Source organism: Lotus japonicus, chromosome 3 (genome assembly GCF_012489685.1).
Source record: "Lotus japonicus ecotype B-129 chromosome 3, LjGifu_v1.2".
Lineage (NCBI taxonomy): Eukaryota > Viridiplantae > Streptophyta > Magnoliopsida > Fabales > Fabaceae > Lotus > Lotus japonicus.
Genome location: NC_080043.1, coordinates 24,186,657 through 24,247,604, shown reverse-complemented (window position 1 = coordinate 24,247,604; position 60,948 = coordinate 24,186,657). Strand labels below are relative to the sequence as shown.

General features: G+C 39.4%; 3 protein-coding genes across 3 annotated transcripts; 2 read left to right on the top strand and 1 right to left on the bottom strand.

Moving 5' to 3' along the window:
* Positions 1 to 4,983: 4,983 nt before the first annotated feature.
* On the top strand, positions 4,984 to 6,305 carry LOC130743804 (NAC domain-containing protein 83-like). The gene is made up of 3 exons (XM_057596030.1): positions 4,984 to 5,230; positions 5,544 to 5,803; positions 6,102 to 6,305. The coding sequence occupies exons 1-3, from the start codon at positions 4,984 to 4,986 to the stop codon at positions 6,303 to 6,305; spliced, it is 711 nt and encodes a 236-aa protein (XP_057452013.1).
* Positions 6,306 to 29,045: 22,740 nt separating this feature from the next.
* LOC130743803 (uncharacterized) lies at positions 29,046 to 29,498 on the top strand. The gene has a single exon (XM_057596029.1). The coding sequence runs from the start codon at positions 29,046 to 29,048 to the stop codon at positions 29,496 to 29,498; it is 453 nt and encodes a 150-aa protein (XP_057452012.1).
* Positions 29,499 to 41,829: 12,331 nt separating this feature from the next.
* LOC130748196 (serine/threonine-protein kinase D6PKL1) lies at positions 41,830 to 46,860 on the bottom strand. Its single transcript, XM_057601364.1, has 2 exons — positions 46,018 to 46,860; positions 41,830 to 42,781 (listed from the first exon to the last, which is right to left on the bottom strand). Exons 1-2 carry the CDS (start codon positions 46,602 to 46,604, stop codon positions 41,986 to 41,988), a joined length of 1,383 nt encoding a protein of 460 aa, XP_057457347.1. The 5' UTR covers positions 46,605 to 46,860; the 3' UTR covers positions 41,830 to 41,985.
* Between the last annotated feature and the right edge of the window lie 14,088 nt (positions 46,861 to 60,948).

Sequence of the window (60,948 nt, the reverse complement as noted above, 5' to 3'; positions counted from 1 at the left end):
CGTTGAGGAATTCCACCATGTTTCCATCAGCTTTTTAAAATCTGCATCCATCATCCAACTGTTGTAAAATCGAAATGGTTTAGGCCCGAAATCCACATCCCCCATTGATAGCAGTACAGCTCGATGATCTGACAGATTCCAATTGGCATTGGATTGATTTACTCCTTCAATGACTTGTAGCAAATCTTCGCTTAAGAGCCAACGATCTAATCTACTCCAAACTCCCCCATTGCGCGCACTGAACCAAGTGAAATCTCCATTGTCCAACAGAAGGTCAATTAAATTCAGTCCTTCAACAAAGCTGCAGAGATGTCTATCAATTTCATCTATCCCCCCTCTTCTTTCCCCTTGGTTCAAAGTACCGTTTAGATCACCTCCCACGCACACAGCAAGACCCAAATTGATCAACATCTCAGATAAGTTTTCCAATACAGTTCTCCTCTCGTTCTCTTTAGATTGATGAACTTTTATAAGTAACTTTTTATAATAATTTTTTTTTAAACATTTTCAAGATTTTTTAATCCAATTTTTGCATTTTATTTATTAATTTCATCCAACTCGCGAGCCAGCCCGTCAACCCGCGGGTTCATATCGAGTCGGGTTGGGTCCATAATTTTCTGGCTCATTTAAATCCGGGTTGATATAACCCAACCCGTGGCCAACCCAACCCGTTACGGGTCAGCCCATATGGGCCGGACTGGCCTGTTTTGACAGCTCTGCTTACTAGGCTCGTGGGCAGCTAAGCTTCCCTTCCTTATCTTTCATTGGCGTTGGCGAGATCGCTAAGGCTACGGTTGCCTACCGGCCTCAGCGCTTTTTTTGCTTCATGCTAGTGTTATGGGTTATTCTTGAAGTATGCTAGGTCTGGAGGTGGTCGAAAGGCAGTGCCTGCTGAAGATGGTGTATGTGTTTTGCTCATTTGGTTCCGTTTTTTTTTTGCTTTACTTAGGCGAATTCAGAAACCATAGAAATGGAAAAACTGTTCCCTTGATTCACCATAAAAATAACAAAGTGTGTTTGTGTGAGAGCGATTTATATAAACAATGGTTGCCTCTCCTCCAAGATGAAAACACCTATTTCATTGAATGCAGAAGGCCAAAACTTAACGCACAATCAAACAACATGAAACTCCAAACAATGAACACTTAAGCGTCGCATAAGAATATAAAAGGCCAAGATCGAAAGCATCCAACAACCAAGATTTTGATCCTGATTAATTATATTAAATTTACTTAATTACCCATGCTTAAATTAGCACTTATGTGTAATGAATTACTAAATTGCCATTAAGGCTACCAAAACTTTTTCTTTATTATATATATAAAATAGAATAGATATAGATAGATATAGATATAGATATAGATATAGATATAGATAGATAGATATAATTAGATATGTATAGATATAGATATAGATAGATATCGATATAGATAAATAGATAGATATAGATGCGAGACCCATTAAATATTTATAAACAGAAATTAATGGTGGAAATAGACTAGGATAGGCTGAGTTTTTCTTAAATAGGCTTTACTTACATAGAAAATTCAAGGTTTGAGTATGACTTGTTACTTGTCTTTGGCTTTCATTTAGGCTTGAGCCTGATCTATTTTGAAGTCTGACTTGATAACCTATTTAAATGCCTATTTTACAATTAGACATTCGAGTAGAAAATTTATTTGTAAACATGTCATTAAACTTATAGGCAGACAAGCTAAAATGTATTAAGATCATTATATCATCTAAGTCAAAATAAATAGGCCATCAATCCATTTTTGAAAAGGTTTATATCGTTAAGTCATTACATGGTAACATGCTTAAGCATATAAATAAGTATAAAATTTTAAGATATTATAATAAAAATCTATTGTAAAGTAATAAATCAAAATTTATATTAATTAAATAGCAAGCATGTTAGACTTACAAGGCTTTCTGAATGGTCTAAGCCTGATATTTTTAATTAAATAGACTTTTAAAAAAGTTTGGCCTTGTGCATTTACTAATTTTGTCTGGCCTAGGCATGATGTAGACTAGGCCATATAGGCCCGTGTCGACAACCTTCCATCCCTAAGGGAGAAAATACAATGTTTTACTTGATAATATCATGTCATATGAGAGGATCAAATCCTCAAGCGAGTGAGTGAAACAAAATAAATAGGAAACTCTTTTAGGCGGGTTGTGTGGTGTCATTTGTCAAGTGTGTTTCGTTATGTTGCGTCCTTTGGCTAGAGTGCACACAATTCTCACGCTCTTACATGACACTTCGCACTAGTCTTGGCCCAATGCTTTTCATTTTGGAAAATGATTTATAGACATATGCATAGTACAAACATCCAATAGACACATGTAGTAAAAACCTATATAATTGAATAATTTTTTAATGTTGTAAATAGTGTTTTTTAAGCACGTAGATTAATTGGTACAAGATTATTCTAACTTAAGCAAATATCTTGGATTCGAGTTCCTGTCAATGCAACCAAGTTAAATACTTGGTAGTTGGTAGGGAGAACTTTGTTGCCCATAGTAGTCATACTTGGCTCGAAATTTGTGAAATAAATTAAATACACAAAAACTATTATATAGTTTTTGAAAAGTTTAAGGATTGTTTTAAATGATTTAAATATTAAATACATTTACTGATATTAATCTATTATCATACATGTAAAATAAAAAATTTAGTCTAAAATTTGGTGTGAAATATTTGAAATTACGTTCAAATACTTTTTATACCTACAAATATTTAAAAATTATCGATATTGTAATAACTCAATTTTACTAATTTAGTGTTGTTCCTTTTTCTTTGACATTGTAGTTTTGTTGTTCTTTTTTCTCAATCACAAATTTTTTTTAAACAACAAAAATCATATTATTGAATAGAAAAAGATTATGAGAACAACCTTCTCATAAATAAGTCAAACCATCAAAACCCCAAACATCCAACACAGCACACCCACCTTTAAAGAAAGTAAGAAATACACCTTGCGCTTATGCCTCGTTAAAACCTTCTACAGAAAAAATCATTGGAATAAAAATCTAGTAAAAGAAAAATAGTACACTAAATGCTAGAGAGCCTTTCAAACCCACCTCAAAAAACCAGAATGAATTCAAATAAAACAGCTTTAACAATGCAGCAACAACTCGACCCCGTATGACCAATCATACTACACCAAGAAATAATAGCCACCCCTATTTTCCTCCACAATGCATCAGCATTTGATCAACCAAATGAAGGTCACCATAATAAAATTTGAAAAAACCAACCATATGTCCAAAAAATGTCAATCCAACCAACATTACAAAGGAAAAAAAATGATATATGATTAATATATTTTCATTAATTAGTTATTCAAAAGATAATTAACATTTTAAATTTCTGACCAATTTTATAATTTTATATTATCATGTAAGATTTATGTATATAATACTTTAAAAAAATTATAGCGTCATTATAAATTTTTTTGATAAATCGGAAAGCTGGTATAATAAATAATTATGAGGACATAAAATATTAAAAATTTAATTAAATATATTTAAAAAATATTTCCTAAATTAATAACTAATAAATTGAATTAAATTTCCATTATATGTTTAAAATTTAATTTCAATAATCATAGTATTATTAATTTACTATCATATATAGAAATTATAAATTTAATAGTTAATCGTTTGACTATTTCCAAGTATTACTACAATTTTAAATAATTTTCTTAATTTAATTTTTTTTGAAATTAAGTTATTTTTATTCCTTTAATTATGCAATTTTATTATTTATAATTTCATTATATATAAGAAATTCGATATTTTATTTAAATAATTAAAAATATAAATAATATTAAATGCTTAATTCAGTTTAAGTAATTCATTTTAATTAAATAGGTAAAAATTGAAATAATTAAATACGTAATTAAAGCTCCCAAATTTTTTAATATTATCTAAAGAAGTTAAGGAATGATTTAAATATATAAAAAATTTATATTAAATAAATTTAGATTTATAAGACAACTATTTTATCTTTCCTCCGTAACAAAAAAACTAAGACAACTATTTTACATAGATAGATATTCCCCAAAAATACATGGATGATTATAAAAATTAAATATAGATTAAATATTTCATTGACTAATTGTTTCAAAACTATAATTATTATATTGATATTTTGAGTTATTTGTTACTTTATACTATTAGGTAATATTTTTGTAACTAATATTTTATTTAAAATATATTATAGCGTCATCATTTATTTGCAAGTTATAATAAATAATTAAGAGGATATAACATATTTAAAATATCATTAAATATATTTCCTCAATTGATAATTAAGAAATAGAATAAAAATTATAATTAAATATATTTAAATTTAATCTCAATGAAAATAATATTATTAATATATTATTATAGATAGAAGTTTTGTAATCAATAGTAAAAATTTTGACTATGTTTTCAAGTATTACTATTCATTATTATATATACTATCTTTTGACTATTTTCAGTTATTTTCCTAAAGTTATTTTTTATTTATGTTTTGTTATTGTTTGCCATATAGCACTCGTAATTTAGATCGTAAAATTTTAATGACATTAATTAGCATGATATCATGAATCGTCATAAACTATGACATTAATATTTTCGTAGGATCTTTTTCATGAATTATGTGTCGGTCGCAATGTTAAAAGTAATTGTTTGAATACTTTGGTCAAAATTTCAATCTTTGTGAGCTGCACTTTTAGAAAGATATTTGGTATTCTCCACACTTGGAAACAGAGTTGCAATAGAAAATTAGTAAAAAAAGAAAAAAAATTGATTTCCTACTCATATAAGAGTTATGATTATTCTTCCTTTTTTCCTCGCTTCATCCTTTCTCTCTCTACCTCATGTCCCTCACTCTCACTATCCCTCTCTCTCTCTGCATCTTAACACTCTCGCAAACCCACAAAGATGGATTACAATTCATGTCTTATAGCTATAAATTGATGTCATAACCACATGAATTTACAACAGTGGTCCACCCAAAGAGTTCAGACAAACCCTTTTGAGATGGAGGACCTGATCATGACTTATGAGGACAAGGACGGGAGTGTTAGGTTGCTACCTGGGTACAAGTTTGATCCTACGGATGAGGTTCTTGTGTATTTCTACTTGAAGAAGAAGGCCTTTGCTCAACCTCTTCCTTTTCAAATCATCCCAGTCTTTGATGTGTTTCAATGTGAGCCTTGGGGTCTTCCAGGAGGAGGTTTGGTGAAACATTTTTTTAGATAAAAAAAAAACTCTTTTTCATTGTTCCATGAGCCAATGCTTCTAGCAAAACTTACTTTAACACTAACTTTTTTTTGTTTAAAACATGTGTGCCTCACTAAATTTGAAGTATGATCCATATTTTTCACAGTAGTATGAGCCATTTAATCTTTTATGCCATTGTGCTAACCCAGAGAATGAGGTCCTCTAACAAAAAGATAAAAATTGTTCATGCCTCATGAACATTTATATGTTGTTTCCAAGTGAGAATTGAACCAAGACGATGTTTTGAATTCATTTTGCATTTGCAGATGGAAAGATTTTCAATGAGCGAAAGTGCTTCTTCTACAACACCATGGGTCGTGACCTTGAAAACTTGGACATTAGAGTTGCTGGAAGTGGCGAGTGGAGAGTTATAGAGAAAAGCAAAGATGTTCATATTCCTCGAAACAATAAGGTGATTGGGAAGAGGAACACCCTAAATTTTTGGGAAGTGCAGGGAGCATGTACAAGGAGGACCAAATGGGTGATGCACGAGTTCCGCCTTACATTAATAGCTAACCCATCTAAGGTAAATAATAGAATAGTGAATTACATATTGTTAGGTTCCACTTTAGTTATAGATACAATAAAATAAGTCCTTAGAAAAGGTAGAACAATCGTCACATCTAAATTATATTTTCGGGTGGAGTTAGGCCTTACCTAAATTTTGAGTAGGACCTTTTTTATTATCATCAAAATTGAGAGAGTAATTATTTTGAATTCTCACGAGAATGGTTAGTTCATAGTTAAGGTCATTATGAAATTTGTTTCATTTTGTCTTGTTCATCATTAGTATTTGATCACTAAATTTATAACTCAAAATGCAGATGGCAAATTGGGTTGTGTATCGCATCTTTCAGAATAAGAATGCAAAGAAGGTGAAGAATGCAAGATGGTCTGATGGGGAGAGCTCCAACAGTGGTAGAAATGCTAGGATTGCTACAACCATTGACTTCAATGTTGAGAGTGACAGTTCCTCAAGCTCACCCCTAATGGCTCATTCCTTAAGTGAGGGCAATGAATATCCTTAAACAAAAAAAATTTATATGTTCTCTTTATAATAAGTTTCAAAATTATCATTTCAGTCATTAACAAGAAAATGAAGCACAACCATCTAAATGACAAATGGTGTGAGAGAGCTATTATATAATCCTAATCAAAATACTTGGCTACAATGTTATTTCCAAACACTTTGAATCAAATATTGATTACAATACTATGAAATATATATTTAAAAGAGATTTTTAATCTTTGTAATAATACATATTGATACATTTAGTTTTAGTTAACCCAAAGTCCTCCTAAAAAAATTTCATCAAATATATAATTCTGTATTTAAGAGATATAATAATGAAATTAGACAATTTTTAGCTTAATAAGAGACTATTCTAAAAAACATGTTAAATTTTATGGATATTCGTCATTAGTAAGAATAAATTTTAACTAAATCTAGTTTTGAACATAGATATTGTTTTATCAAAAAAAGTTAAACATAACTTGATCCAAAATGTGATGTTCAAAGCACTTTGAGTAGTCTAATATTTTTTTTTGAGAACAAAGCTACTGTTATTAATAAATAAAATATAAGATCTTTGAGAACAACCCTCTCATAGTAGGTGAGCATGACTCAACTGAAGAGGGTCTAAGAATGTGACATTCAAAAAGACTCAAGGACAAGCCTCGTTAAAACCCATTGGGAAAAACCCAAGGAGAGGAAAAAGAGTACTTATCCAAAAGCCAAAACCCACAACTAATATGCAATACCTCTTCAAGATGCAGCACACTGCCATGTTTACAGAAACAAAGAACACAATATAATAGCGTTAGGATCCACTAGGAACAGACTCAAATTTCACAATGTCAATCTCGTGAGTCACCTGATGCTGCCTCCACCGTGCTTAAGCTTCTATGGAACTATTCCAATAAAACAGAGGTTTTGATTTAGTAGCCCCACGCTTTGCTAAAGCATCCGCCTCAGTGTTAGCTTCGCGAAAAATGTGTCGAACTTATAAGCAATTGACTTGCGGGATAAGAACATCAATCTGATTAAGTACACCAGAAAGTTTCCATGGTCTATTTCGTCTATTGTTCACCCATCCGACGGCTAAAGATGAATCGCATTCAACTATAATTTTCTGGATACCATATTGTTGACATAGAGATAAAGCCTCACAAATTGCCATTGTTTCAGCTAATATTAATTTGGTAATGAGTATTGCAACATACTTTACTAATTAAGTTTTCTTCTTATATATTCTTGAAGATGCATTATTATCTCAAAATTATACACACACGTGTATATATTCTTCTAGTTTGAGATATGAAAACTCTTTTTGTTTTATGATAATCTATGTACATGATTTGTTACTTTTATTGTCTAGTAATAATTATTTATGTTTTTTGTGTGTTTACCAAGGCGCTCACACAACCAATAACTGTGAAACTAACCGATCAACGAACTATATAATTTATATACTTAACACCATCATTAAATGGATCGTATATATTATTTTAGTAAAACTACCTTGAGAAAATATTGATGGTTTTATGCAAAGATAGTACTTATCGTAACAAAAATAATTACAGTAATTATATAGAATTAAATATTAAATAATAAAATTACATAATGAAAAACAAAATAACCTGAGTAAAATATGTTGATAATAGTAAAATCACAATATATAATATTGAATAGTAATACTTGAGAATAGTAAAAATATTAACCTTGGGCATTCTAGAGTTTTGTGTACTTTTTTTTTCTTCGCTAGGGTTTTTCCTAGTAAGGTTTTAATAAGGCACATCCTCTATGTTTTGGCCTTAAGGATGGTTTTGGAGTTGATTTTTTTCCCTAATTGAGGAGAGTGTCCCCATACTTTGTCTCCGATTAATTTTGTTTTCTGTTTTCAGAAAAAAAAAATATTAATTACAATATTTATACATATATAATAATAACAATAATATTACCTCCAAGAAAACTTAATAGCATTATCATTATTGAGATTATATTTTAAATATATTTAATTATACTTTTACTCTACATACTAATCATTAATAATTATGCTTTTGGTTGCTCTTTGCTTGTTTTTGCTATTTCTTTTGCGGCTTTGTATTGTTGAACTTTGTTTTACCCAGTTAGGAGGGTCTTGTTCCCAAGCCTTTATCTTTCTATGCTATTATATTTTGTTTTCAAAAAAATTGAGAAAAAGGTATTTATATATATATATATATATATTTGTTGACAATAAAAAGAGATTTATCTATAAAGATAAACTTGAGTACAAGCTCCTCAAGTAAAGGGAATAACATAAGACAAAACCCCAGCCATAAAGAAGAAAAACACGAAAACAAACCAACAAAATCCCATAAAACTACACCCAAAACACAAGGTTCAAAACTTTATAATAACTACCAAGAGATAAGAGAAAAAATATCCCAGACAAAAGAGCACCAAACGCCAACAGAAGATGAACAAAACATGTTCGCTAATTATTCATTGCAAAACGACGCTATAAAAATTATTTTGCAATGTTTTCAATGACTAAAATGTATGGACCATCAATAACAACACCTAAACTTTTTTACCTGTTAGCCATGATCTCCTTGCACGAGCACACAACGCAGGAGAAAAGACACCCACCAACATAGCGTCATAATATAAATATATTTAAGAGTTAAGTATTTCTAGATTCTTCACATATTGGTTAAATCCAAATAGGTCTCTAGATTTTTATGACTTTTGGTCATTGACAATATCTTTTTCATTTTAAATGAAAATAAATTATTTATGTGTTTATATTTCGGGTCCACGTGGACTTTATCACATTTGGTTACTCTAAAATTTCTTTAATCAGTTTTCATCATTGTAAATGTTAACATGCTTATATATTTTGTTGGTGAAAAAAGTGCTTATATACAATGGAATATTAAACAATAAAATTGCATAATTAAAACAATAACAATAACTTGAGAAAAGTACTTGAAAATAGGGAAAGCACAATATATGATATTGAATAGTAATACTTTGAAAATAGTTATATTATTAAATAGTATCTTAAATATTCAAGTTTAAGATAAATGCTTACGAAGAAATTCAGGATATGAGATCAATAATAAAAATGAATCAAAAATACATTCCAAGATTTCGTAGGAAATACAAATAAAGAACAATTTTTTAGAGGATATCCAAGCTCTTTTGAAGAAAGAATACACAACGCTTACTCATAGACATTTTTACAAGAAATTAAAAGTTGTCCTTGCATCATGCATGTATGATTTGTATATATGTATGTGTGTATTTGTTTTTTGAAAGAAAAACAATTTTTCAATGAAAAAGCGACAATAAGAACACCTCTCTGTATATAAGTTTCACATTTCAGTTATATATAAAAATTAATATATTTAATAATATAAACTAGCGTTATAATCAATAATAATTTTAAAGACATATTTACAAATATATACTTAGACATTATGCACGCGTAGCGCACGAGTTTATTTAATTTTTATTACTAAAAATTCATAATAGATAAATTGCTTTTTGAAGACAAAAATTATGAAGAAATTATTAATTTTTTAATATATAAATAATATTTTTAGAAATATAATTTACTAATTAGAAGTATAATGAAATCAAATGTAATCATATTGATATATTTTATCAAACAAGTTAAGGTTAACAATATTTTTAGTTTATTTTATGCATTTTGGTTATATTAAACATTAAGAATTATTGCTCGATTACAACGGGGTATGTGTTATATGTACGGGGAGGGATTTGGAATCCTCGGCTCATCTGTTTATGCATTGTATATCTTCTTGGAGTCTGTGGATGGCGATCATCAACAGAGAGGGTATAGCGTGGGTGATCCCAGCATCTGTGGAATCAGTGCTAATGGAATGGGATCAACTGGTAGTCCAAACATATAGTACCCTGTGGAAATTAATTCCATACTCACTTATCTGGTCCATTTGGTTGGCTCGCAACACTGTGGTGTTCAGGGCTCATAAAGTCTGGGATCTTCACATTCTCAGAATAATTTGGTGGGTGAAAGGAGTATGGAAAGGCTGCCCCTACAACATGGAACAATTCTCCAGAAATTTCTGCAGTATCAAAATTACAAGAGACAATCCGCGTATAAGAATATCTTCCTGGTTTCCTCCTTCAATAGGCGTCTTAAAATTCAATGTAGATGGAGCATCTCAAGGAAATCCAGGGCCAAGCGGAATTGGAGGTATTGTTCGTGACTCAAGGAATCATATTCTGGGGTTCTTTTCCATGAACATTGGTAATTGCTGGGCATTTAAGGCAGAAATTAAAGCCATCTTAAGGGCTTTGATTTTCTGCCAACATTTCTTGTTGAGAAACATTGTTTTGGAAAGTGATTCTGCTTTTTCAGTGGGGTGGATTAATTTATAGAGCAATCGGCCATGGAACCTGCTCAATGAATTGAATCACATAGATCAATTAATCCAGGAGGTTAATTGTATCAACGTGGCTCATATATTCAAGGAATCAAACACTGAAGCAGACACTTTGGCCAAAGCGGGTTGCAACAGAATTAACAACCTTTGGTGGTGCACTGAGAACCTGCCCCAGTAACTTTCTATGTTGGCATCGAGACTGAGAGATGAAGGGGCTTGTTGAATGATGCGTGTTGTGTTAGTTGCTGTTTACTTTCTGTTTTGAACTCATCTCTAGTTTCTTTATTTCGTTCCGTTGTTCCTTTTTCTGTTTTCTTTTAGTTGCTTCTCTTCCTTGTTTTTAGTTTCCCATCTTTTGTTTCTTGCTTGTATCAGCTTGGGCCAGGCCCATTATTAATATATCTTCTTTCATCTTTCAAATAAAAACATTAAGAATTATCAATTACTAGTGTGTTTTTTCCCGTGCAATGCACGGGGAATATGTCTATTGTATTTTATATATCAATTAATCATGAATGTGATTATGTGTGCTTGTTTAAATCTTAGATAATTAGGGTAAATATTTTAAAATTCGGTTTCAAGATCTGTTTTGGAATTAGGAAACACGTGTCAACAAAATATAAGTTATCTAATTCTTTTCTAATATATATTAATATATAGAGGGGGAGATGACTGATGTTGTATCTTAGACAATTAGGAAAAATCTTTTAAATTTTAATGGATTATAATCTCAGCATTACATATTTTTTTATATTGTAGATCATGAGAAAGAATAAAAGGAAAAATCACGGGATTCCTGTAAATATGCAGTAAATTAGGCTTGATCTTTTTCCTAATTTAAAGAGATAATAAAAACGATTTCAAGATTTGTTTTGGAAATAAATTTAGTTAGGAGTAATCTAGGTAAATCTTAGATAATTAGGGCAAATCTTTTAAAATTCGGTTTCAAAATAAAATAACACAACATAAGAGAATCTATCAAATGGAATGACACGTGAATTTTTTTTATGAGAATTAACCTGACAATGACACGTGGAATGTTTTTTAGAGTATTAATTAATTTCAGATAAAAATAAACAACCTAAATCCTAATTAATTTATACTCTAAAAATAACTTTAAAATAAAATAAAATATTTCCTGAAATTAAAATTAAATAAATAATAAGATAAAATCAAGAAATAAAAAATCTAAATCCTAATCAAATCTAAAATCTAAAAAGGTAATAAATAAAGATTTAGAGAAAAACTACAAAAATCTAGCAAATCACAATAAAAACTCATAAAATCGTGAATTAATTAAAAATCCGAAAATTAAATAAAAATACCATAAAAAGTAATTAATACTCTAAAAATAGATAATAAGATAAATTATGATAAAATCATGAAATAAACACATAAATCCTATTCAAATCTAAAATTTAAAAAGGTACAAAATAAATATAGATAAAAATTTCATGTATTAATTAAAAATCCAAAAATTTAATAAAAATACAATAAAAATTAATTAATACTCTAAAAATAAATAAAAAATAAATTAAGATAAAATCAAGAAATAAACAACCTAAATCCTTTTCAAATCTAAAATTTAAAAATGTATTTTTTATGAGAATTAACCTGAAAATGACACGTGGAATTTAAAAGGTATTTTTTTGGTCCCCTTAAACATAAGGGTCAATTTGGGGGATGAGTATACTATGAGAACTGAGGGCTAAATGCCGTTTAGTCACTCAGAGCCATGTTTAAGAAATGTAGTCATGACTCCTTCAAGGTTATATCAATGTTGTTTAAATAAATCATAGAAATTGCTGAGCCCTGTTTTTGAAATATTTTCAAAAACCATATAAAAATATAATGGAGGTAACTTTATCAATTGAAACTACACTTTACTATATGCAAAAAAATACTGAAATCTGAATCTATTAGAGACAATTGAAGGCATTATTACATCCAGAGAGGTTATAGATGTTTGCTCCCTATTGGAGTATGTTATCACCTCTATGCGACAGAAGGATGCAAAATCAACTAAGTAATTATAGAAGATATAATTTATGCTTACATACTTGTCCACCGCTGAATCAGGTCAAGCAATATAGAGAACAAAAGAATCGGAATCCTCAAAGGATCTGAACTCCCCACTGTTTCCTCACCTTGTTACCCTCATCACTCAACAATGTAAATGGAAGTCTGTACTTGTGTGCAAATGCTTGCATTCCATGCATTCAGAGTAAAATAACATGATCAAATGCAAATAATAATAACAAAAAATAACAGTGGAAACTGTAACTTTTGATTTTTACCTTGTGAGATGAAGAATCATCACCATCAACTTCAGCTCCTGCTTTCTTGAACTTCTCATATGAATCCATGAAAGCGCAAGCCTGTAGTAATAAATAAATTAAATTGGCAGTGAGACTACATGATGTAGCATGGTTTTAAATTGCAATTGCGGTTGCAGTAAATACGAACCCAAATCAAGAAGAGAAAGAGCGGTGGAAAGAGTAAAAACAGAACAAATAAAGAATGAAACTAAAAACCCTAATGCTATGATAACAGAACAATATGGAATCCTAAAGGTACTAAATAAATATAGATAAAAACTACCAAAATCTAGCAAATCACAATAAAAACTCATAAAATCCTGAATTAATTAAAAATCCAAAAATTCAATAAAAATACCATAAAAATTAATTAATACTCTAAAAATACCTGAGAATGACACGTGGATTTTTTTTTATTAGAATTAACGTGAGAATGACACGTCACTAAAAATTAATCTGGTGCTGACACGTCATGCTAGAAGTTGTTCTTTTCTAATATATATTGATATTGATATTGATTTGGTAAAGTTATTATAAAATTTTAGTAAAATAGATATAAATATGCTAAAAAATTAGATACTCTTAATGAAATACTATATTTTCATGATAACTTGTGATTTGAATATTCAAGATGGAAATATACAAACCGACATACAAGAACTTAAGAAAGTCAAGGGCAATGTGCATGCATACAAAAGATTGGAGGGTTTGGGTGCTCATCGTACTTATTAGTGAGAATCGATAATGTACGAGCGAGTGAGTGAGATGGATAGAGAAAAGAAATTGGTGGGTGTTCTATCCTAAGAACATAGATATGAGGTATAGTACCTAGAGTGAGAGGATTGCGATGTGAGAATCTTAGAGAGAAAGAATGTAACCGCTTAGAGAGAGAATATAACTGAATTTCAAGCTTGTTATTTCTCAAATGAGCTCAGCGTCCTTTACAATTGGTAACCGCCCCTATTTATAGGCTTGGGGTTGGGCCTAACGCCCCTAACCGCTCTTAGTGGGCCAGTTGGGCCTCTTAGGGGAGGCCCAAACTCCCTGGCTCACTCACTGCCCTTGGACAAGCGCCCCTGGGCGAGGGCTCCTTGGTCTCACCCAGTCCACAAGTCCACAAGACACCGAGCTCGAAGCATGAGGGCTAAGTGTCTTAATAATTGAGGCGTCCAATATGAGAAAAACTAACTAATGTCAAAGCTTAGTGATCAAGAATGATTGTCAACATAGCATAGTAAGTAAAGCTAAAGCTAATTTCTGATTCCCTTCACGAGCCCCTCCGAGTCCACAAGTACACAGGTAGGCTTGTGGCGACGGTGCTTGGTTCTCTCGCCCTATTCCAGTTGTGATCGCTGTGAATCATGGTTGCATGACGCGTGTAGGCCACTTGTAATGTACTGAAGAAGTGCAAAGGCCAGCGAATCTGCAGAATCCCAACCGTTGTCCTCGAAACGTCCCCTCGAACCGCAATAACGCATGCCAATTTGAATTTAATCCAATCAACCGTCATGATTTTTATTTAATGCGCCACTCCCGCTTCCCGAAATACGCGTCCTTTCCCCCAATAATCATTTCATCTTGTCATCATAGGTTACGACTCCTTACTTAACTGTGAATCATCTCCTTTCTTCTTTCTTTATTACCTCATCCCTTATTGTCAACTGCCCTCATACTCCTCCCGGCTCTCACACCGGTTTCTCTTGACAACCCCGCAAACTCCGACCTTTCCTGCTTCCTTCTTCACAACTTCTCTTTGGTTAGTATTCTCATCCCTGTTTTTACTCTTTCCTTTTGTTTTCGCGATGCCTCCAACATAAGCCCTTTCTTATGTAGAGGAAATCAAAGCCCACCGCTTGAAAACCTTCGCCACTCTCCCTTCCCCAATCCAGAACGCTCCTGACCAAGGGATCCTTGAGCAACCCTCGGAACTCGTCACTGGTGACTCTGTTTCTGACCTCGCCCGCAGAGTTGGGGGTTTTTGTAGCACCCCGTTGTTAGAAAACCTCCTTTGCACTACAGGTTGCCAGGGCCAAGATCTCCCGTGGCAGCACCGCGCACTTAAGAACCCCAAGTACTCCCATTTCTTTTTTATGTATGAATATATGTTCCTTGACCTTGGCATCAAACTCCCTTTCTCCCCATTCCTTAGACAAGTGCTAAGTGATGTCAACGTTTCCCCTTGCCAACTTCATCCCCGCGCCTGGACTTACTTGAGGTGTTTTGAAATTCTCTACAGCAATGTCGGCGTAGTTCCTTCAACTGCCCTCTTCTTCTTTTTCTTTGAAGTGGATTCCCGATCCCTGGGGTCCCCTGGCTGGGTCGAACTGGTGCCCTGGCCGGGAACGACTCAGCCCTTACCAGGGTGACCCTGAACCTCGTCTAGCTTGCCGGTACTTCCGGGTCATCGTTCATCCAGCCTACCCCTCGTCCTTTACGCAAAGAGACGGGAAAGCTCTCTTCCCGTTTTACTGGATCAAGTGCCCTAAACTCGTAGCCGATCCTTCTAAAGCACCCTTGTCCGCCAGAGAGAATTTCGCCCTCAGGGTCCTCACCCGACTTCCCCGCCTTAGTTGTGCTGAATTACTCGGCGCCCCCGCGGGCTTCAAGCTACTCCAGCGATTAGGTTTCTCTTTTAAATGCTCTTTCAGGTACTCTCTTGACCTTTCTACTGCTAACAACACCTTTTTGTTTTTGCCTTTCAAGGAATATGAAGTTCTCCACCGCTGAGCTCCTGAAGGCTTTCACCTCTGGGAATGCCAAGGTGTTCTCCTCAACCCAAGTCGGGGAAAAGAGAAAATGCTCGCCGGAGCACGCCGAATCATCCAAGAGAAGAGATTTGGGCGAGCCAAACCCTCAGACTATCCCTTCAACCAGCACAGATGGAGGACCAATCGCGTTTGAGCCTGCTGCCGTGGATCCCCCACTGGTGTCCACTCATCATGGTGAGACGGGCGCCTCTCTGCCTCCAAACACTCCTCCCACCGCGGCCCCATTGGAAGGCAAAAGTCACCTTCCTCCGTCCGCCCGCCGTCTCTCTCACCCGACCCGACTTCCTTTGACCCATCAACCCCACACCTTCCCGGGGCTGGTGGTGAAGGAGAAAATCCTCTTGCTGACCACCCGAAGGGTCCTTCTAGCGGCTCCTCCCAAGATCCCTTTGTCTTCCTCCTTTCTCACCCTTATCTTGAGAAACTGAGGGAGGCCTCCAGCCAGGACCGGCAGGATGTTGCGCAGGAAGCCGTGTCCAACCTCCTCCGTGCCGGGTGTTTGTTCGCCTAAGTGGCCCATCGAGCACGACCTCTTGCAGGAGTCGCCGAGCTCCGCCAGGAGGTGGAGAAGCTGCGTTCTGACAACTTTCAGGCGAACGATACTTGCTCTAAACTGTATAACCAATTAGCAGCAGAGGAGGGCAAGGTCAAAAAGATGCAGCAAAAGCTCAAGGAGGCGAGGCTGGCAGTGTTAACAGCGAACAAGAAAGGGGAAAAGCTTGAGACCCAGGTCGAGGAGCTCCAACGGGACCTTGACGCCAAAGAGGTCATTGCTGCTTCTCAGGTGGAAACCCTTGCCGCCAAAGATAAGGAGATCGCCACCTTGCGTGATGAACTGGCGGGCAAGGGTAAGGCCCTCGCCGAGGCTCAAGCGGATCTGGCGTCTAAGTGCCAGCTCGCGGCTGACAAGGACGCCCAAGCTAAAGCTCTAGAAGAGAAGATAAGAGGGGAAGCGGCCTAGGCGGCGGCCAAGGAGCGCGTTCGTGGCTTCCTCATTGCTAAGGACCAAGTCAAACACCTCCACCCGTACGTTAACCTCAGCTCCTTGGGAATCTTTAAAAAGGTCACCCCAATCGGGCTGGAGGGTCCAGAAGATCCGTCGGAAGTTGCCCATGTTGATCTCGGGGATGCTGTGGAACAAGAGAAGAAAACATAATGTTAACTATCCTTAATAATTGTAACATTAATACTCCTTTTTTGTAATAACGTATTTGTTTCAATTGCACGTTTAGATTTTAAGTTAATTAGTTCAACTTTTATTTCCTATGTCTGTTTAATTGCTTTTCCAAAATTTTCCCACGCTTCCCTCTCAGTCTCCTTGGGTCTGAATTACGTTTGACGACATTGATGGTGTGTCGGGTTTAACTAGGACTTTTGCTCAGTTTCGAACTGAGGCTTTGTTCACACGCTTTTCCCGTAAGATCAGGTGTGGCCCCGCCAGATTTACTTGGCGAGGACTTACAGTAGCTCGGGTCCCAATGGCCATGTGGGTTGCCCGAGACTTAGCCTAGTTAGGTTCGCTCGCCCAAATTTCGGGGAGGCTATTTGGGATAAGAAGCTTATATGCACACGTCGCCAACGGGTGATGGCGAGCAGCGTCGGCTTTTCCGGAGCAATCCCCAGACATCAAGGTCGTGTTGGGATTGCCACCTTCAGGGAATTTTTCCCACCTAGCACTTGCCGCAATTCAGTGTGATTGAAATCGCTTGATACAATTTTTGTATTTTCAATCACACGTTATAGTCAACAAACTCCCGAGATGGAGAACAAGAACGTGTCTTTTTTTTTACAATTTTTAGGCGTTTTAGCAAACAAACTCCCGAGATGGAGAACAAGAACATGTCTTTGTTTTTAATCCCGCGGTCTTCATGAGTCTTGTTTAGTCGATTGCCCCCGCCCCCAATCCGATCTCTTCCTCAATCTTCAGCTGTAGTAGTACCTCAGGCTTGATGCGTTCCAAGATCGCGGCACTCGCCTCCCATCCAAACTCTCGAGGTGGTAGGCCCCCTTCCCCAACGCTCTCAAGATTCTGTAAGGGCCTTCCCAGGCCAGACTCAACTTATTCCCTACATTCCCAGTTCGTTACTTAAGAACCAAATCTCTCTCCTGCATCGCCCTTGGGCGGACTTTTGAGTCATACCTCACTGCAGCTCGCTGTTTCATCACAGCCTCTCTGATACGAGCCTCATCCCGCGTTTCCGACAGCAAGTCCAGCTCCACAGCCATATTAGAAGAATTCTCGCCCTCCAACTATGGTGCTGTCCGCCAAGAGCTGTTGTCTTTTTCCACAGGCAGCATGGTGTTCGCCCCGTAGGTCATCCTGAAAGGAGTTTCCTTTCTGGTTGAGTGCGGCGTCGTGTTGTAGGACCAAATCACAACCGGGAGCTCATCTAGCCAGGCTCCCTTTGCCTCGGAGATTCGACGCTTTAATCCTCGCAAGATCACTTTATTTGCTGACTCTGCTTGGCCATTGGTCTGAGGGTGTTCCATCGAAGAAAATCTTCGTTGTATGCCCATTTCCTCACAGAACTCCCTTGATTGTTTGCTTGCAAACTGCGTCCCATTGTCCGAGACGATCGCCCTTGGGACCCCAAACCGGCACACGATCCTTTTCCAGTAGAAACTTACGATCTTTCCCACGGTGATGCTCGCAAGGGGTTCAGCTTCTACCCACTTTGTGAAGTAATCCACCGCTACAAGGATGAACTCCATCTGTGATCTGGCGGTCGGAAAGGGTCCCACCAGGTCAACTCCCCACATGGCGAAAGGCTATGGCGCGCTGATTGATGACCCGGGTTTATTTGATGTTTTTATGGTTTTTCCTTGTTGGTTTTGAGTCTTTTTCTTGTGTCTCATGTAGTGTTTCATGCATTCTCATGCATTTTTATTCTTTTCTTTAGTCTTTATTTTGTTTTGGTAATTTAGTAGTTTTATATGTAGTTTTCTTGCATTTTAAGTAAAGTTTAGGACTTGCATGGGTTGTGTTTTATGAAGGACCTCTTGTGCTAATGAGCTCTTGGAGCTTCTAGAATCTTCCTTGACTTGTTGGTTAGGTTTGGAGAGCAGAAACTGAAGGAGAAAGAAGGCCAAGAAGCATGGAATTGATGAAGAACTTAAAGAGGATTGAAAAGAGGAGTTTCAGGAGCCAAAAAGTCCTTTTCAGGCGAGCTTAAGCGCCTAGGCGCTGGGAATGGGCGCCTAGGCGCCAATTAGCTCCAGAAAGCATGTTTTGGGCATGCAATTGGCGCTCAGGCGCTCTGAATTGGCGCCTGAGCGCCCAGAACAGCCCAGACTCGGGAATTTTGCCTATAAATAGGATTTTAGTCATTTTCTTTTGTAATCTTTTCATACTTTGTAAAATTCAGAGGTAGAGAATCATCTAGGAGAGTGAGAGAAGGCTTCCAAGCTTGTGTTCAAGGTTCTTAGCCAAGCATGCTTGGCTAATCTCTCTTCTTTTACTTTGGATTTCTTGTAGGACTTTTCCTTTTAAGTTATAATCTTAAGTTCTTTCCCACATGTTCTTCTTCTTTCCTTGAATCCCATATCCATGCTTTATGTTTCAAGTTAGAACATGTGCTAGCTTTATGCTTTTCTATAATAGAACGGAAGTTTGTTATAGATTAGGGACTTGTTGTGGGATTACCCCTTCTTTGCTTGCTACTAGGAATAGAGGAAGGGTTGGGGTTTGTTGGCCTGAATTTACATGATCTAAAACCTCATATAAATGACTAAGTACACAAGGAATTGGGCTTAGCTTTTAGTATGAGAGAATTGCTTATGTGAGGAATCAATAAGTGAGTAACTAGGCTATATCATCAAGGAGAGATCCATGAGAACATGTGCTTAGAATGATGTACTTGAATTGACTAGTTGAACAAGAACCCAAAGCATGTTATTTTCTGAGTTTATGTTTATTTTCCCTTTTTACTACTTCGACGTTTCATCATTTCAATAATACAAACCTTCATACTCAAGGCTTAAGCTGAATTTAGTCACTCACAATCCCTGTGGTTCGATATTTAAAACCGGGTGGATTCCGTACACTTGCGGATTTACCAACAAGTTTTTGGCGCCGTTGCCGGGGATTGTTTGTGATTTTTGGTTTGAGTTACGAGTTTGAAGTTTAGTCTACCTAAGACTATAACTTAGGGCTGAATGGGAGACAACCCATGTTTTTTTTTTCTGTTTTGTTCCTATGTATCAATTTAACTGATTCGTTCTTGTTCTTAGTGCTTGTTGTGACTTGATCAATTATAACATGATTTGAAGTTTGGAATTCCATGAACCTGACCTAGAGTGAATCAACTAGTGAATTTAATTTTAATTAGATTCATTGGTCATGAGTTGATAAGTTGATACATAGGATCTTCTTTTTCTGTTTTACGTTTTATCTTTTGTTTAGTGTTTCAGGAAATAAAAAGGATACAAACTTGGAAGCACTCAACCACTTGGAAGGAGGTTCTTTTCTTACTCTGATTTTAGTCCATGCATTTTTAGCACATTTTTCCTTTATAGATTTTGTTTATCTTTTTTATCATGCATTTTTTTTATAGAGTCTTTCATACCTTGGTCTTTTTACCCTTTACTCAAATGACATGTTCCCAAGTCTTGCTCACCCACATGATGCTGGTTTTGAAAATGTTTTTAAGTGGATACTTTGTGCTTTCTTTTGGGGAGTGATTGTATGTTTGGGAAAGAGAGGGAGAGACTTCGGTCTTCTAAGTGTTGTCTTGAGGATAGAGTTGATGTGAGTCCACAAGGGTCCATCTTTGACCCTTCACTATATAATTTCCCTGGAGTATCCTGACTCACTTGCACTTCTTGGTTCTGTGTTTCATTTTATGCCTCCTTGAGTGTAGCTTTAGGAGACTTGCATTCTTGAGACTGGTAGGTTTTCTTGTACTTCAGAAATTGTTTTATAACATCTTTGTCCCTAGAGGATCCTTTTGAGCCTTATGGAGATTTCTTTGTTACCTTTGTTATGTGGGTTGGTTGTTTGGTTGGAAAAATGGGGAGTTGTGGTTCTTAACTCTCAATGGAGCTAGTTTATAGAAAATGCAATTGTCTCTTGCCCCAAAGAAAAAAATTCAAAAAATTCAAAAGATGAACTCCATGGTCGGATGGAGTTCCAAAAAAAATAGTCAAAAGAAAAAAATGAACTCCATGGAATGGGTGGAGTTCCAAAAAAAAAAGAAAAAATTCTGAAACAAAAGGGGGTTGAGAGACTTGTGTGCTAAGTATCAATTGCTTGAAAGCTCCGGAATTCCAAATTGGACCACACTCAAATTTTGTGCAGCCTTAGTCTTCCTTAGGGACCACCTACCTTGTGCTTTACCTAGCCAACATCATAACCCTTTTGAAGTCTCATTCAATAATGCATTGTCAACTTTAGTTGCTCTTGAGGAAATGATTCTCAGAACCTAAGAACTTGCTTGTGTGCTCAGTGCACTAAACAATTGTCTCATGCTAGGATGTTAGCTCTAAATGCTTCTCATAGTGGACTCTAATTCTTCTTTATCTAAGAGTAGCATGAAGTTGATTGTTGAATTTTTCTCTTGGAACTAACTACATTCACTTGATCCCCCGGTTTTCTAAAACAGTATCCCTCTTTTGGCATGTGTGTTGGGAGTAATTCTTTGTGCTTGAGGGCAAGCTAATCTTAGTGACGCTCGAGGGCGAGCCGTCGTTGAGTATAGTGGTGTGATGACCCAGGTTTATTTGATGTTTTTATGGTTTTTCCTTGTTGGTTTTGAGTCTTTTTCTTGTGTCTCATGTAGTGTTTCATGCATTCTCATGCATTTTTATTCTTTTCTTTAGTCTTTATTTTGTTTTGGTAATTTAGTAGTTTTATAGGTAGTTTTCTTGCATTTTAAGTAAAGTTTAGGACTTGCATGGTTTTGTTGTGTTTTATGAAGGACCTCTTGTGCTAATGAGCTCTTGGAGCTTCTAGAATCTTCCTTGACTTGTTGGTTAGGTTTGGAGAGCAGAAACTGAAGGAGAAAGAAGGCCAAGAAGCATGGAATTGATGAAGAACTTAAAGAGGATTGAAAAGAGGAGTTTCAGGAGCCAAAAAGTCCTTTTCAGGCGAGCTTAAGCGCCTAGGCGCTGGGAATGGGCGCCTAGGCGCCAATTAGCTCCAGAAAGCATGTTTTGGGCATGCAATTGGCGCTCAGGCGCTCTGAATTGGCGCCTGAGCGCCCAGAACATCCCAGACTCAGGAATTTTGCCTATAAATAGGATTTTAGTCATTTTCTTTTGTAATCTTTTCATACTTTGTAAAATTCAGAGGTAGAGAATCATCTAGGAGAGTGAGAGAAGGCTTCCAAGCTTGTGTTCAAGGTTCTTAGCCAAGCATGGCTCTTGCCATGCTTGGCTAATCTCTCTTCTTTTACTTTGGATTTCTTGTAGGACTTTTCCTTTTAAGTTATAATCTTAAGTTCTTTCCCACATGTTCTTCTTCTTTCCTTGAATCCCATATCCATGCTTTATGTTTCAAGTTAGAACATGTGCTAGCTTTATGCTTTTCTATAATAGAACGGAAGTTTGTTATAGATTAGGGACTTGTTGTGGGATTACCCCTTCTTTGCTTGCTACTAGGAATAGAGGAAGGGTTGGGGTTTGTTGGCCTGAATTTACATGATCTAAAACCTCATATAAATGACTAAGTACACAAGGAATTGGGCTTAGCTTTTAGTTTGGGAGAATTGCTTATGTGAGGAATCAATAAGTGAGTAACTAGGCTATAACATCAAGGAGAGATTCATGAGAACATGTGCTTAGAATGATGTGCTTGAATTGATTAGTTGAGCAAGAACCCAAAGTAAATCACTCTTTCTTCTCATTCTCTGTTTCATTTCTGAATTTGTATTTTCTTTTTCCTTATTACTACTTCGTCATATGTTTGCCTCAATAAAACAAACCTTCAAACTCAAAGCTTGAACCGAATCTATTCACTCACAATCCCTGTGGTTCGATATTTAAAACCGGGTGGATTCCGTACACTTGCGGATTTACCAACACTGATCGTAGCCAATTGCTCTGGCAGGGCCAGTAGAAACCTGTCCTGAGGACTTTGCACGCCAAGGACCTTCCCCGGATGTGGCTGGCGCAGACTCCCTCGTGAACCTCCACCATGACGACCTCGTACTTTCCGGGCGGCAGACACCTCAGGAGGGGCGAGCTAAATCCTCTTTGAAAAAGCGTGTCACCAATTAGTGTGTAGTGTCCCGCCTTTCGCCTTTGCTCCTTCGCGTACTTTATACCTCGCTCGGATTTCCCGCCAAGATGTCCACGGTGGGTGGACTGGGAGTGACCCCAAGGTCCCTCGCCCAGGGACGCCAGCTCAAGGCGACGAGCGGATCAAGGACTTGGGCCTCCTCCCAGAGGCCCAACCGGCCCATTAGGAAGGGCCAAAGGCGCCAGGCCCAACTCCACATCTATAAATAGGGAATGAATACCAATTGTAAAGGACTCTTAGCTCATTTGAGAAATAACAAGATCGAAATATAGTTACTTTCTCTCTCTAAAGCGGTTACGCTCTCATTCTCTTTAGGAATTTCACATCACGATCCTTACACTCTAGGTACTATACCTCATCTCTATGTTCTTGGATAGAACATTTGGCGCCGTCTGTGGGGATCGGTAGATTTCTGGAACAGGGCAATTGGCGCCTAGGCGCCAATGGAGCATGCCTAGGCGCTCAGACTCGCTGGAAAGTCCCTTGATCTTCATTTTAACTCCTCTTTATGCCTCTTTAAGCCTCCCTTCAATTCTCCAAACCTCTAGACACTCCATCTTCAGCTGTTACAACCTGAAAACTTGATGACAAAGCTAGGAAAATATCTAGAAATTCAGAGGTTAGTTTTGCACAAAGGCTCCAAAACAAGTGGAAATTGCCTATGACTATTAAACTCTAATCAAATGCAACTAAAGACCTTATAAAACTACAAAATTACTAAACTAATGCAAATGCACAAATAAAAGTAAAAATGCATGAGAATGCATGAAACACTACATGAGACACAAGAAAAAGACTCAAAACCTACAAGGAAAAACCATAAAAACATCATATAAACCCGGGTCATCACACCACTATACTCAACGACAGCTCGCCCTCGAGCGTCACTAAGATTAGCTTGCCCTCAAGCACAAAGAATTACTCCCAACACACATGCCAAAAGAGGGATACATTTTCAGAAAACCGGGGGATCAAGTAAATGTAGTTAGTTCCAAGATAAAGATTCAACAATCAACTTCATGCAACTCTTAGACAAAGAAGAATTAGAGTCCACTATGAGAAGCATTTAGAGCTAACATCCTAGCATGAGACAATTGTTTAGTGCACTGAGCACACAAGCAAGTTCGTAGGTTCTGAGAATCATTCCCTCAAGAGCAACTAAAGTTGACAATGCATTATTGAATGAGACTTCAAAAGGGTTATGATGTTGGCTAGGTAAAACACAAGGCAGGTGGTCCCTAAGGAAGACTAAGGCTGCACAAATTTTGAGTGTGGTCCAATTTGGAATTCCGGAGCTTTCAAGCTATTGATACTTAGCACTCAAGTCTCTTAACCCCTTTTTGTTTCAAATTTTTTCTTTTCTTTTTGGAACTCCACCACACCATGGAGTTCATTTTCTCTTTTGACTTTTTTCAATTTTTTTTCATTGGGGCAAGAGACAATTGCACTTTTTATAAACTAGCTCCATCAAGAGTTAAGAACCACAACTCCCCATTGAATCCTCCAAACAACCAGCCCATTAAACATAGATACCAAGGAAATCTCCATAAGGCTCAAAAGGATCAACTAGGGACAAAGATGTTATAAAACAATTTCTGAAGTACAAGAAAACCTACCAGTCTCAAGAATGCAAGTCTCCTAAAGCTACACTCAAGGACGCATGAAATGAAACACAGAACCAAGAAGTGCAAGTGAGTCAGGATCCTCCAGGGAAATTATATAGTGAAGGGTCAAAGATGGACCCTTGTGGACTCACATCAACTCTATCCTCAAGACAACACTTAGAAGACCGAAGTCTCTCTCTCTTTTTTCCCAAACATACAATCACTCCCTAAAAGAAAGCACAAAGTATTCACTTAAAAACATTTTCAAAACCAGCATTATGTGAGTGAGCAAGACTTGGGAACATGTCATTTGAGTAAAGGGCATAAAGACCGAGGTACAAAAGACTCCAAAAAAAAATGCATGATCAAAAAGATAAACAAAATCTATAAAAGAAAAATATGCGAAAAATGCATGGACTAAACTCAAAGAAAGAAAAGAACCTCCTTCCAAGTGATTGAGTGCTTCCAAGTGTTCTCCATTTTTATTTCCTGAAAAACTAACAAAAGAAACAGAAACGTAAATCTGAAAAGAAAAAAAAACATGGGTTGTCTCCCATACAGCCCTAAGTTATAGTCTTAGGTAGACTATACTTCAAACTCGTAACTCAAACCGAAAATCACAAACAATCCCCGGCAACGGCGCCAAAAACTTGTTGGTAAATCCGCAAGTGTACGGAATCCACCCGGTTTTAAATATCGAACCACAGGGATTGTGAGTGAATAGATTCGGTTCAAGCATTGAGTTTGAAGGTTTGTTTTATTGAGGCAAAAATATGACAAAGTAGTAATAAGGAAAAAGAAAATATAACTTCAGAAATGAAACAGAGAATGAAAAGAAAGAGTGATTTACTTTGGGTTCTTGCTCAACTAATCAATTCAAGCACATCATTCTAAGCACATGTTCTCATGAATCTCTCCTTGATGTTATAGCCTAAGCAAATACCTATCGATGCCTCGCATAGATAATTCTTTCAAACCAAAAGATAAGCCCAATTCCTTGTGTACTTAAACATTTGTTTGAAGCATAAAGATTATAAAGTTCAGGCCAACAAACCTCAACCCTTCCTCTATTCCTAGTAGCAAGTATAGAAGAGGTAATCCCATAACAAGTCCCTAATCTATAACAAACTTCCGTTCTATTATAGAAAAGCATAAAGCTAGCACATGTTCTAACTTGAAACATAAAGCATGGATATGGGATTCAAGGAAAGAAGAAGAACATGTGGGAAAGAACTTAAGATTATAACTTAAAAGGAAAAGTCTTACAAGAAAACCAAAGTAAAAAAGAGAGATTAGCCAAGCATGGCTAACCTTGAACACAAGCTTGGAAGCCTTCTCTCCCTCTCCTAGATGTTCCTCTCCTTCTAAACTTATGTAAAAATGAAAGTAGTATCCAAGATTACAAAAGAAAATGACTAAAATCCTATTTATAGGCAAAAATCACGAGTTTGGGCTGTTCCGGGCGCTCAGGCGCCAATTCAGAGCGCCTGAGCGCCAATTCCAGAGCGCCTGAGCGCCAATTCAGAGCGCCTAGGCGCCAATTCCAATTTCTGGAACAGGGCAATTGGCGCCTAGGCGCCAATGGAGCATGCCTAGGCGCTCAGACTCGCTGGAAAGTCCCTTGATCTTCATTTTAACTCCTCTTTATGCCTCTTTAAGCCTCCCTTCAATTCTCCAAACCTCTAGACACTCCATCTTCAGCTGTTACAACCTGAAAACTTGATGACAAAGCTAGGAAAATATCTAGAAATTCAGAGGTTAGTTTTGCACAAAGGCTCCAAAACAAGTGGAAATTGCCTATGACTATTAAACTCTAATCAAATGCAACTAAAGCCCTTATAAAACTACAAAATTACTAAACTAATGCAAATGCACAAATAAAAGTAAAAATTGATGAGAATGCATGAAACACTACATGAGACACAAGAAAAAGACTCAAAACCTACAAGGAAAAACCATAAAAACATCATATAAACCCGGGTCATCATTTAACTAGGACTTTTGCTCAGTTTCGAACTGAGGCTTTGTTCACACGCTTTTCCCGTAAGATCAGGTGTGGCCCCGCCAGATTTACTTGGTGAGGACTTACAGTAGCTCGAGTCCCAATGGCCATGTGGGTTGCCCGAGACTTAGCCTAGTTAGGTTCGCTCGCCCAAATTTCGGGGAGGCTATTTTGGATAAGAAGCTTATCTGCACACGTCGCCAACGGGTGATGGCGAGCAGCGTCGGCTTTTCCGGAGCAATCCCCAGACATCAAGGTCGTGTTGGGATTGCCACCTTCAGGGAATTTTTCCTACCTAGCACTTGCCGCAATTCAGTGTGATTGAAATCGCTTGATACAATTTTTGTATTTTCAATCACACGTTATAGTCAACAAACTCCCGAGATGGAGAACAAGAACGTGTCTTTTTTTTACAATTTTTAGGCGTTTTAGCAAACAAACTCCCGAGATGGAGAACAAGAACATGTCTTTGTTTTTAATCCCGCGGTCTTCATGAGTCTTGTTTAGTCGATTGCCCCCGCCCCCAATCTGATCTCTTCCTCAATCTTCAGCTGTAGTAGTACCTCAGGCTTGATGCGTTCCAAGATCGCGGCACTCGCCTCCCATCCAAACTCTCGAGGTGGTAGGCCCCCTTCCCCAACGCTCTCAAGATTCTGTAAGGGCCTTCCCAGGCCGGACTCAACTGATTCCCCACATTCCCAGTTCGTTACTTAAGAACCAAATCTCTCTCCTGCATCGCCCTTGGGCGGACTTTTGAGTCATACCTCACTGCAGCCCGCTGTTTCATCACAGCCTCTCTGATACGAGCATCATCCCGCGTTTCCGACAGCAAGTCCAGCTCCACAGCCATATTAGAAGAATTCTCGCCCTCCAACTATGGTGCTGTCCGCCAAGAGCTGTTGTCTATTTCCACAGGCAGCATGGCGTCCGCCTCGTAGGTCATCCTGAAAGGAGTTTCCTTTGTGGTTGAGTGCGGCGTCGTGTTGTAGGACCAAATCACAACCGGGAGCTCATCTAGCCAGGCTCCCTTTGCCTCGGAGAGTCGACGCTTTAATCCTCGCAAGATCACTTTATTTGCTGACTCCGCTTGGCCATTGGTCTGAGGGTAATCCATCGAAGAAAATCTTCGTTGTATGCCCATTTCCTCGCAGAACTCCCTTGCTTGTTTGCTTGCAAACTGCGTCCCATTGTCCGAGACGATCGCCCTCGGGACCCCAAACCGGCACACGATCCTTTTCCAGTAGAAACTTACGATCTTTCCCACGGTGATGCTCGCAAGGGGTTCGGCTTCTACCCACTTTGTGAAGTAATCCACCGCTACAAGGATGAACTCCATCTGTGATCTGGCGGTCGGAAAGGGTCCCACCAGGTCAACTCCCCACATGGCGAAAGGCTATGGCGCGCTGATCGTAGCCAATTGCTCTGGCAGGGCCAATAGAAACCTGCCCTGAGGACTTTGCACGCCAAGGACCTTCCCCGGATGTGGCTGGCGCAGACTCCCTCGTGAACCTCCACCATGACGGCCTCGTACTTTCCGGACGGCAGACACCTCAGGAGGGGCGAGCTAAATCCTCTTTGAAAAAGCGTGTCATCAATTAGTGTGTAGTGTCCCGCCTCTCGCCTTTGCTCCTTCGCGTACTTTATACCTCGCCCGGATTTCCCGCCAAGATGTCCACGGTGGGTGGACTGGGAGAGACCCCAGGGTCCCTCGCCCAGGGACGCCAGCTCAAGGCGACGAGCGGATCAAGGACTTGGGCCTCCTCCCAGAGGCCCAACCGGCCCATTAGGAAGGGCCAAAGGCGCCAGGCCCAACTCCACATCTATAAATAGGGAATGAATACCAATTGTAAAGGACTCTTAGCTCATTTGAGAAATAACAAGATCGAAATATAGTTACTTTCTCTCTCTAAAGTGATTACGCTCTCATTCTCTTTAGGAATTTCACATCACGCTCTCATTTTTCGATCTATGGAGACACGTCGTCGACGACGCGACGAAGATCAGGCGCGGCGGCGCGGTTCACCTCCGCGTCGCGTGAGAGGCAGGCCGCGACGCGAGCAGGTTCACCGTTAGGAAACCGATCAGTTAACTCCTCCGCCGCCACCTCCACCTCCGCCTCCTCCTTCTCCAACGCCTCCACTACCTTCTCCGCGAACTTCATCGGAGCAGCAGAGGTCACCGGTACATTCCCCCGGAGCTTCGGAAGAGGAGATTCCGGCACCTCAAGCACCGATCTCCGGACAAGATTGGAGGCGCTTGGTCCGTAGCATCGATGATATACGGCAGCAAAACGATTACTTACAGGAACAGTTGGAATATTATCGTTACGAGCAACAGGATGAAGAGGAGCGCGAAGCGGAAGCTGTGGCTGAATTTGAACCGTTCTCGGCGGCAGTGAGGGAGGTGGCTATCCCGGATAACATGAAGAATATTGTCCTTGAGACGTATAGCGGGAAAGCTGATCCCAAGGAGCATCTGCTATACTTTAACACAAAAATGGTAATTAGTGCCGCTTCCGACGCAGTAAAGTGTAGGATGTTTCCAGCTACGTTCAAAGGCACGGCTATGGCGTGGTTCACAACTCTACCCCGAGGATCGATCACAAATTTTCGTGATTTCTCATCAAAGTTCCTCATCCAGTTTTCCGCCAGTAAAACCAAGCAGCTGACAATTGAGGATCTGTACAATGTCCGCCAGTCCAAGGGTGAGACTTTGAAGCAGTACGTGGAACGGTTCAGCGCGGCGTTCGTCAAGATTGAGGAATCAGAGCCGCATGCTTGTGCGCGTGCCTTCAAGAACGGGTTGCAGCCAAGGAAGCTGAATAGCAAATTGAGCCGTAAGCCAGCTCAGTCCATGGCAGAGATCCGCACGTGAGCGAACACCTACATTCTGGACGAGGAGGATGATGCTTTCAAGCGAAGGCGCGCGAAAAAAGAGAAGGATGGCGAACAGAGGGACGCATCGCCAGAAGGAAAACTGAGTAAGGAGAGAGGGGAGGGCAGCAAGAGGTGAGACAGGAAAATGAGGACAGGGGAAAAGGCTGTGAAGGAGCCATTGTACCCTAAGAGGGAAAACTTCGAGCGTCATAGACTGTGGCATCAGGATGACTCTCGTCGGCAAGAGGAGTCAGGGAAGAGTCTAAATGCACATTTGACGGAGCTACTCCGTGAGGTCAAGGCGACCCACGCAGTTGAGGAAGGCGAGAAGGAGACCGACCCGCCTCGAGTGGCGTTGGATAAAACAAAGTGGTGCGAGTATCACCACACATCAGGCCATGACACGGGGGATTGTTTTACACTGAAAAACGAAATTGAGAGACTCATTTGGGCGGGGCGATCGCAGATGAATGACCGCAGCGATCGATGGAATGGAGAACGACAGCAGGGAGACCGGTACAGAGGAGGCCGCCAGCATGACGACCGCAAGAGGGACGACCGCCACCGTACGCCAACCACTGACAAAAAGGAAACACTGGCGACAAGGAAGAAGGGGGCCGAAGGAACCTTTAATAAGGATCTTGAGCCGCTAGTTGGAACAATAAACACAATTGCGGGTGGCTTTGGTGGTGGCGGGGACACGACCTTGGCGAGGCGAAGGCACGTAAGAGCAGTGACATCAGTGCAACAGTATGAGACCCCATTTGGTTTTCAACATCCAGATATTGTGATATCATCCACGGATTTCGAGGGGATCAAAACACACAAGGATGATCCTGTGGTTGTGATGATAAGGATCAACAGTTTCAATGTGCGGCGAGTTCTCTTAGACCAGGGGAGCTCTGCTGACATTATCTACGGTGATGCATTTGATCAGTTGGGACTGACGGACAAAGATTTGATGCCTTACCCAGGAACGTTGGTAGGCTTCTCGGGCGAGCAAGTCTGGGTACGCGGATATATAGATTTGGACACAATTTTTGGTGTCGACGAAAACGCCAAGCTCCTCCGCGTAAGGTATCTTGTGTTGCAGGTCGTGGCGTCATACAACGTCATCATTGGAAGGAACACGCTCAATCGCCTCTACGCGGTGATTTCAACAGCTCACCTGGCAGTAAAATATCTGCTGATGTGCGGAAGAGTGGGAAAGATTGTGGTTGATCAGAGGAGGGCGAGAGAATGTTATTGTTGTTCCTTTGTTATGTTGTCTGCATTTTAGCTAAGTTAAGTTTTTGACCAACATGTCGGACCCGATGTCACAACATCTTGCCTGTGACATCTGTCCCTGCGAAACCTGCAATGAGTTGGCTAGGTTTTCTGTGAAGCTTCGTTTTGATTACTTGGTGATCAAGCTAGGGTATTTCTGGAAGCTTCTATGCGCCGTGCAAGGATTATATTCTATGTGATCAAATCGGTTTCAATGATTTGATCTGAGATTGTGTGAGAGTTTTATTTCTGAAATATGAAACTTATTATTGAAGACTTTTCTGCAGATTTGTTTCCTAGTTACTCCCTGAGTGTTGTGTGGACCTTTGCTTGTCCAAGCCCATCGAAGACAAGGCCTGGATGAATGCTATATATGAAGACTGAAACCTAGTGTTTAGGTAGAGAGCTTCTGTTGAGTAAAACTAGGGTTTACTCTTGTCTGTGTTCACACTTGTTGTTCTCTCAGCTTATTCATGTATTGATTTTTTTGCTGAGAGTTGAGTTTTTTGTTGTTTGATCATGAGATCTGTCTTTGCTCTTGTTGTGAGCTATTGAATCACTATGGCAGTGATTGAGAGAAAGTGAGAGGGGCTCTCATACTTATGGGGAGGACTAAGTAATAAATACTTGTAGAGATAGGTAGAAAATGCTGTGAACTGGGGCAGTTCAGTTAAGACCTTTTGTGTACAACTTCTCTAAATAGTGGATTATCTTTCTCTTGGGTGAAAACCCTCCAGACGTAAGTGATTTTGCACCGAACTGGGTTAACAATCCCGTGTGTCTTGTCTCTGTTTATGTTCTTTATATTGCACATTCAATTAACTGTTTTGTATCATGTTGTACAAGATGTCTTAGACATCTGGTAGAACATTTGTCCGCGTGTGCCAGAATTTCAATTGGGATCAGAGCAGGCACCCTGTTCTGATTGGGTGAGCTCCAGGGATTTACTTTTCTGGTATCATGGACAACAGCAAGGATGTGGGTTCTATTCACAGGCCACCTATGCTTGATGGAACAAATTATTACTACTGGAAGGCTCGCATGATTGCATTTCTTCGATCTATTGATGATGGAAGGGTGTACAAGTCGGTGCTCAAAGGGTGGACTCATCCAGCGCAAACCAAGGAAGGAACCACAACTATTGAACTCAAACCTGAAGTAGATTGGAGCAAGACTGAAGATGAAGAAGTTGCTGCAAACTCTAAGGCTCTTAATGCTATTTTCAATGGTGTTGACAAGAACATGTTTAGGCTGATTCATACTTGTACTACTGCTAAGGATGCTTGGGAGATTCTCAAGGTTGCTCATGAAGGTACAACCAGAGTTTGCTTATCAAGACTTCAATTGCTAACTACTCAATTTGAAAATCTCAAGATGAAGGAGGAAGAAACAATCTCTGAGTTTCATATGCGTGTGCGTGATATGGCAAATGCATCTTTTGCACTAGGAGAACCCATGACAGATGAAAAATTGGTCGGAAAAATCCTTAGGTCTTTACCTAAGAAATTTGACATGAAGGTCACTGTTATTGATGAGGCACAAGACATTAGTAGCATCAAAGTGGATGAACTAATTGGGTCATTACAAACCTTTGAAATGTCCATCAATGATAGGTCTGAGGAAAAGAACAAGAGCATAGCATTTCTGTCAAATCTGGGAAAAGGAAGTCAGAATGGTGGAGACACAAATGAAAATTTGGAAGAAGCACTAGCCTTGCTTGGTAGAAAATTCAACAAAGTCATGAGAAGATTTGACAGAGGTTCTAGACCAAGTGTTACTGACAACAGGTCTGACACCAGCAAGGGCACATGAATGGCTCCCAAGAACAGAGAAGAAGACAGAGCAAGCAAATAAAAAGGGGTACAATGTCATGAATGCGAAGGTTTTGGTCATATCAGAACAGAATATGCAACATACCTGAAAAGGCAAGCAAAAGGAATGGTGACAATGTGGTCAGATGATGATTCTGAGGAAGAAAAGGAACATCCAGTAATGGGATTGACTGTAAAATACAACACTGATAGTGACTCCAGTGATGAAGAGATCTCAGATGAAGAACTTGCTGGTGCATACAAGCTCTTGTTGAAAAAATTTCATGAGGCTTGCGACTATGGTAGGAAACTGGACAAAACTGTCACAAAGCTTGAGAAGGAAAAACAAGAACTTATAAGTCTAAATGAAAATCTTCAGGAGGAAGCATCTGTCTTGAAATCCAAACTGAAAGGTATGGTTAAATCTGTACGCATGTTGAATAATGGAACTGATATGTTTGATCTCATGCTAGAAACAACAAAAACCGCCAGGGATGTGAAAGGACTGGGATATGTAAGTGACTCTACACCAGATGATGACAAGAAGGTCACTCATCAGTTTGTACCTGCTGAAAGGAAAACTGAATTTCACATGTCAAGTCAGATGTCACAACATGGTGTCACACATGTGCAATCTCAGATTCCATATGCCTATCCTCAAGCACAAAAAAGAAACAGAACCAGATGGAAATGTCACCATTGCAGAAAAAGGTATGCTTTTTTCTGTGTTGATGACTTTTCAAGATACACCTGGGTAAATTTTATTGCAGAAAAATTAGACACTTCTGATGTGTTCAAAGGACTACGTCAACAACTCCAAAGAGAGAAGGGTTATGGAATTGTCAAAATCAGAAGTGATCATGGCAAGGAGTTTGAAAATAGTAGATTCTCAGACTATTGTGCCAGTGAAGGAGTAGGTCACGAGTTCTCAGCACCTATTACTCCTCAACAAAATGGAGTGATAGAAAGGAAGAATAGAACATTGCAAGAATCTGCCAGAGTAATGTTGCATGCCAAGAAACTTCCTTATCACTTCTGGGCTAAAGCAATGAATACAACTTGCTACATTCACAATCGGGTGACAATTAGATCTGAAACTACTTCCACTTTGTATGAGTTATGGAAAGGGAGAAAACCTACTGTAAAATACGTTCATATTTTTGGAAGTAAATGTTACATACTAGCTGATCGAGAGCAAAGAAGAAAGATGGATCCAAAGAGTGATGAAGGCATTTTTCTAGGATACTCTACAAACAGTAGGGCATATAGAGTATACAACTCTCGCACCAAGACAATGATGGAATCCATAAATGTAGTGATTGATAATAAATTGGAAGAAACTGAAGTTACACAGGATATTGAAGAAGATCTTCCACCTCAGTCCGTTGTCAGACCACATGTCACTGACATAGCATGAGACAGTGAATCTGAAGATGAAAATGAAAGCACATCACCACAGAACAAAGGACCCTCTATCATAATTCAGAAGATTCATCCTAGAGAAAACATCATAGGAGATCCTAACACAGGGGTAACTACAAGGTCCAGAGAAATCATTGCAAATGGTTGTTTCATCTCAAAAATTGAACCCAAGAATGTCAAGGAAGCCCTCACAGATGAATACTGGATAAATGCTATGCAGGAAGAATTGGCTCAGTTTAAAAGAAATGATGTGTGGAATCTAGTGCCTAGACCAGATGATGTAAATGTTATAGGTACCAAGTGGATTTTCAGGAACAAGTCAGATGAAAGTGGCAATGTCACCAGAAATAAGGCCAGGCTAGTAGCTCAAGGGTATACTCAGATTGAAGGAGTGGACTTTGATGAAACTTTTGCACCAGTTGCTAGATTAGAATCCATCAGACTTCTGCTTGGAGTGGCATGTCTCCTAAAGTTCCGATTGTTTCAAATGGATGTTAAAAGTGCCTTCTTGAATGGTTATTTGAATGAAGAAGTCTATGTTGAACAGCCAAAAGGGTTCACTGACTCAACTTATCCAGAACATGTTTACAAATTGAGAAAGGCTCTGTATGGATTAAAACAGGCACCAAGAGCTTGGTATGAAAGACTTACTGAATTCCTAACTAGCAATGGTTACAACAAAGGTGGAATTGATAAGACCTTATTTGTAAAGAGTGTCAAAGGAAAATTGATGATTGCGCAGATATATGTTGATGACATTGTCTTTGGCGGAATGTCAGACCAGATGGTAGAACATTTTGTCAAACAAATGAAATCTGAGTTTGAGATGAGCATGATAGGTGAACTAAACTACTTTCTGGGCTTGCAAGTGAAACAAATGGAAGACTCTATGTTCATTTCTCAGAGTAAGTACGCTAAGGAATTGGTTAAAAAATTTGGTCTGGACAATGCAACACACAAGAGAACTCCTGCAGCAACTCATGTCAAATTGACTAAGGATGAGAATGGATTAGATGTTGATCAAAGCTTATACAGAAGCATGATTGGAAGTTTTCTATATCTCACTGCTAGCAGACCTGACATTGCCTTCTCAGTTGGGGTTTGTGCTAGGTATCAAGCTGCACCTAAGGAAAGTCATCTTCTACAAGTCAAGAGGATCATTAAGTACATCGGTGGAACTATTGACTATGGTATCTTTTATGCTCACAACACTGATCCTAAGTTGATAGGTTATTGTGATGCAGATTGGGTAGGAAATGCAGATGACAGAAAAAGAACCTCAGGGGGTTGTTTCTTCTTGGGAAATAATCTCATTTCTTGGTTCAGCAAAAAGCAAAACTGTGTTTCCTTGTCTACAGCTGAGGCAGAGTACATTGCTGCTGGGAGTGGTTGCACTCAATTGATGTGGATGAAACAAATGTTGAAGGAATATGATGTCAAACAAGATGTCATGCCATTGTTCTGTGACAACCTGAGTGCTATCAACATTTCCAAAAATCCAATCCAGCATAGTAGAACAAAAGACATTGATATTCGTCATCATTTCATTAGAGAATTGGTGGAAGAAAAAATTATCACTCTTGAACATGTGGAAACTGATTTGCAGTTAGCAGACATTTTTACAAAAGCATTGGATGCGGCAAAATTTGAGAAATTAAGAGGAAAGTTAGGGATTTGTGTCCTAACTGACTTGTAGTAGTTAATGACACTTGTCACGGGCAACGACTTGAACAGAATACAAATAGTTAGCATGAGGAGGAGAGGTAATCTGGTCAATACCCTGCCAATCTGATATGACAAAACCCCTGAACCGCAGTTTGTATATCCTTCTTTCAGCATATACTCACTAAAGCGATTATACCAAATACGCCCAGATTGCTTTAGATCATAGATTGATTTATTCAATTTAATCAAATAATCACCCCAAGTGTTAGAAATCTATGCTTGAGGCAACTTAAATCCTTCAGGGAGTTTCATATAGATGTCAGTATCAAGTGATCCATACAAATAAGCTGTAACAACATCCATTAAGCGCAAATCGAGCTTTTCTTGTACTGCCAGACTAATTAAATATCGAAACGTAGTTGCATCCATCACAGGTGAGTGTGTTTCTTCAAAATCAATCCTAGGCCTTTGTGAGAAACCTTGGGCAACAAATCTTGCCTTATATCGGACAATATCACCATTTTCATTTCTTTTTCGTACAAAAACCCATTTATATCCAGCTGGGTTTACACCCTCAGGTGTACGAGCTACGGTCCCAAATACTTTACACTTCTCAAGCGATTTTAACCCAACCTCGATTGCGTCTTTCCATATTTGCCAACAATTTCTTTGTTTGCATTAATTAAGAGATTTTGGTTCATGATCCTCATTATCGTTTATCACATTTAGTGTTGTGCTATGTGCAAAAATATCATCAACGTTGACTACGTTTCGGTCTCATCTTACTTTATTCACGACATAATTAATTGAGATCTCATCATTTTCAATAATTTCAGGTACTTGAGTTTCTTCTGAAACTGTATTTTTAATTATGGCTTGCTACTCTTCTGGAGCTATCATATCCTCATTTATGTCATCTTGGTTCTTATCTCCTTTTCTTTTCTGAGGATTTTTATCTTTGGAACCTCCAGGTCTGCCACGCTTTAGGCGTGTGATAGATTTATTTGCAACACTAGGTTGTCCAACAGGGACATCAATCTTTAATGGAGTATTAGCTGATGGTACATATGACTTAGTAACTCTTTTTGGATCAGCAAATGCGTCTGGCAATTGGTTAGCTAAATTTCGCAAATGAATTATCTTTTGAACTTCTAGTTCACATTTTTCTGTTTGAGGATCAAAATGAGATAATGATAATTCATTCCAGCTAATTTCTTTTCCCAACTGCTTATTCTCTCCCCCTAATATCGGGAACTCTAATTCGTCAAAATGACAATCAACAAATCGAGCAGTAAATAAATATCTCGTTAATGGTTCAATATATTTTATAATAGAAGAAGATTCATACCCAACATATATCTCTAATCTTATTTGATGGCCCATCTTTGTGCGTTGTGGTGGAGAAATTGGAAGATATACTACACATCCAAAAGTTCTTAGATGGGAAATATTAGGTTCTTGACCATGAACCATTTGCATTGGAGAGTGTTTATGATAGCTCGTTGGCCTGATGCGAGTTAATGATGCAACATGTAATATTGCATGTCCCCAAGAAGAGGTTGGAAGCTTTGACCTCATAATTAATGGCCTTGCGATTAACTGTAAACGTTTAATAAATGATTCTGCAAGTCCATTTTTTGTATGAACATGTGCTACAAGATGTTCAACATCAATTCCAATAGACATGCAATAGTCATTAAAAGTTTGAGATATGAATTCACCAGCATTATCAAGGCGTATTTTCTTGATTGGATAATCAGGAAAATGTGATCGCAATCTAATCAATTGGGCAAGTAATCTAGCAAATGCCAAGTTGCGAGAAGATAATAAAGATACATGTGACCATCTTGTTGACGCGTCAACTAAAATCATAAAACATCTAAATGGTCCACATGGTGGGTGTATTGGTCCACATATATCGCCTTGTATATGTTCCAAAAAAAAGAAGTGATTCACTCCCAACTTTTGTTGGTGATGGTTGAATAATCAATTTCCCTTGTGAACAACCAGGACATGTGAATTCATTAGTTTAAAGAATCTTATGCCTCTTCAATGGATGTCCACATGAATTTTCAGTTATTTTTCTCATCATAATCGAATCAGGATGGCCTAACCGGTCATGCCAAATAGAAAAATCTCTAAACTTCTGGTTTACAGTAGCATTTGTTTCAAGTATACTAATGCTTGTATGGTATAAATCAGAAGAGAATGCAAGTAATTTTTCAAGTGTGCATTTTCTCCCTGGTATCACTCTTGTGATACAAAGCTATTCCACATTTTCTTCATTCATGGTCTCAATGTGGTATCCATTTGACGTATATCTTTAAACCTTAATAAGTTTCTATGAGATTTAGAGGAATATAGTGCATTCTCAATATTCAATTGTGTTCCTCTAGGAAATAATATTTTGGCTCTTCCGGGTCCTTCAATCATTTTTATAGTGTCAGATATAGTACGAACATTTTCTTCTTGCATCACCAAAGAAGAAAAAAAGAATTTATCCTGAGTATTGTGTGCGTGGTTGTACAATCAGCGAGACAAATATCTTCACCATTTGAGGTGATGACATTAACAAGAACGTCTAGTCTTGATAATAGAAAAGAAAACAACTATGAGATAATAATAAGATAGTAATAAAATTAACGTTCAAATAAATAAACACTCAATTGCTTAAAGGAAAAATCAAGGACAAACATAAGATCCGTGGGAAAGTAAAAACAAAACAAGAATTAAAATATTAAACTTATTTCTAAACACTCCCATCACCAATCAAGTGATCAATCCTTTCATCACGATCATCAAAAAAAAAAAAAAATTCAGCAACGTCTAAATGAGTGGTATCATTATCAAATTCATTATCTTCAAGGAGATTTGTCTCTACCTTTTTTCCACTTACTCTTAATGTGCTCTTGATAGAGGTTGACAAGATGCTTTGGCGTACGACAATTACGTGACCAATGTCCTTTAGTTCCACAGCTATAACACGTGATTTCAACGTGTTTATCATTTTTCACACCTTTGATCCTTTCATGATCTCCATTATTCTTCCACTTCTGGTAAGAAGAATTGTTCATTGGTAATCTTCCATGGCTATACCCATATCCTCAATCTCGACTGTAACTGCGGCCTAGACCACAAGAAAGTTGATTGTGTGCTGCTGCATTCACTTCAGGGAATGGAGCATTACCAGTAGGTCGAGACTCATGATTTTTCATGAGAAGCTCGTTGTTCTGTTCAGCCACGAGAAGGCAATATATCAACTTCGAGTACTTTTAAGACCTCGTTCTCGATATTGTTGCTGCAAGACCACATTCGATGCATGAAAAATGGAGAATATTTTCTCCACACAATTTTAATTTAGAAGTGATCATAAACAAAGCAGAGTTATACTCACTTACACTTTTAAAGTCTTGCAAACGCAAGTGCAGCCATTCATAACGACTTTTTGGCAAAATGACAGTCTTCTGATGGTCAAACCTCTCTCTCAGATTTTTCCAAAGATCAAGTGGATCTTTTATGGTAAGATATTCAGTTTTTAATCCTTCATGAAGATGATGACGAAGGAAAATCATAGTTTTAGCATTAACTTGGTTTGATGCAGCATTTCCTTCTTTGATTTCATCACCAAGATCATTCGCATCTAGATGTATTTCAACATCTAACACCCAAGACAAATAGTTTTTCCCAGTAATGTCAAGGGCCACAAAATCAAGCTTGGCAAGGTTCAACATTTATATAGCTTGAAAGGAGAGAACTATCGTGCTGATAACGTGTTGAGAAATTAGTGAAGAGAAAGAGGAGCAAGAGAACAATAAGGTGAATCAGGGGTGACTTGCTAGGTGCAGCCTCCATGTATATATAGCATTAGGTTTGAGAGAGTAGTACACTGTAGTACAAGTGTACAATGTAGTACAAGCAAACATGGGTCAGGCCCACGATGGTCATCCATTTTATAACAAAAGAGACACTAATAGTATTAAAAATAACAAAATCATCCAATAATAACAATTTAAACCTTGCATAAAATTACCAAATATCCAAATCTAAGGTTCATAAATCATAACAAAACAACAACACAAGTTATGATAAACTTAAAACAATAACAAATAAGCCAATAGTCATCATCTTCAAATTTCCAATCCTTCATCATCAAATTCAGCACCACTAGAATCAATATCATCACTAGACTGAATGCTAGTTGAGATTATAGTTTAGGAGATGAGATGAGAACCTTGCGAAATTTAAGAGAATTACCTTTGCAAACCGCAGGCTGAAGTCTAAGAGAGGAGGGCGTCACATAAAGGATGGTGTCATGCAGAGGAGGTCGTCACCGAGAAGAGCTTGTCGCACTAGTGGCTTTGCCACAAATCATGGTTGAGAGGTGCAGGGCTGCTTTGCGAGAATGAAAGAAGTAAGAGGAGTGAAAGGTGTAGGCTCGAATGTTATTTGTGAGAATGAGATCTCAATAAAACCCTAAAATGTTGTGTAAAATGTTTGAAATGTCCTTGTACTTAACACTTTTGTACATTTCGGACCAACACATGTGATCTCGACATATTATCCGAGATTATGAGATATCTCTAGAGACCACCCGAGATCATGAAAAGAAAGTGTCACCCCTTACGGATCATGTTCTTTGGTAAGCGGTAATGTAATCTCGTAAGAGATTGAGAGATATCTTTAGAGATTGACAACCATGCGTGTTATGGGAAGAATTCTTGGAGATTCACGAAATGTTGGCTCAGGATTGGATCAGTTAGACAACCCCTTTTTATACACTCTATTTTCAATCATTTTTAATTTTATCTCTCTCCTCTTATCATTTATCACATCTCATACTTTCTCTCTCTTTCTATCTCTCCTTCTTTCACCCTTTTCCACCCCAAAGAGGGGGTGTGAAAGCAACATTATTCTTCTTCATATGTTTTAATTCAATTTTACGTCTCAAAAATTAAAATACTTGCGCAAATGATTATTAGTTTAACTACACTCATCATCATTTACTTCGGTGGGGGTCGATTTGATCAACCCATCAATGATCACAATTTCACCGATCAAGCCTCACTTTCGACCAGACCCTACTTCGAATCGCTACGTCATATCACATCAAGTGACTACGGACCAACAACCAAGACAAAGGGACAAAGTTCAAGAATATACTAAGCACTCAAGATCGCCTCCAACCATGCAATCTCAAGCTATACAAAACAAGGCTTGGAGAACATAAAGTACACATTATCTATATCATATCTCAAGTTCCTAAAACTCACGTTTTATCTTGAAGGTCAAAGTATCATCGCAGAGACCCCTTCCGAATACCACAGACGGTGGAGCACTGTGAAGATTCATCTTGCTGCCCCTCCCCGCCAGAGTTACACGATTCCTCTTCAATCAATACCCTTCCATGTGATTCGGTCGGACTCATCCGATCATTATCAATTAGACTTGAGTAAAATTAGCTCAGCAATGATTTATAGACCACCAAATAGTGCAGACACCTTGTGACACCATTTTTTTCCGCTCTATTTCTTTCTTCCAAGTTCCAACAACATCACATTATATATCACACTTATACTTATCTCTCATCTCTTCATATATATATATATATATATTGTTCTACACCTTTTACATGTACACGAATCTTTAATCAAATTAGCTACATGAGTAATTCAGCAACTCCCAATAAAATATTCAGAGCCAAATTAGACAACCATTTCGTAAACGATCCGAAACAGAAGAAGCAAAGGTGGTTCTCACTTCTCACGCTACTCACTCACAAGCTAGTGGCTACAACCAAACCCCACAGTTGTCTCATACCCTTAACACACGACATTTCACATGGCCAAACGCATGATCTTCACAAATAGATCCCGCCACAGAAAACGTTGATTGGCATGGTCTTGTATGTACGTGGCTCTATGCACCTGACCCCGCACGCTGTGCCACCGCTTTTCTCGTTCAAACACTCCCCAGGTCAATGTCATTGTTTATACATATGTTGTCTGATCTCGGTGTAGCCCATATCTCTGTTGACCCTCCCCATTAATGTCTTGAAAACCCAACAAAATATTCAAATCATGTGCAACTTTCTGTCCCCAACCATATTATATAATCCAACACCCAATTTCTTGTCGTCACTCAAGTTTAATCAACATATATAGCTGGTTGACAATTACAATCTATTATATTCAAGCCTCTTAAATGTAAAGATAAGAAGGGTATGGTGACAATTTAAGGACAAAAGAAAGAGAATTAAATTTCGTGAAATTAACTATTTTATCAACTGTACTTTTAACTCTTCATACTTAATAATGACATTGATCAATAATAATCAACAGGGGTCTGTGGACAACTATCATCAGATACAGCTTCTTTAGTAGTATAAGGTGGGGGCACATAGGGTGGTGCTGTGCATCTAAGCAATGCCCAATTCACACCTTGGAAAAACGGGTGGTGCTTGATTGCGGAAGCCCCCATTGTTGACCCTAACCTTCTTTCTGGGTCCTTAACCAATAACTGTGAGATGAGATCCTTTGCCGTGGCTGGCACGGTGGGTTCCTTTGGGAACTCCAATGCACGAGCCACAATGTTGGCTAAGGTTAGCTCATTGTCCATGCCTCTAAAAGGTGTGACACCGTAAAATAATTCGAATATGAATATCCCTAAGGTCCACCAGTCCACGGCGCTGCCGTGGCCTTCCCCAGAGACGATCTCTGGGGCTAGATATTCGTGGGTTCCCACGAATGACATGGACCGGATGTCCATGGGCTCGGCCACGAACTCTGGCCCGGTATGCTGGCTCTGCTTCTTCTTCCGCTTGCGTTTGGGTTGGAAGCACGACACTGCTGGGACTATACAGTTGGGGATTATACAAGAGGAGTTGAATTGTGGTGCTTCAGCACGGGGATCCTTGTGTGGGGCTATGTGAGGAGAGTTTTGAGTGGAGATGATCTGGGCCGTTGAAGTGGAATCATCACATTTCAAGGAGAGGTCAAAGTCAGTGAGCATAATGTGACCGTCTGATCGAACTAACACGTTCTCAGGCTTGAGATCACGGTACACTATCCCCAACATGTGAAGGTATTCAAGTGCCACCAATACTTCTGATGCGTAGAATCTGTAAAAACCATTAGATAAAGAGTAGAATTAGTATTACATTAGTTAATCTGTCAAATTCAAAGATAGACAAGTTTAACTTAATTAGCCGGAGTTGTTGAAAAATGTTCATGTTTGGGTGTGAAGATGCTTGGCCTATATTTGACAAAAAAAAATGCAATAATACCATATCTATTGGGTAGGAGAAGATTACTGGCCAACATGACACGAATTATGTATAAGAATATTGGTTGTTAGGACTACATATGGGATCATGAGGGTCAGATAAGGACATAAATCGACGTGGGCTGGTCCAATGCACATTAATTAGGCTAAAATAGATCAAGCACTTCCAAAAGAAACTCTTATCCCTCTAGCACATTATTAGAATTAGAATCATGTTAATTCGACTTTACCCTAAAACTAGCTAAAAGATGACCTACACAATGACTATTTTGTTTATATTTTTTGTCAACACATGATCCAAATAACACCACTCACGCGCTCAGGACTGAATGTATAGAATATTTGTAATTTATTAAAATTTAAGTTAGACTAAATTTTACCCCAAAGCAAGTTCAATGATGAGAATTGCTATCCTAATATAATGCTTTGTTTGGTTGGGTGGAAAGAAAGGGGAGGGAAAGAAAACACGGAAATCGATGCATGAATTTAGACTAACCTTAGTCTAAATTCATGCATCGATTTCCGTGTTTTCTTTCCCTCCCCTTTCTTTCCACCCAACCAAACAAAGCCTAAAGGTGACTTTGGTTATATTTCTAGTAAAATGTTTGACCTTCAGACATATCGACATCTTCTTCTTCTTTTTATGGTTGAGTATATTCGTCTGTGATGTTTTTTCTGATCAGACTAGTAACCAGTTTCTGTCGGTTGTAAGACATGGATGTTTTTTGATATTGCATTTGCTATATGTTGTGTGTAATATCTTTCAAATTAAACAAAGAAAATGAGAAAAATGTCAATGACACTGCCTGTGTATGTTGAGAGTTAATTCAAAAAGTTGTATGTTTCGCATAAGACGTGCAAATAATGACAACAAAACAAAAGCAAGAAAACAACTCTTCATCCCAAGTTATGGCTTATAATTTTTTCTTTTCAGTGCATATGAAAGAACACCCAGCTTTTGCTTTCATTGTTTTGTAGAGTTTTCTTAATCACCTAAAGAAGCATCCACAAATTAATAAAAAAACATGTAAATAAAAATTCTTGAAAGGGCACGAAACAGACATGTTATGAACACATATTTTTTTGGTCCATAAAAGCAGGAACATATATGAAAGAACAGGGAAAAGCAAATTAATTACGCTACGACAGAGTAAAGCTGTTAAAATAAAAGAAAACTGCGAGTTGCAGGTTGCGAGCACTAGAACCAGATTTTGGAACAACATGTCCCAGTCAAGTCAGGGCTGCAACTGGAAGCAAGATTAACCTCCTATTTGATTTGTTTGAATAAAATAAAAAACCAGATATCCCGCAAAAATTTAAGGACATAAAGTATTTGGATTCCCCTGAGATCCCTGGATTGATGACCTGCGTCATCACGTCATGAATTCCTTTTTACTTAGGGTTATTTTTTGGCAATTGCTTTCAAACCCATCTAAAAGGGAAGGAATTCCATACATTTTTACCTTAATTCATCATACTTTTTTTATAATAAATTCTTATAATTTACAATCTAGTAATTTTCAATCCAATTGATGTACTAAAGGATTCTAAATCCTCTCATTTCAAACAAGCACCATACCAATGCCCTTATTTGTTTGGTTGAATATATTTAGGGTGATGGGATGATGCCTAGTCCAAGGTAGGGAAAATTGCAGGGTTCAAATGACACTTACAGAATACTTACATTTATCTCACCATAATGAGAGTACAGAAGGGGTTTGAATATGCAAATTATCAAGTACGAGTCATTGTCATGCTCCACTAAACTAACTCCTTATGATTTTTTATGTAGGATTTTTTACATTGGAAAAATAAATTGCACCCCAAGGATTGATCTTTGGACCTCCCCACTCAACTCACATGATCTTAGCTCTTACCACTTGAGCTATCATTCGGGAACAATTCTTATTTAATTATTCGTTCAATAACAATTTATTTTTATTTTTTTTAAATAAAATAATTAATATTTCTATCCTTCCGGGCAATCTAATAGTCCAAGTTACATTTTCTAATAATTTAATGAACCTTTTTTAAAATGTTCTTCATAATTCACATATGGTTACTGTGTCATGTCAGCTACTAGAAACAAAGAGCAAGGACACTTTCTTTCCTTTTTCCTTTATTTTCTTCTACTTTTCTTTCCTCTTACTTTCTTTCTTCCCTAACAAACATAGGCTAAATACCAGACCAGAAGAGCAAAATGACAAGGACACAGAGCTAGTTTTAGAATGGTACGGTAGAATGGTCAGTAAAACCAACAATGATATATACACACCTCCTTTTTATACACTTCATTTCCACATATTTTTATCTCTATCTCTCTCATCTTATCATTTATCACATCTTTTACTTTCTCTCTCTTGCTTTTTTCATTTCTTCCTATCTCTCTTCCTCCATCTCATTCCACCTCATTTTTGAGGTGTCAACATATCATTATTCCAGTAAAACGGATCTAGCTAGCTAGCTACACCTAACATGACTTGATAAGAGTAGCTGCTGACCTGGGAAGGTGTCGTTTTGACTTTCTAGACTAGCGTTTTACCCAATTCGTAGGGCACATGCAATTTATGACACATGATTATCCAATTATTATTGTTTAACCTACACACGTGAATCCGTAACAGTTGTAGTAAAGTGAGCCTAACCTGGAAAGCCACGTCATCATAATTTAATTTAATTTAATTTAAACCGTACGTTGACCTACCCTTAATTTCACCCTGATAATTCAATTCAAATAAATAAAACAGATTCATCTTTTACGCGTGACTTAAGTTCCTAATTAATTAAATATTAAATAAATAAATAAAACGAAAATTAAGGCTACCGGAGAAGAAGAATCAGGAATTAGTTACGGCACGAGTAACGGTGACTTCTCCGGTGGGTCCCACACCGGCGAACGGAACCCATCGTTTTCAACGTTTCATCGTCGGTTATGACTTGCGAATTGCGATAACGGTTCTAGCTCTACATTCCCACGCGCGGGACACAGTTCTCATGCTTCACGCGCTAAAACGGTTACAGAAACAGAAAATAGATGAAAGCAACGGCGGGGTTAGAGTAGAGTGTGCGCACCTGACGGCGGGTTCCGGGAAGCGTTTGTTCGGCTGGCGCTGGCGGAGGAGGTGGAGGTCGCCGCCGGGGCAGAACTCAGTGAGGAGGCATAACCATTTCGCGGCGTCAATGGTGGCGTAGAGCGTCGGCAAGAACGGATGGTCAAGCATTTGCAAGATTTCCCTCTCGGTCTTGGCTCTACCTTCTTTGCTGCGACTCGCGAGCTCCTTCTTGTCCATGACCTTGGCGGCGAACATCACCGGTAGCGCGCCTTCGTTGAGTTCAGCGAGGTAGACGGAGCTGATGTCGCCGGAGCCGAGGCGGCGGGAGAATCGGAGGTCCGAGGGGACGATGCGGCGGCTGGGGGATTCTGACCGGATCTGGTGGATGGCGGCCCAGCGCGGGTCGGAGGACGGCGCGTGAGGCTTGGCGGAGGTTGGTGGAGCGAGGTGGGCGGAGGAGGAGCCGGTTAGCGTGGTGGTTTCAGAGCTGAAGCTGGTGCTCCTTTTGATGTCGGCGGTTGCGGCGGTGGTTGTGGTGGAGGCGAAACTTAGGGACTGGAGATCGTCGGCGAGATCGTCGAGCCATGGGTCCCGTTCCCGGTCCATTGCGTTGGGAAGAGAAGAGAGTGAGAGTGAGAATGTAATGAGTGTTTTTTGTGAGTGTTATAATAAGCGGGTCACTGACTCAGTGAGTTGGATTGGTTATTTTTGGTGAGGAAAGTGAAACAAAGAAACGGGGGTGACACTGTTGTGTGGAAACTTGTCGTGATTCCTAACTCAAAACGGAGGAAACGGGGGAAATCAGGGAATGGAATTATGGAAATGGAAATGTCTATGGCATATAGGTAGTTGTTGTGCTTTTGGGCTTAAACTTGAAGCCGTTTTATGTATGGGCCTTCAACTCATTTGTCATTTTCAACATGTTATTTTCCTATATATATCTTTTAATTTTATGGACTAATTCCACCAACAAAATATTAATAATTTTATGATGTAATAAAGATTGGACCAACATGTCCCTGGATGATAGCTCAAGTGGTAAGAATCGAATGATATATGGAATGGATTGGAGAAGGAAAAATTCATAGATCGATCCTTGACTCACGACTGATACGTGTAATTTTATTTTTTCGATGTACTAAAAAAATTTGGACTAACAAAAGTTATAGTAAAGAGATGATATAATTTTATACATACAAGTTGCAAGAAGTTACAAAATGTTAAAAATATAGAGTATTGCCTATAGGAGGATTTTACATGTTGGATGTATAACTAGTCTTTACTATTTTATCCTATTGGTTATTCACCTTTTGATTTTTAAAAATGATAGGACGCTAGGAGAGTATCACACTCAAATCAGCGAATGCAAGAGAGTTAAGTTGAATACTTTTCACGAATAATTAAGATAAGATAGTTCGGTTAGTGTAATATATGATTTTGCCTCAAGAATTCAAATGATCAAATATGTCTATATACAAGTTATGAAGTTATGAGGGATACTTTATAACCTCTTGAATAGGGATCGATATGGAGGAGAGGGTTGTGGATTACAAATAGATATAATGTAGAAAGAATTGTGTGATTTGAAGAGGAAATTAGAGGAGCCCACTAATTAGGTAAAAAGGGGATGCATCTCAACAGCGATCTCGACAGTTAGTTGACTTGTTGTTTGCATATCTCTCTTTGAGTTGGGGTGAAGCTCTTTAGTTTACGAGGTACTCCGCAAACAAGCCTTTTAGTTATCTTGAAGTGTTGTAAGCTAAATGTCTTTGTTTTTTTGACGTCTTGAGGTTCTTTTTAATATTGAAGTTTAATTTGATCGGTTATGTTGGTTAGACGACTCTAGCCAACTAACAAGTCAATTTAATGCAGCAATTCAAATACATTACACGATAAATTACAACAATTGGAAAGAAGAGAGGATGAATTTTAAGAAAATGAGGATTTCAGTCAAAGTTGTTCAAATAGAAGAATACATATGGGGTGATTAAAGGGGTTCTCCAACTTTTTTTTTTTTGAAATTGGGTACTCCAACTTACCCATAAAATTATTTAATCATATCCTAACGGATGGGTAAAAGTGTAAAACTATTTATATACAAAGTAAAAAGTAAAAAGTAAAACTTTATAAAATATATAACTTATTCATCTTAAAATTATTGGTCCATCTAAGCTGATGCATGGAAAATAATTTCATAGGTAATTTAGACAATTCTGAGATTAAATTGTAAGAATTAAATATATGTTGAATCATTTTTTTTTGAAACTAAAAAATGTTGAATGGTTAAATCTACCTAGAAAAACATTAGAAATTAAAATGAAGCATTGATTATAATGGAGGAATTGAAAGTAAAATTAAGTCTAATAAACTCTCAACTTCTAATAATTTGCATTTGAGTCCACTAAAGTTGGTGAATTTTTTTAGAGGGTAAAACAAAACTTCACATCCATTGATAGGGAAATCAACTGTTGAAATCGTAACCATACATCATTTGGAGATAAAAGGGATGATAATGAGAAGTGTAATTGATGATCTAATGAGAAACAAAACACAAATGTCTTTAACAATTAATGTTCTATTATTCAAGTATAAACAAAACACAAAGGTCTTTGCATTAGGTTTTTTTTTTTTTTTAAAATGGATTTCATTCAATTAAGAAGAAGCCACATAGGCGAGAACATCATTTTAGATGAGGGAAGAAACTTCCAAAGGAGCCTCTTCAACCCAAACCAAACAACCAAAACGAAAAGCTAGCTAGTTTAACTAAAGCATCGACGACACAGTTGCCAGTTCTACGCACAAAACCAAACTTGTAAGGCCCAAGTTTGAACGCTTTGGATAAGTGAATAAAATAAAGGAGTTATTTGATTAAGATAAATTTGGGAAGGAAAGAGGTTCAGGAAAAGTCCAAGAATGTATCGAAAAACCGAAAGAGTCATAGCACGACTAACATACGCTAAATCCTAGGTCGAAGGTATTAGTGAATAGTTAATTTACGCTTTAGGACACGTTGGAAACTAATTCCAAAAATCCTCAGAGAAATGTTAGAACTTCTCTTTTCCGTCCTTAAACAACCATTTCGATGCGAAATCCTGGAATGTACGAACGTCAAATTCCAATTCTCGGAAGTTTGCCGAAACGGAATCCCTGATAGTTCGAAAAACCTAAGATCGACAGACGATGAAGACTTTTTCTATCCGGAAACTCAAATGAAGATTCCACCCGCGTTCTCCTACTTCTCTCATCATTCCTAATCTTTCTTCAGAAGGAAGTTTTCTCATCCGACGATCACTGCAAAAAGTAGTTTTTCGGGATAAACCGACTTACACCGACTTATGCCGATTTTGGATCTTTTGGTTTAATTCCAAGAATCCTGTTTTGAGTTCTGGAATTCTGTCGCCAGAACCTATCTTAGAATGCGCAGAGGAACGCGCAGGAAAAATCGGAATCGCAAAAAAATCATTTTTCCGTTTTTTCCAAAACCTATAAATAGTTGAAAAATTAGATTTTTTTCACAAAACCCATTTTCCCCACCCCTCCAAGCCGCGAGTTTCTAGAGAGAGAGAGAGATCCGGATCTTCGTCGTTTCTTGCCCGTTTGCTTCACCGTTCGTCACTAATCGAAGACCTCGAGGTAGGTAATCTATACTCTCCTTCGAATCGTCGTTTCTGTCCATTTCTCCTGCGACTTTCTGAGTTCAAAATTTTGAGGTTTTTGAAAAACTGTTCAAATCAGTTGATTTCAGCGTCTAAACTTCTTCCCTGCATGCTCCTGAGCGTGTTCTGCGGATTAGATTTTGTCAAATGTCGACGAAATGCCGCCGGGATCAATTTCTACCCTAAATACCCATTTTTCGGCAAAGTCGCAACCTTTACGCTCTAATCTATCGACTTGGCTTAGTGCTAGTAGGATTTGTCGTCATAAACGTCGTTGTGGACGTCCCCATCCAATTTGTTTTTCAAAAATCCAATTTTGAAATTCTGAGCTAAAAATAATGACCAAACTGCCCCTATATCAGTTTTCGATCCGAAAATTTTTCCGAGCTTAGAACCGTCTTAGTTACGGCTTATGTTAACCTAGGAACCAAGTTTGATCGAAGAAAAATCGACCCTCCCAATTAAGGAAAGTGGCCGAGAGCTATACCAAGGGGGGAGGAAATCCGACTTTTTCGAAAACTTGTCTTAACGCGTTAGATTGTCGTACCACGGAGGTAGTAGTGTACTGTGTAACCCTAGGACTCTTTGATTGCTGAGTTTCTGACTCTTGGTGTTGATTTCTGTGATTTTTGCTTAAGGTTCGTTTGAGGAAATTCCAAGAAACCAAGGAGAAGAGCTTGAAGAACATTTGGAGGAGGAAGCTGGAAGACCCACCGGTGAGGGCTACTCTCTGAATTACTAGATAATGCTTTAGGTGTCGATGAAATTCGACTTGATTTATGTGTTATGCACCTAATTGCTAAATGTCTGAAATGATTTCTGAGGCTTCGGCCGAACTTGTTGAGTATTTGATGCCATGATATTGTCTGCTAAATGATTCACATGCTATGTGCTACATGGTTAACTTAGGATGTGTTGGAATATGCTGTTTATGCTTTTGACTGAGCTGTTTTATTTATGCTATTCCACTTATACATGAGATTCTGAGGAGTGAGGATTACGGGCAGGTCATGCCAAATTTTTATGAGATTTTGAGAGAGTTTTAAAGGACGAACGAAGTTCGGACCTTGTTATGTTTTAATGGATCGAGACCTTCTCAGGGAATTATTTGAGATTATGGGATCTCTAAAAACTCTTAGGAAGTATTATAAGATTAAAATGAAAACTATTTTATCACGGAAAACTCATAAGACATTAATCAATTTCTAAATCCTTTGAACAATAATGATACCCTTAGATAAGAGCTTAGAGCCTGAATATTAGTTTGGGAAATATGAGAAGTGTCGTCGAGTCCAAGTCTTGAGGAAACTTACAAGTTTCCGAGTATGCTTATACTTTTTCGCTCGATGAGCAGTTTAATGTTTGGCTATCTAAAGTTTAGCCGGGAACTATAAGTTTCCAAGTACTCGGTACCTTTTCGCTCGATGAGCAGTTTGTTGATTGGCTATCTAAAGTTTAGCCGGGAACCATGAGTTCCAAAGTACATTCTTCTTCTTTTGATTAATTCATTTTGTCGCAGAATCGACGTTTTCCTTAGGGTAGGCTTTTTAGAGACAATAAGTTAGCTAGAACACGTGACGACGTGTCGAGTGAGGTCGGAGACGTTGTTTGGCTAACCACTTGCATTCATGCACTCATTTTGAGGTTAATACACGGCGGATTACCGGACCTCGGTGGATTCCAAAATGGTCATAAGACCCGGATTTCCATATTTAGGACACTACGGTGGTCCTCAGTAGCAGACGGAATGGCAGACCTACGGGTTCACTGCTGATCTGACTACTTTTGTGTGGTGTAAGAGACACGCGAGCAGGAAGGTACCCACCGTGGCTGGTGTTAGGGCCGTCTCGTTGATGTCCATCCTTCTTCCGGAATGCATTTTGTTACCCAGCATTGCATTTCATGCAACATACATGCTAACTTGTTTGCTGAGTGTGATTGGTAACTGTTTATCCTATTTTTTTGAGGCATGCTACTTGTTTTTGTGGCTCTTCATATTTATTGTGATACATGCAACCCTAGGAAGCTACTCCAAAACTTATAAGCCTGAGAGGCGAGTATATATTATTCTATAATTATATCTGGCTTTATTAATTATATAATTCTTTGGAGTTGACCCTCGCGTCTGCTGTGTGTGTTTGGGCGGACTACGCCATTTGTCAGATGAGTATGGGGGATTGGTTTACCATGGTCAGCCCGTCAGGGGGGACCAGGTACGAGATGCTTGACCAAGACGACCCAGGTGCATGGGTGGTCGATCCCGAGGGCCACCGTGCGACCTACACCGGTCGGATCATGGAGGACCGTGTCGATCGATTCGGACGCTTGACGGAGGGAGTGATGAGGAGGCACATAGTGAGCTTCAACCTGCCTCCAGGAGTACACTGTGGACCCGGCTTGGGAGTACCTCCGCCGCCACCATCTCCTTCAGATGATGAGGATCCTTCTGAGGAGTTGCCAGTAGGTGGGGCTTCGACGGAGTCTAGTCCGTCTACTGCTGCTGCTGTCGTTGCGGATCTCGTTCCGGGCCCCGAGCCCGAGAGTCCAGTGCGGGAGCGCGTTAGGGTGGACAGAGAGGGCAGTGTTGAGTACGCCGATCTAGTCGTCCTGGATGCAGATTCGGATGACGACCGCGCTAGCATGTAGGATCGAGTGCTAGTGTGGGCTCCTCGGGTAGGGATAGTGTAGGAGTTGTGTCGATGCTCTGACCGTCATGCTTCCGTTTTTGGGGACCGGGTAGTTTTCCTACCGGTAGCTTTTGTGTGGTTTCCTATGGAGATCACAGAGAGCTGGTTGGATTTAGGGGGTCTTTTCTTAGGCCGCTGGGCCAACTTGCTCTCAGTTTTTGTAGGTTAGTGTTGCGGACACAGCATCTTTATTTTGGACTGTACATATTGCCTTCGGGCGCTACTTTTTCTGTCACCCGACACGAGGCATGTATATATAGTTGTATAGTAGTTCCTTTTATCTTTTGTTGGGGAGTTTTATTGCTTTCTGTCTTCAGTTATATTGTCGAAAAAAAATAATTCACGTTTTTCCGCTTAAAGTATTTTCTTTTGTTTTTTTTTGGTTACTAAAGTGACGCCACCGAAATCGGGGTGTTACATTTGTGGTATCAGAGCTTAGTCGAGTCTTTCGGGAGTCTTTGGGGAATAGGTCTTCTGTGCTAGGTTGTGTGACTCTGCAAAGAGTAAAAAATTGATTGTCTGCCAAGCGATTTTTCGCTTAGAATTGTTTGAAGTTATTGCTTAATCATATTGTATAGTTATATTAGATGCTATCTTATGATGAGCACTAACTGTTTGTTAATTTAGCAGAACATGGTGAACGCTAACCAACTAGCTGAGATGATGGCCACTATGGCCCAAGCTGTGACTGCACAGGCAAACGATAATGCTATGAGGCGTGCTGCTGAGGAGGCACGTGATCAGCACCAACGCCAGAGGGAAGTGACAATGGATCAAAACAGAGGCCTGAATGATTTTAGGAGACAGGATCCACCTAAATTCTCGGGGGGCACGGACCCGGACAAAGCGGATCTCTGGATCCAGGAGATTGAAAAGATCTTCGGTGTATTGCAGACTGCTGAGGGGGCCAAGGTGGGAATGGCAACCTTTCTACTGTTGGGTGATGCTGAGTACTGGTGGAGAGGCGCCAGAGGAATGATGGAAGCAAACAACCTGGAAGTTAACTGGACTTCGTTTCGTGCTGCTTTTCTGGAAAAGTATTTTCCAGATAGTGCGCGGGACGAGCGTGAGTCGCAATTCCTGACACTTCGTCAGGGTAGCATGTCCATCCCGGAATATGCTGCCAAGCTGGAATCGTTGGCCAAGCACTTTCGATTCTTCCGCAATGGGGTCGATGAACCCTACATGTGCAAGCGCTTTGTGAATGGGCTGAGGCCCGATATTGAAGACTCGGTGAAACCGTTGGGGATCACTCGTTTTCAGACTTTGGTTGAGAAAGCCACTGAGGTGGAGATAATGAAGAACAGGAGACTGAACCGTGTTGGGACAGGAGGGCCGATGAGGTCGGGCTCTCAAAATTTTCAAGGCAGAGGGAGATTTCAGAGTAGGAAGCCGTATCAACGTCCTGCAGGTAGAGGAATTGCTTCAGGATCTTATAGGCCCATGGTGGGTACTGCTGGAGGTTCTGGAGGTCAGACTGTGAACAGGGAGATGACCTGTTACAGATGTGGGCAGCCTGGGCACTATGCCAATGCTTGTACTGACATGAGGCCCAAATGCTTTAACTGTAACAAGTTGGGGCATACTGCTGCTCAATGCAGAGCACCTAAGACAGAACCAGCTGTAAACACTGCTCGTGGGAAGCGTCCTGCTGCCAAGGCAAGAGTTTACACCATGGATGGTGAAGAAGCTGAAGATGTTGATGGTCTGATCAGGGGAGATTGCGAGATTGACGGTAATCTCCTAACTGTACTTTTTGATTCCGGAGCAACGCACTCTTTTATCTCTAGGGAATGTGCTACTAGATTAAAACTTCCCGTTACTGCTTTGAGTTTCGATCTTATAGTTACCACACCTGCCAAAACTCTGCTTGCCAATACTGCATGCATGTATTGCCCAGTAACCTATAGGGATAAAGTTTACCATGCTAACCTAGTGTGCCTAACTCTCAAGAACCTAGATGTTATCCTAGGGATGGACTGGTTGTCCCACTACCATTGTCTTCTGGACTGTAGCCGAAAGAGAGTGGTATTTCCTGACTCGGACCTTTCCGAGTATCTATCCGCCAATCATATTAATGTCTCTCTGAATGAAGGATCTCAAGAGTATTCAGTTTTGTTGAGCTTGGAGAGTAAAGGAAATTCGGAAGTGAGTAATATTCCAGTTGTGAGGGATTTCGCGGATGTTTTTCCTGGCGATGTACCTGGTTTGCCGCCTGTACGTGACATTGAGTTTGCTATTGACATCGTACCGGGAACAGGACCGATTTCGATTGCACCATATCGGATGGCACCTGCGGAATTGGTGGAGTTGAAGTCTCAACTTGAGGATCTTCTGTCGAAAGGATTCATCCGACCAAGCGTTTCACCTTGGGGAGCACCCGTCTTATTGGTGAAGAAGAAGGATGGGAAGTCTAGACTTTGTGTCGACTATCGACAACTGAACAAAGTAACCGTCAAGAATAGGTATCCGCTACCCAGAATTGATGATTTAATGGATCAACTACGAGGAGCTGCGATATTCTCAAAGATAGACCTGAAGTCGGGTTACCATCAGATCAGAGTAAAGACTGAGGATATCCAGAAGACGGCATTCCGGACTCGTTATGGACACTATGAGTATCTAGTGATGCCATTTGGGGTGACAAACGCACCTGCTATCTTCATGGATTACATGAACAGGACATTCCATCCGTTCTTGGATCGATTCGTCGTGGTGTTTATCGACGACATTCTGATCTACTCAAAGAACGCTGAAGATCATGAAGGGCACTTGCGTCAGGTTTTACAAGTGTTGAGAGAGACAAAGTTGTACGCCAACCCTTCTAAGTGTGAATTTTGGCTCGAAGAGGTAAAATTCTTGGGCCATGTGATTTCTAAAGAAGGTATAGCTGTGGATCCAGCAAAGGTAGAGACGGTGTTGTCATGGGAACGGCCAAAGACCGTGACTGAGATCAGGAGTTTTGTCGGTTTGGCGGGATACTATCGTCGCTTCATTGAGAATTTCGCCAAGATCGTTGGACCCTTGACTCAACTTACGAGAAAGGATCAACCTTTTGCATGGACCGAAGCGTGCGAAACTAGTTTTCAGACAATGAAGGAACGTCTGACGACGTCACCTGTACTCGTCTTACCGCAACCAGAGGAACCGTATGAAGTGTACTGTGATGCTTCGCATCAAGGTTTGGGATGTGTGCTGATGCAGCATCGGAAAGTGGTGGCTTATGCTTCACGACAACTGAAGACTCATGAGAAGAACTATCCGACTCATGACTTAGAACTTGCTGCCATTGTGTTTTCGTTGAAAATCTGGAGACATCACTTATATGGATGCAATTTCACCATATTTAGCGATCACAAGAGCTTAAAGTACTTGTTTGACCAGAAGGAGTTGAACATGAGACAACGACGTTGGATGGAGTTTCTCAAGGATTACGATTTTACCTTACAATACCATCCTGGAAAAGCTAATGTTGTTGCTGATGCATTGAGCAGGAAAATGCATATCTCGTCAATGATGGTGAAGGAGCTACAACTGCTGGAACAATTCCGAGATTTGAGTTTGGACGTGAGAGTATCCGAGGGAGAACTGAGGTTCGGGATGATCAGGATTACCAATGGATTGATGGAAGAAATCCGAGACCAACAGTTACAAGATGAATTTTTACTCGGAAAAAGGAATTTGGTGATTCGGGGTAAGGACCCGGAATTTAAGGTAGGAAGTGACAATATCCTACGGTGTAAGGGTAGAGTTTGCGTACCCAACAACCCTGACCTAAGGAGGTTGATACTGGACGAAGGTCACAAAAGTAAGCTGAGTATTCACCCTGGAATGAAAAAGATGCACCAGGACTTGAAGGTGAATTTTTGGTGGCCAGGAATGAAAAGACAAGTGGCAGAGTACGTAGCTGCATGTTTGACCTGTCAAAAGGCGAAGGTGGAACATCAGAAATCTGCGGGTATGCTACAAAGCTTAGATGTACCTCAATGGAAATGGGATAGCATATCGATGGATTTTGTCGTGGCGTTACCAAGAACTCAAAGAGGATATGACTCGATTTGGGTAATCGTGGATCGACTGACTAAGTCGGCTCATTTCATACCAGTGAGAACTACGTACAATGTGGATAAGCTATCAGAGATTTATATAGCTGAGATTGTGCGACTTCATGGAGTGCCAACAAGTATCGTTTCCGATAGAGACCCGAAGTTTACTTCACATCTGTGGGGAGCTCTTCATGAGGCTTTGGGAACGAGGCTGAGATTAAGCTCTGCTTATCATCCACAGACTGATGGGCAAACTGAGAGAACTATCCAATCATTGGAGGATTTGCTACGAGCTTGCGTGTTAGACAATAAGGGCAGTTGGGACACCCTATTGCCACTGATTGAATTCACATATAACAACAGTTTCCATACGACCATAGGTATGGCACCGTATGAGGCATTGTATGGCCGCAAGTGTAGAACACCTTTATGTTGGTATCAGGATGGAGAGAATTTGTTAGTAGGACCGGAACTTCTGCAACAGACAACTGAGAAGATTAAACAGATCAGGGAAAAGATGAAGGCTTCTCAGAGTAGGCAGAAGAGCTATGCAGATCAAAGGCGCAGAACTCTGGAATTCGAAGAAGGAGATCATGTGTTCCTGCGAGTTACCCAGACTACAGGAGTTGGTCGAGCAATCAAGTCAAGAAAGCTGACGCCAAAGTTCATTGGACCTTATCAGATTACTCGTCGTGTAGGACCGGTAGCTTACCAGATCGCACTACCGCCTTTTCTATCAAACGTTCACGATGTATTCCATGTGTCACAACTGCGGAAGTATATTGCTGATCCGACGCACGTCATCGAGCTGGATGACATTGAGTTGAAGGATAACTTGTCTTTCGAGACACCGCCAATCAGCATTGGTGACACAAGGGTAAAGCAGTTGAGGGGTAAAGAGATCGAGTTAGTGAAGGTTATTTGGAACAAGGACACCGGCGATGCAACGTGGGAGCTGAAGGAAAAGATCAAGGAACAGTATCCAGAACTTTTTACTGACCCTTAAGTTTCGAGGTCGAAACTTTCTTTTTGGAGGGTAGTAATGTAAGGCCCAAGTTTGAACGCTTTGGATAAGTGAATAAAATAAAGGAGTTATTTGATTAAGATAAATTTGGGAAGGAAAGAGGTTCAGGAAAAGTCCAAGAATGTATCGAAAAACCGAAAGAGTCATAGCACGACTAACATACGCTAAATCCTAGGTCGAAGGTATTAGTGAATAGTTAATTTACGCTTTAGGACACGTTGGAAACTAATTCCAAAAATCCTCAGAGAAATGTTAGAACTTCTCTTTTCCGTCCTTAAACAACCATTTCGATGCGAAATCCTGGAATGTACGAACGTCAAATTCCAATTCTCGGAAGTTTGCCGAAACGGAATCCCTGATAGTTCGAAAAACCTAAGATCGACAGACGATGAAGACTTTTTCTATCCGGAAACTCAAATGAAGATTCCACCCGCGTTCTCCTACTTCTCTCATCATTCCTAATCTTTCTTCAGAAGGAAGTTTTCTCATCCGACGATCACTGCAAAAAGTAGTTTTTCGGGATAAACCGACTTACACCGACTTATGCCGATTTTGGATCTTTTGGTTTAATTCCAAGAATCCTGTTTTGAGTTCTGGAATTCTGTCGCCAGAACCTATCTTAGAATGCGCAGAGGAACGCGCAGGAAAAATCGGAATCGCAAAAAAATCATTTTTCCGTTTTTTCCAAAACCTATAAATAGTTGAAAAATTAGATTTTTTTCACAAAACCCATTTTCCCCACCCCTCCAAGCCGCGAGTTTCTAGAGAGAGAGAGAGATCCGGATCTTCGTCGTTTCTTGCCCGTTTGCTTCACCGTTCGTCACTAATCGAAGACCTCGAGGTAGGTAATCTATACTCTCCTTCGAATCGTCGTTTCTGTCCATTTCTCCTGCGACTTTCTGAGTTCAAAATTTTGAGGTTTTTGAAAAACTGTTCAAATCAGTTGATTTCAGCGTCTAAACTTCTTCCCTGCATGCTCCTGAGCGTGTTCTGCGGATTAGATTTTGTCAAATGTCGACGAAATGCCGCCGGGATCAATTTCTACCCTAAATACCCATTTTTCGGCAAAGTCGCAACCTTTACGCTCTAATCTATCGACTTGGCTTAGTGCTAGTAGGATTTGTCGTCATAAACGTCGTTGTGGACGTCCCCATCCAATTTGTTTTTCAAAAATCCAATTTTGAAATTCTGAGCTAAAAATAATGACCAAACTGCCCCTATATCAGTTTTCGATCCGAAAATTTTTCCGAGCTTAGAACCGTCTTAGTTACGGCTTATGTTAACCTAGGAACCAAGTTTGATCGAAGAAAAATCGACCCTCCCAATTAAGGAAAGTGGCCGAGAGCTATACCAAGGGGGGAGGAAATCCGACTTTTTCGAAAACTTGTCTTAACGCGTTAGATTGTCGTACCACGGAGGTAGTAGTGTACTGTGTAACCCTAGGACTCTTTGATTGCTGAGTTTCTGACTCTTGGTGTTGATTTCTGTGATTTTTGCTTAAGGTTCGTTTGAGGAAATTCCAAGAAACCAAGGAGAAGAGCTTGAAGAACATTTGGAGGAGGAAGCTGGAAGACCCACCGGTGAGGGCTACTCTCTGAATTACTAGATAATGCTTTAGGTGTCGATGAAATTCGACTTGATTTATGTGTTATGCACCTAATTGCTAAATGTCTGAAATGATTTCTGAGGCTTCGGCCGAACTTGTTGAGTATTTGATGCCATGATATTGTCTGCTAAATGATTCACATGCTATGTGCTACATGGTTAACTTAGGATGTGTTGGAATATGCTGTTTATGCTTTTGACTGAGCTGTTTTATTTATGCTATTCCACTTATACATGAGATTCTGAGGAGTGAGGATTACGGGCAGGTCATGCCAAATTTTTATGAGATTTTGAGAGAGTTTTAAAGGACGAACGAAGTTCGGACCTTGTTATGTTTTAATGGATCGAGACCTTCTCAGGGAATTATTTGAGATTATGGGATCTCTAAAAACTCTTAGGAAGTATTATAAGATTAAAATGAAAACTATTTTATCACGGAAAACTCATAAGACATTAATCAATTTCTAAATCCTTTGAACAATAATGATACCCTTAGATAAGAGCTTAGAGCCTGAATATTAGTTTGGGAAATATGAGAAGTGTCGTCGAGTCCAAGTCTTGAGGAAACTTACAAGTTTCCGAGTATGCTTATACTTTTTCGCTCGATGAGCAGTTTAATGTTTGGCTATCTAAAGTTTAGCCGGGAACTATAAGTTTCCAAGTACTCGGTACCTTTTCGCTCGATGAGCAGTTTGTTGATTGGCTATCTAAAGTTTAGCCGGGAACCATGAGTTCCAAAGTACATTCTTCTTCTTTTGATTAATTCATTTTGTCGCAGAATCGACGTTTTCCTTAGGGTAGGCTTTTTAGAGACAATAAGTTAGCTAGAACACGTGACGACGTGTCGAGTGAGGTCGGAGACGTTGTTTGGCTAACCACTTGCATTCATGCACTCATTTTGAGGTTAATACACGGCGGATTACCGGACCTCGGTGGATTCCAAAATGGTCATAAGACCCGGATTTCCATATTTAGGACACTACGGTGGTCCTCAGTAGCAGACGGAATGGCAGACCTACGGGTTCACTGCTGATCTGACTACTTTTGTGTGGTGTAAGAGACACGCGAGCAGGAAGGTACCCACCGTGGCTGGTGTTAGGGCCGTCTCGTTGATGTCCATCCTTCTTCCGGAATGCATTTTGTTACCCAGCATTGCATTTCATGCAACATACATGCTAACTTGTTTGCTGAGTGTGATTGGTAACTGTTTATCCTATTTTTTTGAGGCATGCTACTTGTTTTTGTGGCTCTTCATATTTATTGTGATACATGCAACCCTAGGAAGCTACTCCAAAACTTATAAGCCTGAGAGGCGAGTATATATTATTCTATAATTATATCTGGCTTTATTAATTATATAATTCTTTGGAGTTGACCCTCGCGTCTGCTGTGTGTGTTTGGGCGGACTACGCCATTTGTCAGATGAGTATGGGGGATTGGTTTACCATGGTCAGCCCGTCAGGGGGGACCAGGTACGAGATGCTTGACCAAGACGACCCAGGTGCATGGGTGGTCGATCCCGAGGGCCACCGTGCGACCTACACCGGTCGGATCATGGAGGACCGTGTCGATCGATTCGGACGCTTGACGGAGGGAGTGATGAGGAGGCACATAGTGAGCTTCAACCTGCCTCCAGGAGTACACTGTGGACCCGGCTTGGGAGTACCTCCGCCGCCACCATCTCCTTCAGATGATGAGGATCCTTCTGAGGAGTTGCCAGTAGGTGGGGCTTCGACGGAGTCTAGTCCGTCTACTGCTGCTGCTGTCGTTGCGGATCTCGTTCCGGGCCCCGAGCCCGAGAGTCCAGTGCGGGAGCGCGTTAGGGTGGACAGAGAGGGCAGTGTTGAGTACGCCGATCTAGTCGTCCTGGATGCAGATTCGGATGACGACCGCGCTAGCATGTAGGATCGAGTGCTAGTGTGGGCTCCTCGG

Coding starts and splice junctions, on each gene's coding strand:
- LOC130743803 (XM_057596029.1), top strand. CDS start 29,046: ATGAAGAATATTGTCCTTGAGACGTATAGCGGGAAAGCTGATCCCAAG.
- LOC130743804 (XM_057596030.1), top strand. CDS start 4,984: ATGAATTTACAACAGTGGTCCACCCAAAGAGTTCAGACAAACCCTTTT. Junction 5,231..5,543: donor TTGGGGTCTTCCAGGAGGAG/GTTTGGTGAAAC, acceptor TTGCATTTGCAG/ATGGAAAGATTTTCAATGAG. Junction 5,804..6,101: donor TAATAGCTAACCCATCTAAG/GTAAATAATAGA, acceptor CTCAAAATGCAG/ATGGCAAATTGGGTTGTGTA.
- LOC130748196 (XM_057601364.1), bottom strand. CDS start 46,604: ATGGACCGGGAACGGGACCCATGGCTCGACGATCTCGCCGACGATCTC. Junction 42,782..46,017: donor TTCCCGGAACCCGCCGTCAG/GTGCGCACACTC, acceptor TGGTTTTTACAG/ATTCTACGCATCAGAAGTAT.